The 72,089-nt window shown below is 35.9% G+C and overlaps 4 protein-coding genes across 7 annotated transcripts; 1 reads left to right on the top strand and 3 right to left on the bottom strand.

Moving 5' to 3' along the window:
- Positions 1 to 10,660: 10,660 nt before the first annotated feature.
- On the bottom strand, positions 10,661 to 11,329 carry LOC145605672 (protein LIGHT-DEPENDENT SHORT HYPOCOTYLS 1-like). Its single transcript, XM_081661745.1, has one exon. The coding sequence runs from the start codon at positions 11,327 to 11,329 to the stop codon at positions 10,661 to 10,663; it is 669 nt and encodes a 222-aa protein (XP_081517871.1).
- Positions 11,330 to 39,159: 27,830 nt separating this feature from the next.
- On the top strand, positions 39,160 to 43,243 carry LOC145605523 (putative arabinose 5-phosphate isomerase). The gene is made up of 3 exons (XM_081661592.1): positions 39,160 to 39,915; positions 41,259 to 41,482; positions 42,702 to 43,243. Exons 1-3 carry the CDS (start codon positions 39,274 to 39,276, stop codon positions 42,856 to 42,858), a joined length of 1,023 nt encoding a protein of 340 aa, XP_081517718.1. The 5' UTR covers positions 39,160 to 39,273; the 3' UTR covers positions 42,859 to 43,243.
- Positions 43,244 to 45,746: 2,503 nt separating this feature from the next.
- On the bottom strand, positions 45,747 to 55,112 carry LOC145604759 (putative lysine-specific demethylase JMJ16). 3 transcript variants are annotated; one of them, XM_081660704.1, is made up of 13 exons: positions 54,878 to 55,112; positions 53,937 to 54,035; positions 52,797 to 53,101; positions 52,616 to 52,687; positions 52,328 to 52,405; positions 51,708 to 52,214; positions 51,352 to 51,576; positions 50,749 to 50,910; positions 49,645 to 50,013; positions 47,421 to 48,735; positions 47,234 to 47,337; positions 46,778 to 46,978; positions 45,747 to 46,414 (listed from the first exon to the last, which is right to left on the bottom strand). In XM_081660704.1, exons 3-13 carry the CDS (start codon positions 53,094 to 53,096, stop codon positions 46,139 to 46,141), a joined length of 3,609 nt encoding a protein of 1,202 aa, XP_081516830.1. In that variant the 5' UTR covers positions 53,097 to 53,101; positions 53,937 to 54,035; positions 54,878 to 55,112; the 3' UTR covers positions 45,747 to 46,138. The 3 variants fall into 3 exon arrangements, with proteins under 3 accessions (XP_081516830.1, XP_081516831.1, XP_081516829.1); XM_081660705.1 differs by having other exon boundaries at positions 53,937 to 54,017; XM_081660703.1 differs by lacking the exon at positions 54,878 to 55,112 and having other exon boundaries at positions 53,937 to 54,533.
- A 10,948-nt stretch (positions 55,113 to 66,060) lies between these two features.
- Positions 66,061 to 71,848, bottom strand: LOC145605763 (uncharacterized). 2 transcript variants are annotated; one of them, XM_081661828.1, is made up of 8 exons: positions 70,166 to 71,848; positions 69,866 to 70,016; positions 69,632 to 69,779; positions 69,299 to 69,547; positions 68,718 to 68,978; positions 67,219 to 67,680; positions 66,987 to 67,084; positions 66,061 to 66,788 (listed from the first exon to the last, which is right to left on the bottom strand). In XM_081661828.1, the coding sequence occupies exons 1-5, from the start codon at positions 71,832 to 71,834 to the stop codon at positions 68,727 to 68,729; spliced, it is 2,469 nt and encodes an 822-aa protein (XP_081517954.1). In that variant the 5' UTR covers positions 71,835 to 71,848; the 3' UTR covers positions 66,061 to 66,788; positions 66,987 to 67,084; positions 67,219 to 67,680; positions 68,718 to 68,726. The 2 variants fall into 2 exon arrangements, with proteins under 2 accessions (XP_081517954.1, XP_081517953.1); XM_081661827.1 differs by having other exon boundaries at positions 66,987 to 67,680.
- Between the last annotated feature and the right edge of the window lie 241 nt (positions 71,849 to 72,089).

The raw sequence follows: 72,089 nt of genomic DNA, 5'->3' as shown, positions 1-72,089 counted from the left end.
TTTCATTCAAATGACCATGTAAGAAAGCATTTTTCACGTCCAACTGATGAATGTGCCAAGACTTAGCCAAAGCAATGCTAAGAACTACCCGGATAGTAGCCGGTTTGACAACCGGGCTAAAAGTTTCATCACAATCAATACCCTCCCTTTGGGTTTTACCATCACCAACCAAGCGAGCTTTATGTCTCTCAAAAGAGCCATCAGAATTCGTTTTGTGCCGAAAGATCCATAAAGAGCGAATAACATTCACATTATTCGGTCGGGGAACTAATTTCCAAGTACCATTTTCAATAAGAGCATTATATTCTTCCTGCATAGCAAATTTCCAATTATGGTCACGAAGAGCATGGACCGGGTTGTTGGGAATAGGAGATATGGAGGTAGAAATGTGATGTGCTTGATCGGAGTACTTTGGATTTGGCTTGAAAATCCCGTGTTTGCTACGGGTGGTCATGGAATGAGGTTGGTGTAAGGAGGGAGGTGGAGAGGAAGGCTGCCCCGTCTCACCACACATAGGCTCGTCCACACCACTGCCCGCGTTTGACCCGGCGGGGCTAGCAGGAGGTGGTCGTAGACCACGCTGCTGAGCAGTGGGGGGCGTGGCAGGTGTGGGAGAGGGGAAGCGAGGAGGGGAGGGCTGCTGTGGTGACACGGGCAGGGGACTCCGCAACTGGGTTGCGGCAGAACAGGGGACACCGCAGCCTAGTTGCGGAGTGTGCTGTATGGCAGCATCAAGGGGGCTAGGCTGCGGGTGTGTGTGAGGAGAGGGTGGTGCACGAGGCAGGGGTGAGGAGAGGAGCTGCTGCTGCACAATGGGGCTATCAAGAATGCTCAATTCACTATCCAAAAAGTCATATGTATGAGGTTCCGGAGTATGAATTTTTGAAAAAGGAAAAACCGACTCATCAAACCACACATGTCTAGCTATAATAATCTTCCGACTCGACATATCAAAACATTTATACCCTCGATGATTAGACGGATATCCTAGAAAAACACAAGGACTACTTCGAGCTTGAAGTTTGTGAATTTTAGAGGATGGAGAGAGGGGATAACATAGACAACCAAATACCCTAAGATGAGAGTAGTCGGGAAGCTTTTGATAGAGAACTTGAGTAGGTGAGTTATAGCCTAGAATTTTTGACGGTAAGATATTATGGAGATAGGTAGCCATTTCAAGAGCATGATGCCAAAAAGAAGGAGGAATCGAAGCATGACATAGAAGAGTTCGAACAATATTATTGATTGTTTTAATCTTTCTTTCGGCCTTGCCATTTTGAGGAGAAGTATATGGACAAGAAAATCGAAATGTCATACCGTTTTGTTCACAAAATTTTTGAAACGGAGTTTTGGTAAATTCCGTTCCATTATCACATTGGAAAGCCTTAATCTCCCTCTCAAATTGAGTCTTAATATATGTTCGAACACGAATAAATAAATCATAAACTTGAGACTTTGAAGAGATAGGAAAAGTCCATAGAAAATTCGTGTAATTGTCGAGAAAAAGAACATAATATTTGTGACCAAGAGAGCTAACAATTGGAGAGGTCCATAAATCACTGTGAACAATATCAAAGGGCATAATAGTATGAGACATTGAATCATAAAAAGGCAATTTCATTAATTTTCCCAAAGGACAAGAATGACAAACATGTGTTGAAGCCTTATTACAATTTATGAGATTACTACTACGCAAGGAACTAAGAATTGCATTTCCCGGATGACCTAAACGGGAATGCCACACACTAGGAGAAACAACTGCAAAAGCTGACGGAGTGGAATTGGAAAAGACTTGACGATCTGTGGAAAAGGGATAAAGATCGCCACTGCTATTACACCTCACTAGTTTGCTCCCCGTCTGCAAGTCCTTCACAGAAAACCCAAAAGGATCAAATTCAATTGACACATTATTATCAATGGTGAATTTTCTAACAGAAATCAGATTTTTGACAAGTTTAGGTACGTGGAGGACATTTTTGAGTTGAAGTGTGTTTTGGTGTAGGGATGTGTGACCATAACCATGAATTGGAATTTTGCTACCATTGCCAACAATAATAGAATTATTATTATTTTTGCTCAAATGAAAATACGATGACAAGTTACCTTGAGAGTTTGTCATATGAGAGGTAGCTCCGGTGTCCATGTAATAATTCGGATCGGCAAGAGACATAGTGTGCATAGCTTGCTCGATGTTAGTCGGCACATACCCTGTAGAATTGGAAGTAGGTCCGGACATGTAGTACGCTTGCTGTGGTCTGGATCCGAGAAGACCAGGCTGCTGTGGAGAGGACTGATGAGGCCTAGCAGCCCATTGTATTGGGCCTGGGGCTTGTGAGGGATATGGGCAGGGAGGGGCTGGCCAATACGCCCATGGAGGTGGATACGGCCACCCCTGCTGACCCGAGAATTGATGCGCTGCTGCAGGCCCCTGCTGCTGCGTTTGCGGCGGTGGCTGGTTGCTCCGACCACCAGACCCGGCACCGCCTTTCTTTCCTCCCTTTCCCTTAGGCTTCCGACCACCGCGAGCAGGCTGTGAAGAGCGAGAAGAATCAGAATTCGCCTTGCCCTGCTGCGAATTAAATGCGACCGTCGGTGATTGTGAGATGTGAGCCTCCTCACCCGAATCAAGAACATCGGTGGCATTACTTTGCTCCTCCAATTCAAGCATGGATCGCAAAGTGTCAAAAGAGGGAAGTGGATTGAGATGACGAACGGAGGTGCGGAACGCCTTGTAATCTTCGGAGAGCCCCTTTAACAATTGCAGCGCCATACGATTATCAGAAACCGCATCACCTACATTACGGAGGCTGTCTGCTAGAGATTTCAGGCGAGTGCAATACGCCTTAACACCCTCGAACTGATCGAGCCTGGTGTTTGTGAACTGCGCATCAAGCTGTAGAGCACGGGCTGACTTGTTGTTGAGAAAGAAATTCTGCAATCGTTTCCAAGCATCGATAGCCTTGTCATCGGGATCGATAATTGAATCAAGAAGGTCAGTCGAGATGGTATTATATATCCATTGACGAACGATGTTATCAAGTCTTTGCCACAACTCAGGATCAGAGGAAGATTCAGGGACTTTCTGCTTGTCACTAGCAACGGGAGGGATGATATGGTCGATCACTAAATTCGTACGGCAATGAAGTTGGAATAAAGTAGACCACGTATTGTACTGAGTACCACTGTAATCAAGAACAATAGGAATGCACGTTTTGATGTTAGGGACAAGAGTAGCAGGATGAATCTTTTGTTCGGCCATTGATGAGTACCGAAATGAAGAAGAAGAAGATTAGAGAAGATGAGCGGAAGAGAATTTAGGGTTTCGGATTGAAAAACCTAGACTCGTGATACCATGAAAGAATATTTGCCGTGCCTTTCTCATTGATTAAGAGTCAATATATAATACAATCGTAAGCTAGGTTAGGGTTAAGGCTAAACTAGTAATTTACAAACTAATTACAAACTAGATTATTTACATAATCTAACACATACCATTAATTTATTATAAAATTTTATATGGGTAAATTATCTATTGGATACATATATAGAATATGTGCATGGTCGTCTTGGACGAAGAAGATTAAATCTCACACAATACAATTTTAAAGCACAAGAAGGGTAATTGCAATTAATGGTTTGGGGTTCACGTGTAACAAATTGAATTTAAAATAATGGGTTGCCTAAGCTACATGCCTAAACTATGGAAACATAGGTACTCCTTCCTTGTATTGGCAATAGCATCGGATTGCGAGACTTTCCATGGAGGTCACCCAATTATTGATGTTAAACCATATTATATAATTTATTTTATAAAATATAATTATAATATAAAGTTTGATTCTCTAAACATCAAAGATATGGATAATATGTTTAGGTGGAATCAAGATCTATCTACTATTAGCATCAAAATTAATATTATGAAGTATGTTCAAAGCCAACAACTTTATTGTAAGCGACATGTATCTGTATCATATCTATCTATTGTTTTAAGCATAGCAGACATTTTCTAATCTTGTTTATTTTAGTTTTAATCATATTATTAGTGTTGTTAAACTAAAGAATACTTGTCTTTCTGTTGTTCTTTTGTTTGTGATTTGTTTAATTGATATTTGGTTTATTGTAACCCCCAAAAAATTTGATTTATCGATCGAAGGGGTATTTCTAGAATTTAAAAATCATAATTTGGAGGAGAATTGACACCAATTGGGAGGTAAGATTAGACAATAATGTCAAACAAGCAATTTATTGGCCCCTTGATTTATTTATTTTTTATTTTTTTATTTTTTTTATTATGAATTTCTTCCACAAATTACTATTTGTGTAATATTAACTTGCCTAATATTAACATTTCACAAATCACGTAATTCCTTTTTATTTTTTTAAAATTGCAACAATTTACCTGTTATATGTTTGTCGATGTATAAATTTAGCCGAGTATAGTTTGACAAAGTAGCTAATTAAATTTTTAAATCTTGGAATGTTGACACACTGTAGGAAACATACTCCCTCCTCGTTTTGACATACAAATGCTTACTGTATATATGGAGTAATTTTGATACGGAGTACTTGAATAGTTAAGTTAGTGCAAGAAAATGATGTAGATAAAGTGATGTAATCAATTTAGGGCCTGTTCTCATTGACTGAACTCAGCTGAACTGAACTGAAATGAATATTTTATAAGAGAAGGAAATTAGGAACTAAACTGAACTGAATTCAGCTGAACTGAACTTAACTGAACTGAACTGAATTTCAACGTAAGAGAACAGACCCTTAGTTTATGTAAATTTGGCATGCAAAGGACGAAAAAAAAAGTAGTATAGTAAGATTATGTGGTAAAATAGTAAAACAAGTTTTCAAAGTACCTTGATAAAATTGTACGTAGTACAGCTAAAGCGCGAGAAAAACTGTTTAGATAGAGTTCATAAAACGAGTTACGGAGTAACATAATTATGAGTATAATTATAAATAGTAATTTGTAAATTAAGTGTTTGGAAAATTGGAAACTGAAACACACCAAAATATGAAGTTATACACTTATACATTCGTAAAGAATAAAGATAGCTCAACTGTAAAACATGCAACCTTTTTTTCTTTCTGATTTCTTGCATGATCAATCAAGACATAGAAGCTAAATAAGCTATGATCTCATCAGTGACATTATTATTGGCTCCATATTTACCAATTGTAAGGCCTTGTTCATTTCACCTTGAAAAAAATAATATTAGGTACAAATAATTTCAGTTTAGTAAAAATAAGTTCAGTTCTGTAAAATTAATTTTAGTACAGTAAAAATAATTTCGGTTCAGTAAAAATAAGTTCAATTTAGTAAAATTCAGTTTTCTCAAAGAAGAATTATAATAGAAAATCAGTAAAAATAAATTTCAGTTCCCGCAAAAATAATTTCAATTCAGTAAAAATAATTTAAGTTCAGCGAATATAATTTTGTTTTAGTAAAAATAATTTCAATTCAGCAACAATAAGGTAAAGTGAACGGGGCTTAAGTTCTGGTAAAACGATCGAATTACTTTTTACCATCACAGCAGTACAAAGGTTACAGTTTAATTTCAAATATTATATGTACAACAGTTACACCATCTGACAATTCTATCCTCGCTCTAATAATAGTAGGAAAGATCGATGTTTAAGCCTTTTTTTCTTTTAGTTGTTACAATAGGGATTAGAGAGGTACGAAAATTTAGATATAGTTCATCTCTGCATTGCTAAACCTTTTTTTGTAGCTCCTCATCAACCAAAACCAATTAGCACAAGGTGGTTATGTTCCAGTTCTCTCCCGATTGTTGTTGCGGGAATCGAACACAGATTCTCCCTACCTAGTGTAGTCCCAATCACCATTACACCAACATCCAATTGATACTTTTGTTGACATATCTTACAATTAGGAGTCGATAATTGTAATTAATGACCAACCTAAATTCTAATCTACCTATTATATTAGAGTTAAGGAATCTTAGGATGAACAATGTAATGAAATCACTTTATCATAACAAAGAACGTAACTTTTATAACCATTATTGAATTATGGTTATTATTATTAACGTCATATCATCGTTCATCGGACAATAATAATATTATTTGGCGTCAAAATAAAGTCGCAAGAACCCTAGGAGATGAGTAGAAATAGAGTAGTTCATATAAAATTATTCGATGCCCCCAAATGAACAAGCTTAATTAGGGATATGCATGTAAAATTAAAACCAACAAAGAGAACCTATTAACGGATCATGCTTAAAGGTTTTGTCGGCCAGTTAGATTAGGAAAATAGAGTAATTAGCAAAAGTTATGGGTCACAAAACCTTTGTCTTTTCCTATAATCATAGAGATTTGATTAACATTTTACTAATATTATTATCTTTGAATCAATACCATACCATACCCTATAATTTACCTAACTATATATCATCCCAACTATATATGATTACTATGCTAAAAGTTGAAATTTAAGAATTTTCAAATCTTTCAACAGTAAATTTACACGCGTACGAAAAATCAAATCAATATATTGCCTTTTTCACTTGTCTATGTGAATAACTATACAATTTGACATTATTTACCTCCTCCCCATTTAAAGGAATTTATGTCACTATTACTCAAAAAAATCTATAATAAAATTATTGGGTCCCTTCTAAAAGATTGAGGTTACATATATTGATTAGTTATTTTGATTAATTGATATTATAATCATAGAGTATTTTACCTCTCTTTTGTGTCGACACTGTAACCAAGACGATGCATCACATGTTTTAACAATGTTTTTCTCAATTTAATTATAATTTCTCGTTAACTAACGTGTTTAACAACATTTATAGGTTTTCGATCGAAATCTCTTACTAGATAATATACTTTAAACTTGACAATTGCTACAAAAGAATTGTAAGAGAATTATTTTGTTATGCACTTCCCTTTAAAAAAAAAAAAAATGGTGTTATGCACAACAGTAAATTTATTTGTTGAGCCTTACGAAATAATAATGCAAAATTTACATGGTACAAAATGTGAGAAATAATGGTTGCATGCTAATTTGAGTTTTAAAATTGATTTCAACTTAGGAAAATTGATCTTATTATGTTGGCCTTATGCAGGCGTTACATCTTTTAGATATACCTAGATAACTAGATTATTTTTACTACACTAATTTAACTTTTGTAAAACATTAAGTAAAACTCATGGACTTTCTTAGCTAGGTATGTAAACCACTAAGTAAAACTCATGGACTTTCTTAGCTAGGTATTTATGTGTAAATTATTAATTACATCACCTTTTTACTTATATAATAGAGATTAAACTTAATTGAATTTTCTTTAAAAAAAAAAAAAAAAACTTAATTGAATTGTAATTTGAAAAACTATTCAAAGCCAGTTTCTATAGAAAAAGGTAAATTTCTCAGAATCTAATTGTTGGCACAGGCCACACAGTTCCATTAATTAGAGCTATTTTCCACATATATACCATCCTACTTTTAAAGAACTTTTGCTTATAGTTTGATAATTAATGAATTATAAGGGTGTGTTTACTTTTGGTCAAATGTACCTTTTGTATCTTATCATTTTTTATATATTTGGTTGGAAAATCATTTGTAATAATACTGATTTATTGACTAACAAATTTCTTATCCAATAACTAATGACAATACACACACTTTTTAAGCATCATACCAATAAACAAAATATAAAAACAAAGCCATATTTTTCTTGACCTAAAGTAGTTAATTTTTGTATTTCTTAATTCTTACTCATTATTTTGAAATAATTTCCATTAATAATGAACACCTCAAATCCTCGATCATAGGAATTTCTAAATGAGCATAAAATTTTCAATCCTAATGAAAATTATCTATTTCCTTTTTTTTACTATATATTGCATTTGTTTCTTAATTTAAAGTCTTTTACTTACAATTTTATTGGAATTTCAGATATATGTAGGGGCAATTGGTGATTTCAATTGACAAGTAGGGTGCAGTTTGAGATATCCAAATCTTAACAAATTTATGTTCCATATATAATGTGCTTTTTCTTTTATCATTTTATGATACAATTAAGGTTTGCCACTTATTTCAAAATTGTATACTCCATATAATTTATTTAAGTGACCCTATATAAAAGTAGCAAATTGGACAACCAATTTTGTTTTTGTTTTCAAGTAGTTTTAGCTACTGTTTTTTTTTTTTTTTTTTAAAATTATTTTTTTTTTAACTATTAGTCAATCTAAAAAATTATTGCTTAAATTTTCATGGTCTTTTATACTCAGATCCCTTCGATCCTTTTTATTTTCTTTCCATTTGAACTCATTTCGTGAAAAAATAATAAAGTGCGATGACAGCAAATTAGAGATTGGAGGGAAACTATTTTTATGGATATTAATTTTTTTTTTCTCTTGAATTTAGTCCACAATTATGTCAATTATAGACTTATAGCCAATTTTCAAGAGAAGTATGGGTAGAGCAATAGGCCTTCAAAGAGCAACTATGGTATGAAATACAAATAGTAACTGAATGAAATTCATCACCAAAATGTCAAAAGATAAAATTTAATTGATTATGTTTATCTATTTGAAATGACTATGGATAAATATGATAATTTATATTTTGTAGTGAAATTGAATATAACACCATAAAATAAATTTTATTTCCATGTTCTCTTTTTCTTTACTTTAGGTTCAAATAATCTAAAAGTGGAAAACAATAACCAAAAACTATTTCATATCAGTTTTCAAAATCCATGTATTTTAAATGTAGCACATTATTAATCATGGTCCAGTATTATTCACCTTACATCCGTATATATCGAGAGAAATAGGTGTTTAAGGTTTCATATACTACGTATTTAAAAAAAATTAGTCCTAATAAATTATTATAAGGATTATTCAAGATCAAGTTATAACTAAATTAAATGTTACTGAGTTCAATTAAGATTACATAAGTTTAGATAAAGGAAAATTAGGCAGGAAAAAAAAAATCACACATAGTAATTAAGTCGATCTTGCCAAATTAAAATCTCTTCTAGCTAGAAAAGTAGAATGAGAAATCTAGCCCCATTGCAATTGGAATTTTATCTTGATAGAAGAATTCTTTTGTAGTTTTGCCTGTCCAACGCAGTACATTATTTGCTTGACTAGATCATACTTCCATAATTGTGTATGTAAAAGCTTACTCAAATAAGAATCCAAAAACAAATTAAAATAAACCCTAAGAACACTATAGAATATAGATCTTTCTATTTGCCCTCCAATGTGCATCTTAATCAATTCAAGCATCTTGTAAAATACACATAGGAACGAATTTACCCTGCGACAAGATTGTTCATAAATATTACGGATTAATGTTTTATTTTATAATAAACTTCATATTAATTACCATTATATGGTTGTATTTTCTTATTTTAAAAAAAATACGGTTATGTTTTCTTTGTTTGACCTTAAAAGTAAATAAAGATATTATTTGAAGAAAAAGGGGGTGAATAATTTAAAGATTGTTGTCATAATTTTTCTAAGTGGATGTGGAACTCATTTTTTTTTTCCTATTATTATTTACAAAACAAATTACCAATGAAATATCAAGTGTTATAAAGATTAATGGGAATTAATCAAAGAAATAATCATTCACCATTGTACACACATAAAAATTATAAAAATGTACGCACACCAATAATCAAAATCAAAAGAGCTTTCTTTTCAATCTCTAAGCTAGCTTCATTCTTTACACTTCTTTTAATTGTCATATATCATTTTCTTTCTTAATCAATCATTAAAAACGAAATCATAGCTTTGTACTCAATCATACAATTAGCTATGGTTTAATGCTACTACTTGCAATTAGCACATTATAAACCATGTACATACACTATTCAATTTCCTCTCTTATACTTGGTATTTGGCATTGATGCATAAATTTAGCATAATCATTTTTTTATTCTTCAAAAACGAAAATCATCATAATTTTTACTCAATAATGGAGCATATAACGAATTAACATTTTTTTTCATCAAGAAAAAAAAGACCACCTAACCTCCATATCCACCAACTTACGCATTTTAGGCATCTTAAATGATAAGGTGCGTTAAACAGTTAAAGTATGGAGTGTCCAATATAACGGCAAAGAAAAAAAATCAAAAAGATGAAGGAGAAAAATAACATGAATAAAACACAAAATTCGCGGTTGATTAAACGAACTAGTATATGAAACTATGAATCATGATTGTATGATCCAATGAAAAACAAATTCGCGGTTGATTAAACGAACTAGTATATGAAACTATGAATCATGATTGTATGATCCAATGAAAAACAAAGGCAACAAAACCATTACTACATACTCATCCAATACCAATAGATTGCTAGTAGTTTTGCAATTATGTGTATAGATATATATTACAGTTACACTTGAGCTGAGGGTGAAGAAGTAGAGCATATATAGAGAAGTACTGTAAAGACTTACTAAAGATGACATATCTTCGTCGTCGTCGTCGTCGTTGTCGTTGTCGTTGCCGTCGTTCTTAATGTCATCTTCATAAGGGAAAAAAATAAGTGGAAAAATTAACAAGAAAAGAAAAAACAGCTAGCAGAAGCTCAATATGATTTTTTGATCTTCATTTTTGCAGCATAAAAACCCTCCTCAGCTAGTACAAGTGATTGACGACATTAATAATTAATTTGTTGTTGGCAGACCCATTCCAATTGGCTTTTGCTTAGGAGGAGGCCTCTTCCTCTTCTTTTCATAGCTAACGCCTCTGGCCTTAGCTTGATAATCCCTTACCTCCCTGAGGTAAAGGCGGACGGCCCGAGCCCCAAATGGGTTAGTCTCGGGCCGTCCGCCATGCTCCTCGTAGGCCGCTCTGAGGCGGCCTACGAGAGCATCCAGACTGCCCCATGCCTGCCGAAGCGGACAGGGGCATGGGGCAGGCGGGTTGGGGATACCAAAGTAGGGACAGGCATGGTTGTGAACCTTAGTCTTCCCGAACTGGTCCAAGTACCTGAGGAACTCCAACACTTGAGCTCCGCTACATAGTGATAACGGTAGCGGAGGCCGGTGGCTCCTCAGGTACTGGCTAAACGTGTTCCAATCCCTCCTCTTCTGGTTCTCATACCTGCTAGGGAGGGATTGGACCGATCCCTGTTGCCGTTGGGGGGACGGCTCGTTACTCCCAGAGTCAAAACCCCCAACAGCCATACCACCACCAGATGTGGTAAGGGTAAAGGAACCCCCACCCCCACTCCCACTCCCTCCTCCACCACCACCACCTCCGAAACCACTATACGAATAGATAGTATTATTACTACTACTATTCCCATCATTATTCGCCATCATAAAATCCATTTTATAGATGAAAATCAAATAATCGAGCTCAATAAAAACACTAGGGTTAACTACCCTTACTCAACCCTTTAGCTAAAGGGATAGAGAACACTTACTTCGTATTAAAGAACAAAAAAAGAAAGATAATTTGCATGGATGAAGCTAAGAGTAGAGATTTGGAAGAAATTAAAGAAGGTTACATATAAGGAATAAATCCCATGTTTCTTTTTATAGGAACAGTAGAAATAGTACTAGAATAATATTGTATGGGATGATATCTGGCATGACCGATATCTTATGAAAACATGATCAGGTTTTAGTAATCATGGAGAAGATGCTGATATGTCACAGATTGAAGACATGTCGGCCCACCGAAATGTAACACGTGGCAACAGAAGCTCGACACTTGGCACAAAAGGCTCTGCATGGATGAGAGCCACCTGTCAAGATAAACCATTATAAATAGTAGGTAAGACCTCATTAATGAGGACATTAATTACACTTTTTATCTCTCTAATCTCTCTCTACTTTCTCTCTCTCTTACTTTCTTTTTCTTAAACACCTTTCTGACTTTATCATCGGAGTGGTTATCCCCGGATCACCCCGGGGTTAGCTAACTTCTTCTCATTGTGTAGGTTCTCAGCTTGCCGATAGGAGTATCAGGATCTCAAGTCCAAGTTCTCTGTGGAGTCGGGATCAGACAGAAACAATTTGGCGCTAGAAGGAGGGGAGCAGTTGATCACTTCTATCGCCTAAGAACCTCACACAAAAATAAAACACGTGTATAACAACAACAATCATGACTGGAAACAATGGAACACCAGTAGGACAACCCCAGGTGGAGATAGTAGATGAAACCCATACCCTAGAGGATAACCAGTTCCATATGCCGATAACTCCCCCAGCAGGAGGAGGGGAGGCAGAGGATCCTATGGCAGCATTCACCCCGGATGAGTTGGAAACGGCTGCCAGGGTGATGAGTGCAATGAGTAGGAAAAGGAAGGAAGCAGAGGCAGCACGAGCTGAAAGAGAAGCTGCTCAGGCAGAAAGAGGAGTATTGCACCGAAACCAAGAAGAACAGTATAATCAGTTGGAGAACCCGTCAAGGAGGCCCCGACATGAGTCGCCGGTAAGGACGCATACAACATTACGGCAGGATGAACAATCCTCGAGCCGTGCTATGAGCACCAGAACTCAGCAACAAAGGAGTTCGCAAGTGGAAGGGCAAGCAGTGCGCACGGTGGTGCAGTTAAGGGCATCCCCGTTTGCCCAGCACATCTTGGATCAACCAATGGAGAAGGTGAAAATGCCGACTTGTAGGTATGATGGAAGAGGGGATCCAGCAAGATTCATAACGTCCTATGAGGGACACATGATGCTATACACAAACTCGGATGCAGTTTGGTGCAAGGTATTTCCGACAACTCTGATTGGGGCTGCAGCCGATTGGTTCAACAACCTTGAAATTGGGTCAGTAGACAGCTTTGAAAGACTGACTGAGATGTTTGTAGGGCAATATGTCAGTAATAGTGTAAGGCAGAGAACTTCTGGAGAATTGATGGCTGTAGAGCAGAAACCGGATGAATCTTTGAGGGATTATATCAGGAGATTTAATAATGAGGCAAACACAATTCCGAGGTTGCAACAGGAGATAGCCGTGATGGCTTTGATGAATGGGTTGGTTGATTCGGATTTCAAAAGATATCTAACAAGAAAAAGCCTGCCGACATTGGCAGCGGCGTTCAGTAAAGCCCATGATTACATAAAAAGTGAAGAGCTGATGAAAACAAGTAGTAGACATGTGGCAGCTGGAAAGGGACCAAGTCAGTATGAAGGGACTTCATCTGGAGGAAACAGGTCAAGAGCTCCTGCCCCAGGAAGGGGAGGAGGAAGTCGGCAAGATACCAGGCCGACAAGACTCCCAATGAGATACAGCACCTACACTCCCCTGAATGCACCAAGGGCCGCAATCTACTCAGTGAATCAGAATAGAGAAGATTGGTCAAGGCCGACTCCGATGAAGGCGAAGTCTAGAGATGTAAAGAAGTATTGTATGTTTCATAGGGATGTGGGACATTACACAGAGGAATGTACTCAGTTGAAGGATAATATTGAGGAGTTGATTAGAAAAGGGCACTTAGCACAGTATCGGTTGAATACTGGTAGAAATCAACAACCAGCGCAAATAGCTGAGAGGCAACAAATAGAAGCGAGGCCCGAAAGGACTCAAGGGAGGATAGTCCGACAAGGGGACACGGGAATGCCGCCGTTATCTACTGGAAGAGTAGATGTGATAACGGGCGGGCCGATTCATGGGGGAACGATTAGTGGAGCAAAGAAACATTTGGCGGAGCACCGACATCTGGTGTGTGCTCTAGATATAGACAATCGTCCTCGGCCGGCATCAATACCGCAAGTTGTATTTACAGAAGAGGATGCACGAGGTGTAGTATTCCCGCATGACGATCCGTTAGTCCTGATAACCAGGATAAATGGTGCTGATGTCAAAAGAGTACTAGTAGATGGGGGTAGCTCGGCAAATGTCCTGTTCATTCAAGCCTTTAAAGAGATGAATATCGGAAGACAATACTTGAAGCCGGTATCATATCCCGTAATTGGTTTTAATGGGTCGACAGTGAGGCCAGAGGGGAGTATTGTGTTGCCTGTAAGGATGGGTGATGGGCCACAAGCAAGGGATGTGATGGCAGAATTTTTAGTGGTGGATGTCAAGTCGGCTTATAATGCAATTATCGGCAGACCGATAATTCATGACATGCAGGCTGTGGTATCAACATACCATTTGGCTATAGCCTATGTGTCAAACCTGGGAGCCGTGGAAAAGGTGTATGGAGGCCAGGTTATGTCAAAAGCCTGTTATGTAACAGCGTTGAAGAACCCAGTTGGAAGTACTGCAGTTCCATGTAACCCAGCAAAGGAGAGTGAGCCGACAGTGCAAGATCTGGCCATGAAAAACTTCGATGCAAGGCCCGAAGAAACACCAAGGCCGTTGCCAGGAGGAGAAACCATCCAAGTTGAGTTACAGCCAGGCAACCCCAGTAGAACAGTGAAAGTTGGGGCTGATATGGATGTGGAGACTAGGTGCAATCTGATAAGTTTATTGCGCGAGAACGCTGATGTCTTTGCGTTCTCGGCCAGTGAGATGCCAGGAATACATCCTGAGGTAATGGAACATAAGCTGAATGTTGACAGAAAATTCAGGCCGATAAGGCAGAAGAAGCGCAACTTCTCGACTGAGAAAATAGAGGCGATCCAGGCCGAGGTGAATAAGCTCTTGGCGGCAGGGTTTATAGAGCCCTGCACGTATCCAGAATGGTTGGCAAATGTAGTTATGGTGAGAAAGCCGACAGGGAAATGGCGGATGTGCGTAGATTTTACAGACTTGAATAAAGCTTGCCCAAAAGATTGCTATCCGCTACCTCGGATTGATAGACTGGTTGATTCAACCTCCGGTCATGCAATGCTTAGTTTTCTAGACGCTTTTTCAGGGTATCATCAGGTCAGCATGCATAGAGCCGACAGGAATAAAACGGCCTTCATAACGGATGCAGGTGTGTATTGTTATAAGGCAATGCCGTTCGGACTGAAAAATGCTGGGGCAACTTATCAGAAGTTGGTAGATAAGATTTTTGAGAAACAGAAAGGGCGGAATGTTGAGGTATATGTAGATGATACGATAGTTAAGAGCAAGAGCACAGAAGACCATGTAGCCGATTTGAAGGAAACATTTGAAACCTTGAGAAAGTATCAAATGAAGCTGAATCCGGAGAAGTGTGTTTTTGGAGTGAGATCAGGGAAGTTTCTGGGCTTTATGGTCAGTGAACGAGGGATAGATGCGAATCCAGATAAGGTGAATGCAGTGCTTCAAATGAAACAACCACAAACCATTCGTGATATACAGAGGTTAACGGGCAGGATGGCAGGGTTAACCAGATTCATCAGCAAATCAGCTGATAAGGCTCTTCCGTTTTTTATGGTGCTGAGAAAGAATAAGGCGTTTGAGTGGGGAAAAGAACAAAGTGATGCCTTGGAAGTAGTGAGGAATCATCTCAAATCTCTTCCCACAATTGCCAGGCCTGAGAAGGGAGAAGTATTGCAGTTATACATCTCGGCGTCACCAAAAACGGTAGCAGCCGTTTTGTTGGTTGAAAGGAAGAGACGTCAACAACCGATTTACTTTGTCAGCCATGTTCTGAATGCGGCAGAACGAAGATATCCAGTTATAGAGAAGATGGCTTTATCTGTATTAATAGCGGCCAGGAAGTTAAGACCTTACTTTGACGCACATCCGATAGAAGTCCTCACCAACCATCCCTTGGAGAAATCATTGCGAAAAATGGATACGTCTGGAAGGTTACTTGCATGGGCAGTAGAGTTGTCGGAGTATGAGATAAGTTACAAGCCTAGAACATCAATTAAGGCTCAAGCACTATCAGATTTCATTGTAGAAACCACATACACAGATGAAGAAGAAGAGTTGGGGACGTGGCAGGTATCCGTTGATGGGTCAGCCACAGCAACGGGGGCAGGCGCTGGAATTGTGATAACGGCCCCAGACGGAAAAATATTTGAATACGCCATGAAATTCAAGTTCAAGGCAACAAATAATGAGGCCGAGTACGAAGCTGCAGTGGCTGGAATGCAGCTATCGATAGCGGCAGAGGCAAAACGGCTAGTTCTGACAACTGACTCACAGCTGGTGTCAAGCCAGTTCAGTGGGGAATATGAAACTCGAGAGCCGGCAATGGTGAAGTATTTGGAGAAAATGAAGCAGTTAGCGGCTCAGCTGCAATACTTTGAGATTAAATTGGTTCCCAGATTGAAAAATGCTCAAGCAGACGCACTGGCAAGATTGGCAAGTTCAAGTTTTAACGACTTGGAGAGAACAGTAATGGTTGAGATACTCAGGCAGAGAAGCATAGATGAGATACCGGCAACTGTCTGTTCTGTTGAGATAGGGGATCAGTGGTATGATAAAATACTGGCATACATTGTTCATGGTGTAGGGCCGACAGACAAGGGGGAGTTAAAGAAGTTACAGAAGGATAGTGTGTGGTTTGTTATGTATCAAGGCCAGTTATATAAAAGAGGGTTTTCACTGCCGTTACAGAGATGCATAACAGGATCTGAATCGGTAAAGTTAATGGAAGAATTGCATGAAGGAAGTTGTGGAAATCATCTTGGGGCAAGAGCCCTGTCCAGAGAAGCTATGAGAAGGGGATACTATTGGCCGACAATGAACGCCGATGCTTTGGCTTATGTTAGAAAATGTGAGAAGTGCCAAAAGTATGCCCCAGTTATCAACCTCCCCCCAAATGACCTTACGCCGATATTAAACCCAGTTCCATTTGCCCAGTGGGGAATGGATATAGTAGGGCCGTTCCCATCAGCCACAGGAGGCAGAAAATATCTGATAGTAGGAATTGACTACTTCACAAAGTGGATAGAAGCAGAGCCGGTAGCAAAGATCACGGCAGCAGAAGTGAAGAAGTTTATATGGAAAAATATCTTTACAAGGTTTGGGTTGCCGATGGCGATGGTTTTTGATCATGGAACTCAATTTGATTGCAAGCCAGTCAAAGATCTTCTGATGATGTATAAAGTGAAGTTTGCATATGCAGCAGTATGCCATCCACAATCAAACGGCCAGGCAGAAGCAGCAAACAAGCAGATCATAACGGCCATAAAGAAGAAAATCGAAGATGCAAAGGGTTTGTGGGCAGATTTGATACCGGAGATATTGTGGGCAAATAGGACAACAATAAGAGAGGCCACAGGAGAGTCACCATATAACCTGGTTTTTGGGACAGAAGCAGTCATACCGGCAGAAGTTGGACTGCCGACATTCAGAGTTCAGCATTACTGTGAAGATCAAAATGATTTACTCCTACGACAACAACTGGATTTCTTGCCAGAACTAAGAGAAAAGGCAGCCGTTAAGTCAGCTGCATTCAAGGAAAGAATGTCTAGGGCATATAATAGAAGGGTATCCCATCGGCCGTTACAGATAGGGGATCTGGTGCTACGAAGAACCGCCGCAACCGGTAAGGGAAATGAAGACGGGAAACTGACTGCAAACTGGGAAGGACCTTATCGGATTAAAGCTATCATCGTCCAAGGGTCATTCTACTTGGAAACTTTGGATGGGACTCCTCTAAAGAATGTATGGAATTCAGCTGTATTGAAAAAATACTATGTGTAGAGAATAAACCTCACTTTTTGAAGCTGATATCGGACAAAGATATCGGTGATGAATGAAGAAGTATTCAGACAATGTGCATTTCAATAGGCATCCTCCATTTAACAAAACATCGTTAAATGGGACGGACAGCTCAAAACCGCTTCCATGCAGTTAACAGTTGTACAACCTGATCAGTTGTATACGTTAACTCATGAGGTTGCTGGTTCAAAGTATAAATACCGGCCAAATCAATTCGAGTATATGCCGACATGAGGCATAGCTCAGAATGTGATCGCCGAGAGGGTACCTAACTGACTGTAATATCAAAGCAGTGGGTGACCGTTGTTATAATCTGAACCACCAACAGCCGGTTACGAATCAGTATACATAGCTCCGAGAAGAACTATATATACTAAGGGGGGCAAGGAGTACCATAATGATATATTATGTTGCTTGCATGATGATATGTTATTTGGATATGTTATTTGGATATATTATATGCTATTGGAGGTTGTATGGTATGTTGTTTGCATGATGATATGTTATTTGAAGAATATTTAAAATTTCAAAAAATGTTTAAAGTTTTCAGTACAATAATGGTATCCATAGTATGTCGGCACCTTTTAAAATGCAGTCTTGATAAAGTGTCCACCAAGGATGAAGTTTCGAAGTCTGGTATCTACAGAGGCCGACATTCTTTAGAGAGCTTTCAGTGGCAGATTTCAAGCAAACTACCAAGTAAGTTTTATTTTTTACAAGTTCTTCTCTATATATATGCTTAATTTGCAAGATTATGCAGTTATCATACTGGAATAATTGTAAACAAGTTAGAAAATAGCAGATAGAGAGCAATACAGTTATAGCGAAAAGTGTACAAATTTATACACAGTTAATACATAATAGATAAAAATAACAATCGACAGGCATCACCACAAAAAAAGGGTATATGCCGATAAAACAGCACTGTCAAAAGAAATGTCCATACATACAAAAAACAAGTAAAGTTATAGCTGATAAGGCCCAATGATACAAGACCCACAAGAAGATGTCGGTGATGACTGCCCGCCCCTTCAAGATTGACCGTTTTCAGGCACCGGGGAGTCCAGAATACTGGGGTTGCTGGGGCCGTCATCAGCAGTTGGCGCCAAGTTATATAAGTCTTCTTCGGAGAATTGCTGCGCCTCAAAGCCGGAAGGAATCTTATAGGCTTCCTCGCTGAAAGCCTTCTCAACTTTTGCCCAATCATCCTTCTTCCAACCGGCGGCGTGGGCAATACACCTCTGAGCAGCAGTCCAACCCCCATCGAAACGGTCCTGGAGTTTGGAGCAGAACTCATCGGACGCTAGATAACGGCCAACCGCACGCTGACGAATACCAGGTTTGTCAGCCTCCATTTTTTGAACCTTCTCTTCAAGGCTCTTAATTTTGGTTTTGGCATCTTCGAGGTTCTTCTCGACGGAAGGAAGACGTTGGATGGCTTCATCTTTTTTGGCAATTTGAGTCTTCAGACTCTGCACGTCCGACTCTAACCCAGCAACTCTCTCAGCCTTGATCTTCAAGGCCGACATCTCCTTGTCGTCATTTTCTTTTATCTTCCTCAGATCACTGAGGGCCTTTTCAGCATTCTTGATGGCCTCCTGCATGGCGCTTTCGTTGGCAGATGCTTGATGATGTTTTTCCTGGTAATAGCGGTACATCTCAACCAATTCTGTGCCAGACATGACGGCCTGTACGATACATACAAAAAAAAAAAAAAAAAAAAAAAAAAAAACCGATATCAGTACTTGAAATATATATATAGAAATACCAATAGTAATAAGAGATAAAGACGATAAGTATATACGCGTAAGTAATACACTAACCTTCATCAAATTATGCATATGAGACGCAGCAAGGGGGCCGATTGGACCAGCGGGTCTGTCCATTGGCAGCGTCAGGTTACTCAGCAGCCGGTAACCGAGATTCCCACCTTGCATAGGGTCGTCGGTTATCATGGATTCATTCCGGCCGACATCCATGGCTGGTTGCCAGCGGTCGCCGGAATGGCCAGGAGGGACAGAAAACCCCCTTAAAACTTCCTCTGGAAACCGTCCAGACACTCGTTCGATCCACTGATTGGATCGATAAGTCAAGGCCGGAATGCTGGAGTCCGACCCAACTGTCATAGGAGCGATTACGGTTGTAACCTGAGGCTGAGGGGGAGACTCGGCAGAGGTGAGATCTTCAATCTCAATACCCTGAATGACCTTCTTCACAATGGCCTCGGGGCTTTTAACTTGGCTGGCAGTCGGGGTCTTCTCAGGAACCGACTGCTCTTTATTTTTCTCGGGCGCCGGTTGATCCCTTCTCTTCTCGGCACGCCCTTCAGGTTGCCGAGGGCTTGAGATCACGATCCCACCCCGCCGATTGGCAAGAGGTGTAAGTTTTCTTTTCTTAGCATTCTCATCGGCCATGATCTCAGCTCTTCTTTTAGCACTGATGGCTGGAGCGCGACCGCAAACAGTAGCAAGGGTGTCGTACGGATCGCAAGCTTTGGGACACCGCCTGATAACCCTAGTCCCGTCAGCAGATAGGCCGAGTAGCCTATTATCCAACTTATCGGTACCTAGAAAAAGAAATAAAAAAAAATCGGTAAAATGCAAAAAAAAAGGAGAGAGATACAAATGACAATAAAGAAAGGACGAGGAAAGTAGCATGTAAGCTATGCCGTCTTCGTCATAGAAATAAGAGAGTGCATAGGAGTAAAAAGAAAAGTAAGTTATACCATGCTGGTCAGTCCAACAGAGACCGACGCGTGATAGCGGAGCGTTGCCCAGAATGTAACTCACATTCGGCACCCACACCGCAGGAATGAGACGGACTTTGCCGTCACCTTCGTCGAATTCGGAAACGTCAAAATGGTTGACGGCCCTCTCTTCATGTTTCCCGAGATCTCTCTCGGGGATTGAGTCAAAATGAGGATGAGGCTTGAAAAAAGTCCTTCTCAAGGGATAATCATCTGGAACAGACATGAAGAAAAACTTGTCCTTCCAGTTTTTGCAGCTAGAAAGTTTTGGATGGACGGTATATTTGTGAGGTTGAGTGTACAAAGACCACCACCCATCAGACTGTCCATCTCTCTTCAGGGTAATTAGCCGCCGAAATACATTAAGGGTCAAAGGGTAGTTCCGATAAAGCATAACCCAAACTGTGGCAATAACGGCACGAATAGTTTGAGGGGTTAGCTGAACTAAGCAAACGTTCCAGGCCTTCAAAATTTTGGCTACAAATGGGTGTAGGGGAAAACGGAGACCGAAGTCTAGATGTCTCAGATAAACGGCCACGGACCCGGCTGGCCAATCCAATACTGAAGCACCAGATGGAGGAAGAGACAACTCATAGCCGTCAGGAAGATTAAAAAACCTCTTCGCACGACGGCAGTAATCTTTTGTAATTGCCGTTTTCCTAAAAGCTTCACTTATTGTTTCCTTCGCAACTTTTCCATCGTTGGCAAGGACTATGGGTTGTCGGAATTCAGCCCTGTCAGTCTCGGAATTGTATCCTTCGTCCAAACTCTCCTCTTGGATAACCTCAGCCGTTAAATCAACAATGTTATCCCTACTCTCGTTATTTACACTATCTTCCTGAGCTTCGTCATCTCCTAAAACTGAGTTGACGGCAGAATCATGCACAGGAGATACCTGACCTTCCTGGGGGTTTGGTGGGATGTCGTCCCCAAGTTCTTCTGAAGAAGAACTTATAACCTGACCTTGACCAGGTCTTTTACTAGATTCCGCCACCTTAGCGGCCTCAGCTGCCTTAGCTGCTTTGGCAGCCTCGGCGGCTTCACGAGCAGCAACTTCAGGCTGATAACTGGTACTCCTTACCCTTGGCATAGTGTTAATACCTATATTGCCAACGTTAGTGCCGTATTGGTTAAAATAGCGTCTCCCAGTAAAGTTGCGTAAGTGATAACGGACACTAACAGGCTCAACGTCAAGAATTTCAGTATCGGCAGGAATATCAGGGTTAAAGGGGTGAAAGGCACTTTCACGGTGAGCAATAGTCCTATGTATCATAAAAGCACGTTTTTCTTCTTCAGAAGTTAACGTCCCAAAGGGATAGTCGATATTGTCAGAAAGGGAAGATGAATTGCCCCTATTACTACCAGTTTCTTTACCTAAAGACTGCCTAATTAAACGACGTCTAGCAGTACTAAGGTTAGGAAAGTTCTCTTCAACACTATCCTCAGACATTTAATTGAATATAAGCACATAAAACAGCATAAAAATCAAGGGTTAGGGTACGAAAATACCTTCGAAGAAAATCGCAAAAAGAAGGAACGCCTTTTACAGATGAAAGCGACGAAGAAAGAGAAGGAACGCCCGACGAGACGAAATGCACAAACTAAGCGCAAGATTGATAAGAATTTCTTTCGGGAGAAAATTAAGAAGGAGAAGAGGTGTGAAATGGTAAAAATGGTGGATCTTTGATCTAAAAAGGAAAAACTGAATCGCCAATTGAAATGAAAGGCGGTTCAGAAATCCTACGGCTGTTAATTAACAAGCCCTTTCAAAAAGCAACGGCAGGATTTGTGACACGTGTAAATATTTTCCCGCCTAAAAAAAAAATTAGTAAAATATATTTTTAGGAACGGTTACACTTCAATTTTATTGCAAGTAGACCTTGTCTGCTACCAGCACACAAGGTCACTTGGGGGGGAAAACGGAGTTTTTCGCTCCCAGATAGTTTACAGCAAGTAGACCTTGTATGCTATCAGCACACAAGGTCACTTGGGGGGGAAAACGGAGTTTTTCGCTCCCAGATAGTTTACAGCAAGTAGACCTTGTATGCTATCAGCACACAAGGTCACTTGGGGGGGAAAACGGAGTTTTTCGCTCCCAGATAGTTTACAGCAAGTAGACCTTGTATGCTATCAGCACACAAGGTCACTTGGGGGGGAAAACGGAGTTTTTCGCTCCCAGATAGTTTACAGAAAGTAGACCTTGTCTGCTATCAGCACACAAGGTCACTTGGGGGGGAAATGGAGTTTATACAAGTATAAAACTTCTCAGCAAAAGAACATAGAGCTTAAATATAGACCTACAATACATATGTGCAAGCTAATTTATCTGAATATAAATCAAGCAAGCAAGTAAGATGAATTGTGACGAAGCCAAGACAACAACATCAGTAGTAAAACTTTGTTAACAAGTGGTGCTTGACAGAGTACAAGAAACGTTGCTACAGTAGAATTTACACCACAAGGAAAACTCTAAAGAATGAGATGTGGAACCCAAAGTTTGTTTCGTCGGAATCAGCTTGTTATTGGTATAAACTGAGCACGACGATGAGTAATCGTACGTCCTCACTTGGGGGGCTAATTGTATGGGATGATATCTGGCATGACCGATATCTTATGAAAACATGATCAGGTTTTAGTAATCATGGAGAAGATGCTGATATGTCACAGATTGAAGACATGTCGGCCCACCGAAATGTAACACGTGGCAACAGAAGCTCGACACTTGGCACAAAAGGCTCTGCATGGATGAGAGCCACCTGTCAAGATAAACCATTATAAATAGTAGGTAAGACCTCATTAATGAGGACATTAATTACACTTTTTATCTCTCTAATCTCTCTCTACTTTCTCTCTCTCTTACTTTCTTTTTCTTAAACACCTTTCTGACTTTATCATCGGAGTGGTTATCCCCGGATCACCCCGGGGTTAGCTAACTTCTTCTCATTGTGTAGGTTCTCAGCTTGCCGATAGGAGTATCAGGATCTCAAGTCCAAGTTCTCTGTGGAGTCGGGATCAGACAGAAACAAATAAGAAGAAGAAGAAGATTTATAATTAAAATTTAGGGCAGGCAAAAATGAGGAAATTGAGTAAAACATCAATGGATTTCCTTTTCAGGGCAGATAGCTAGATTTATAGAGAGAGAATTAGAAAGAGAAAGTGTGATCCAATGAAAGAGAAAGAGAAAGAGAAGGAAGAAAGGGGGGAAATATTGTAGAGTGTTGAAGTTGTGGGGACATAAATAGTAACTACTACTAGTAGTAATACTGTTGTATGAGAAATATATGAGAGTTGAGAAAGACTGTCTGTTGTACACTGTCAAATTTTTAAATAAATATTACAGATTTCAATCAGTAAAAAATATTTCAGACTGACTGTGAGAGAGAGTCTAAATACTGATTTAGACACGTTTGTTTGTCCCCATTCTATTTTTATTTTTTTACCTAGTTGATCTGCGTTTACTTATTTACTCGATTTTCCACTTTTTTTGTACTACTAGTATTATTATTATTGTGATTATTATAATCCTTTCCTTTGCTCTACATTATCACCTTTGAATAACTAGCACAGTCAAATTTAATACCGCGGTCGTTAATTTTTAGTTGTAATATACGAGTAGGTTTCTGTTCTTTTGAGCTTCTAGGCAGAGCAGATTGAAGCAGAGCAAACAGAGTAGATTTTATTATTATTAATAGTATTATTTTTAATCAGAGCAGGGCAGAGCATAGCAGAGCAAATTGAAGCAGATTTCAGCAGAGCAGAGCAGCTTTAAAGAACAAGGCCTAGGTGTGTTATTTATGTTGCAACTAAAAATTAATGTAGATTATAAATTTTTAATATCTAACACATTGTTTTGACCATTACTAGCTTAGGCCATGTGCCATGCACGGTATGTCTAATTTTTGTTACAAAAAAAAAGTATATCTAACTAATAAAGTGATGCTTTAAATATGAATCAATTTTATTATGGAGTATTACTTTTTTGGCAAAAAATAACATTACTTTGTTTATTACATAATTACAAAGGAGTTGGAATAATATATTTTAGGATAAATGTGTATGGAAGAATTATAGCACCAAATTAAAAGGAATATTTTGTCATAAAATATAATATAACATATTTGAAATGATATTATTATAGCTGTATCAAATATTCACCAAATTAAAAACAGTCAGAAAGAGAAGGTGGGTTTTGGAGGAAAAAAACAACACCAGGATGTGACATGTGTCACTCCCGGTGTCTATTTTAGTATTAAGCTATTGATTCCATTAATTTACTAGTTTATAATCAAACAAAAACCTGACAAAGCTATCGCATACCTAATTATTTGACATGCGACTCAATCTAAACTCGAAACTCAAAACCCATACCGAAACTTGGCTCGACTTGCTTTTGACCAAAGCCAATTTTGACCAAATTAATTAACCCAAACTTATCCGATACATAGAGTTTTTGGAACTACAATTACCAAATACTCGAAATAACCCAAACCAAAATTACCTGATACCCAAAATGGTTTAATCCTGAATTAATTAACCCAAACAGACTCTAATAGTAAACAACCTAACTGACTCAATTTTTTTTAATACTTTGTTAGATGCAAGTGTAAAATTTTAGTATTTTGATTATTCTTTTTCATTGAACTTGAATTTTTTGATTAGGTTTAAACTCAAAAAACCCAATTTATTAAGGAATTATAAGTTTGAAATTCTAGAGTCATGGCTTATCTTACATAGATTATTATTATAGTCTAAGTTCAACTTTTTTTTTTTTTTTTTTTTTTTTTTTTTTTTTTTTGAAGCATAGTCTAAGTTCAACTTACATGTGTTTATTATTCACTTGAGTGTGTTTTTTGTTTACAAACATTTCATGACTCTTTAAAATTGAGATTTTTTTGATAATATTTTACTTATTTTGAAGTATATTTTAGGTTTCTAAAGTCCTGCTCTCTTTGGATGATTTTATGGTTGTCATTTTAACGGCTTAGATTAAGTGAATTTTGAATTATTTTAAATGTTAATTTTCTAATTTTTTAATTTTATTAATAATAAAAATTGAATTTCACAAAAAAAATAAAAAAAATCGAAAAGTTAAATTTCAAAAATTTATAGGAAAAATTGCCCCCATTAATCTCAACTTTGCCTCGTCCGCCAATAATAATCCCTACTTTTGATTATTCATCATTACTCCCAACTTTAGCGGGAATTAATTTCTATTGCACCCAACCGGTAATCTAACCTGATATTGCAAGTTACCAGACACGTGTTAACACGTAATAGGTCGGAAAAAATAAAATAATAATAAATTTAAAAAATTAAAAAAAAAAAAGAAAAGCCTAATCCTCACCACGCAAGGTGGCAGCCCTGCTACCTCCGAACTCCGGCAGGCGGTAGCCCCTGCCGTTTCCAACATGAGGCATGCCCTCTAATTTCCGGGAGGAGCCAACCGCTGCCAGAATCGACAGGAGGCAACCGCTGCTAGAACCGACAGGAGGCAGCCGCTGCCAGAACTAGCAGGTGCAGCCCCTGTCGTTAGGGCAACAGTGCGACCTTTGCGTTCTATTTTTGGAGGGGGGTGGTCGTTTCCGCCCCCTTCCCCCTCCGATTCGCCCCCTTAGCTTCCTCCCTCCGTTTGCCACCTTCCTCCCTTCGTTTTCGTCCTCTTCCTCCTCCGATTCAACCCTTAGGTGGCTGGGGCTAAGGGAAGGGGAGGTGGTGGTGGTGGAAGTGGCTGTGGTTTTTTTTTTTTTTTTTTGATATTTTGCATGTTTTTTTTTTTTAATTTTAGCCTATCATGATGCGACACATGTGCAACTAAGCACAAGTCAGCAAAATTTACATCTTCAACCGGTTCTAACTCATTTGGGCGCATTAGAAATTAATCCCACCTAAATTTGAGAGTGATAGTGAATAATCGAAAGTAGGGATTATTATTGGCGGACGAGGCAAAGTTGGGATTAATGGGGGCAATTTTTCCAAATTTATAATGAATTCCTAAAATAAGAAAAAATGAATTTTAAATCATTATAGCATTTAAAGATAATTCAAAATTCATTAAATCACAACCATCCAATTTTAAAAATTGATTTGCCAGGCATTTTTCAATTGTGACAGGCTAAAGTCGTATCACCTAATCAAAAGTATTACCTAAATCCTCTAACTAAAGTAGATAGGGAAGTAGGGTCGAATCCACAGGGAAACTGGTCTTTCTACTCCTAATTAATTAATATAGTCTAAATTATTAAAGTAACCAATTTGTTGTGATTATAAACTATACTGCGAAGATTATGAGTAAAGAGAATAATTAAGGAAGAAATCAAATATTAAAAGGCCTAGGGCATAGGTTCACTAATAAACAATATTCCAGGGCAAACACAATAATCAATCATCAATGCATTAATTAATCAGATCATAAAGGGCTTTCGCTACGTATTACAATCACAGAATTAATTTACCGGTATTAAATCTCATCTCTCGAATCTTGACCTAACCATTTATAAATTAATCTGCCTATTGAAACTAAGCCTAAACATCAATTCTCATCTCTCGAATCTCGAATCAATATTGCTAAACTCATACAATTAAACCTGGCCAAATCTAATTGCATAGCATTTAAACAATCAATAGGAAATCAATTAAGCATTAATGATCAACAATCATAAAATTACCCCCTTCATATTATTTATTAGATCCCCATAAACCCTAGAAGGAAAACTACTCAGACATAATTAAAACTAAGCAAAGCATAATAATTAAACAAGACATGAAGAAATTGAATGAATAAAATACTGAGATTAATTAAGAGAGAAATCGTACCAAGACGGCGGAATTACAATTGAGTTAAGGAACGAGAGAGAATAAAAGTCTAGAGAGATAAAGTCTAAGTAGAGATAAGGAGAATAAAAACTAGAATGATAGAGTAATGAAGAAGTCGTCTAAACTTGCCTAATAATAACATATTAATACTAAGCAAGTATTGTTCGCTAAACAAAATTGAACGGAAAACAACTATACTTCGAAGCAACTCGCGCCCGGTCGGGTAGTGGCTCGCCCGACCGGGCCCGCCTTTTTCTTCTCTTGATGGCTTCTCGCTCCCGTCCAGGCGCGTGCTCCGGGCGCGGACTTCCTCGTGCCTTGCTTCGCCCCGCCCGGCCGGGCGCGTGCTCCGGGCGAAGCCTTGAGGTTTGGGCGAGGCTTTTGGGCCTCGAATCTTCCTCCCTTGGGTCTCCGAACTTGGCCCAAGGCCTCGAATCTTCATAACCGAGCCCTTAGTCACCAATTTGATACCTCCAATCGGCCTTGGGCTATCGAACTGGGTCGCGGTCTTCCAATACTTGTAGATGCTCCTCGAAAAACCCGGGAAAATGCTCCAAGTACGCAAATTCCTACAAAACTCAAGCAAAACTACCAAAGCAGTGGAAAACACAAATTAGTAATAAAAGTGGCTCGTAGGAGCCAAAAACACTACTAATTACGACTAAGGGACGGGGATAAATATATATAAAATGAACACATCAAATTGACTACTGTAAAATTTTAAGTTCTCTTCACCTCAAAAAATAATTTCAGTTTAGTAGAAATAATTTCAGTTTATTAGTAAAAATAAGTTCAGTTTAGTAAAAATAATTTAAGTTTCGTAAAAATATGTTCAGTTTAATAGAAATAATTCCAATTCACTAAAAATAAGTAAATCTAAAGAAGAAATATAACAGAGATTTAACAAAAACAATCTTAGTTTAACTTAAATAATTTTAGTTCAACAAAAATAAGGTAAAGAGAACAAAGCTTATCAAAAATTAGACACATGTCATGGTTTCATTAAAAAAATTCCTCCAAAAATATAAATGATGTAATTATTTTATGATTTTATTTTATTTTATTTTAAAATTTTAGTCATCTATGTTATTATTAGTAACAAAATCCAACAAACCGTCTATTCTTACAATAATTATTTAATTTCGTAGGTACCCCTTTCATCATTCAATTATTGTATGAGCATTTTTTAAATTTTTTTTTAAAATTTGATGTATTATTTGTTTTGGGAATTTTTTTGTTTGGAAAATTTTGATTTTTACCACCTTCAAATAACGACTTTATTAAATTTACCACCTCCAAAAAAAAAAGGTTTACTTTACCAGCTCATAAAAAAAATAAAACATCAATTTTACCACCTAATCCTAACTCCGGTGACGGAAACCGCCAGTGGGGCCCACCATAAAACAGCTAGTTTTTGAAATTATCCCCAAATTCTCTCGATTTCCCTTTTACTTAAACCAACCTTCTTCATTTCTACATCAAATTGTTGAAGATTGAAGTTTTTTTGCGATTTTCTACACAAATCCTTAATTTGGGTGATCTCTAACAATCCCTAATAGTTTTCTTTTGTTGGTTTCCTTTTTGAAAGACTATGATGTAAGGGGAAAATTAGGAGTGAAAGGGAGAAGATAGATGAGAGGAGAGGTGAGGGATGCAAGGAGTATGGAGGAAAATTAATAGAACAAACGGAGTACGGTAATTTTCAACTTCATAAGAGGCATTATTGTTTTTTATAAAAAATTCTATCAATGAATAGAAAAGCTTTGTGTGAAATGATTTTGAGAAGCTACAAATTGTAGCTTTTGTTTCTAGGAAAATTGGAATATGTTTTGGGCTTCATTCTTGAGAAATAGAATTTATTTTTTAAATACCCTTGTTTTGTCAAATTTGAGCTTCTAGGGGTGAGAAACACTTGTAGAAAATTGGCCAAACGGGCACTAAGGTTATCATTATTGACTCCCCACACCCAATCTTCCCCACTAGCTACCAATATGGTTTTATATTATGCTTTTTAGATACCACATGATTTTAACCAACTAAAAACCAAGTTAGCATACACTTGGCCGCAAAATGTACGAGTGTAATACTATTGTAATCATATTCTTCCCTGGGCCTTGTTTACTTCACCTGATTTTTAATGAGCTTAAACTAATTTGATTGAACTAAAATTAATTTTACTTAACTTAAATTATTTTTCCTTAGTTGAAATTACTTCTGCTCACATAAAATTATTTTTACCGATTTTCATTATATTTTTTCTTTAAAGTTGCTAATTTTGACTGAACTGAACTTATTTTTATTGAATATCATTTTTAAAAAACAAAACTTATTTTACTAAACTCAAATTATATTAACCAAATTGAAATTATTTTTACAAAAATGAATTTCTTTCACAGAACTGAAATTATTTTCACTGAATATTAATTATTTTTATGGTAAAGTGAACATGGCATAATATTTACATGGTTTATCAAACAATTTTGACTTTTAACACCAAAAAGCAAAGTTTTACTCCCTCCGTGTTTTAATAAGTGTTACACTTACCAAATGTGGTCATGTTTTAATAATTGTTACACTTACTTTTTTTTTAAAAGAAAAAAAAATACATTTTAATATTATATTTCTATCCTCTCATGAGCCCATCTAACCCACTACTACTTTTTAATTATTTTTTTGTCTCGCGCATTCATTAGTTTTCATTTAATTAATAACCACACTATGTTCTTTTTAAAAAAAATTTAGTACTCCAACTACCCCACTTACCTCTTATTTTATTTAAGTCAATTAAATTGTCTAATACTATGTGTCGGTCAAAGTGTAACACTTATTTAAACACGGAGGGGGTATATAACACTATTAAAACAAAAAAAAAAAGGATTTCACTACCACTTAACATATTCCGTCCAACAACCTATTGGAGGGGTCCAATATATCCATGTGTTGGCAACCAATTGGTCCAAAAAAAAAAAAAAAAGAAAAAAAAAAACTAATACAAGGCAATTACATTATTTTTTTTTTTGTCAATTTTGAGTTTAATTTGGACCCATAAAGTATCAAATTACCTTGAAAACCTTAACCGAGCAATGGTCCTAGCCAAATAAATAAAAATACGTAAATTGAGACATTTCTTGACACGCAAAATGAAGCATTTATGTTATATTTTGCCAATTTTGGCCTGGTATGAAAAATAAACATATTTAGAAATTAAAACTTTATTTGTTTAAATTGCGCATCGCACAAGATTAATCTAGTTTTCTTCAATAAAATTTAGAAAGCTGAGGCTTGGAGTTATTGGTGGGCATTAGCTATCAAGGTTTTGGAATAAACCAAAATAGATGAGACTTGAATGCCCTCAAAGTTGCAACCTTTGATTTTAATTTTATTACTTTATTAATTTTCATTTTAATTCAATCATAAACACAAAATTTCAAATTAACCTGTTAAAATATGTGTTACTGACTCAATCCAAAATGACCCGATCCGAATATGACCCAAAGTCTCAACTAGAATTTCAACCCAACCCAAAATAAATTGATCCAAAATTGACCCAAAGTCGATCTTAATACAAAAATTATCCCGACTTGAAGTGATTTGATCCAAATTTGGCATGACATTTCAACCCAAACCTAACAAGAAGGCATATTGGACCTGAATGACCCACCCCAGGTTAAACACGTCCCGAGCCATCCAATTGCCAAGTCTAATTAAACATAGTAAAAGTTAAAGTATGAAACTTTATAGTTAGCTTCCTTAGCTTGATTGCAATTGCAACGTTTGGATTTTAACGTTTGCCAATGCATCTTTTTAAACATCAATTAGTTTATAGGTTCGAGCGATGCTTTGATCAATAAATTTTCATTTATTAATATTTTACTTTAAAAATTTAACATCAAGTATTGTATGGTATGGTTAAGGGTTTAATATATTAATTTATTCAAGATCACATGATCAAATCTTATACTCCTCTAAAGTGCATTCTAATTATACATTAAGGCAAAATTAACAACATCCATCATAATTACATTTTATGATACATATAAATAGGGGTGAAACAAACTCTGTTTAAAACCGAACCGAATAACAAATTAAATATGGTTCGATTTTTTTCGAAAGTGGTTCGATTTGGTTTGCAAAATTAAGAAACCAAAATTATATGGTTTAGTTTCAATTTTGGAAAATGAAAAACCGAAACCGAACCAAACTTTCGGCCCAACCCCCCCAAAAAAAAATCTAGCCCAACTCTACATAGTATATAAAGCCAAAAAAAAATTCTAATCATCTCTCAGCCTCTTTCTCTCTCTTTCTGCCCTTTCTCTCTCCTTTCCTCTTCTCCTCTTTCCGTCCATTCTCTTTCCTCTCCTCTTCTTCGCTTTCACTCTCCTCTTTTCTTCTCCTCTTTCTTGTCTTTCTCCTCGCCACTAGCCCGCTTCATCATTATTAGCGAACACCATCAACTAAATTCGAGGTCTTGATTTTGAACACCATCAACTAAAGGTTTTTCATGTCAAATTCGACCGTAAAAACTCTAGATTTCATGATTGAATTTGACCTTTAAAACCCAAATTCAACGTATTTTTGGTGGAATGTGAGGTATGTCCCCTTTTTCTTTCTTTTAATTTAGTTTGAGTTTTTTTTTCTACTTTGTTTTATGGTGGTGCAATGTGTGATTGAGTTGCGGTGGTGGTAGGTTGTTTTGGCCCTTTTGGGTCGATCTAGGGTTAGGGTTTTGATGGAAGGGATCTGGGTTGTGGGTTGTGGTGGGTGCGGATCTGGGTTAGGAGTGGTGAAATAAGGTTAAAACATGTTTAATTATGTTTGTATGGATTGGTTTGGTTTGGTATTGATTGGTGTGGTTTGGTTCGGTTTTTTTTGCAAAATTTTATGTTTATGATGCTTGATAGTAGAAAAATTTGGTGCGGTTTGTTTTTTTTTTTTTAAGAAAACCGAAATTTGGGTGGTTTCATTTGGTTCGGTTTCAAAGCTAAAGTGGTGCGATGTGGTTTGCAAAATTAAGAAACCGAAATATGGGTGGTTCGATTACGGTTTGGGCAAAAAACCGAACCGAAAACCGAACTTTCACCCCTACATATAAATCACAAAAGTATGTAAACAAATTAAATGAAATATTAATATCTACAGAACTTAACAACTTTTCACATGGCAATAATAGTCATTGACAACATTATTTGTTTTAAACTATTTACATGGCAATATTATTTGACAACATTAGTTGTTGTAATTTTTTTTTTAAAACATTTTTAGTCCTTCTGTACCCATTTGATTGTCACTTATGCCATTTTAGGTGACTCAAAATGTTTGTCACATTTCATATTTTATAATTATAAAGATATATAAAAAGGCTTTTATACCCTTATTTCTTTTGTCCTTATTAAGTTCTCTTCCCATTTTACTCTAACATTTGCCATAAAAATTGGGAAAAATTGACATTTGCTACCAACGAAAGAACCTCATGTCACATTTGCTACCTGTTTAATATTTTATTTTACTTTACTACCACTCAAATACCAAAAATATATAATTCACTACCAGAAAACAGTTTCCGTTAATGTTGCCGTTAGTGGGGGCACAACCACCATCTAACCAACTTACTGCAGCTACCCTCCTTCCAGCCACCCTCCTTCTAGCCCCCTTCCAACCACCCTCACTACCAGCCCCCCTCCCCTCCCCTCTTGCCGGTTGCAAGCACCAAACTCCATCTTCACACGCCCCTCAACGCACCAACCATTCGCTCCCCCTTTCCCGTGCTGGCTTCCACGCCGGTGACCCCATTCCCCTCCCCTTTCCCACTCTCGGCTGCCCCCATAGATACAAGATGAATGCTTGGACTCCGTCTCCGATTACACGTTGCTGCAATTGAAAAATTTCCCCCCTTTTCAAGAACCCTAAATCAAATTTTCAATCAAATCACTTCAATGGCTCTTCAATCCACTTTCGATGCTTCAGTGCTACGAACCGAGTTTGGAAACGCCGGAATCAACCTTGAATTCATTTCTTAATCCTTTTGCAATCAATATTTTGTTACATTTTAATTGTACAAACCGAGCTCGAAAAAAGTGGAATATGGCTACATCTTAAGGGGAATCAACTTTCAATGAGTTCAAACTCGACGGAATCAACCTTCAATTCATCTGTCAGCCTGCTGCTGCTGCTAACCTTCTTCCCAATGTCAAGTCCTTTGTCTTCAACCCTTTACTTTGTTTACTGAACTTTTTTTGCATTTTCCCTTTTTTTTTCTTTTCAATCAGCGTGGGAAAGGCGATGGGATGGGATGGAGCGCCGGGAGAGCATTTGGGCACCGGCAGCCGGTAGCCGGTGATTGACGGCAGGTGGCTGATATTTTTTCTTTTTTAAAAAAAGTTTTTTTTTTTTAATAAATTAAATCGTTAATTGATGAAAAATGGGCCCCACTTAACGGAATCATAACGGATTCTGTTAAGTGGTAGCAAAATCTATCCGTTGTTACTTTTAAAGGTAGTAAAATAAAATAAAATAAAATATTAAAGCGGTAGTAAATGTGACGCAAGGTTTTTTCGCTGGTAGCAAATGTCAAATTTTACTAAATATTGTGCCTACTTTTGACTAATTTAATGTTTTACATTCTTTAATCTCTCAATTTCTCTTTCCCATGTACTTTAATTACTTTTTTAATTGAAAATGTCTCTTTCCTATGTACTTCTATTATTTTATTGGTTGGAAATTTCACTTTTCAATATACTTTCATTATTTCACATTATCCACCTTAATTCCCGTGTTTTTCAATCAAAAGTGACAATCAACTGGAGACGGAGATTGATAAATATTTAATAATGTGAAATATACATAACTATATAAATTATCCATCATTTCTCATACATCTAAGTCAAAAAAGTAAACTAAAATGAATTATTAATAATTGTACTAATATTTAATCTCTTTAGAAAACTCTTCATTGACATAACTAATTTAATTCTCTATAATGCTGTTTAATTTATTTGACAAATTCTTCATACGTATAACCTCATATTATATTTTCATTCATTTATTAATAATTTCTGACATTAAGGGTCTGTTCTCTTGAGCTTATTTTCAGTTTAGTTTTTATCTTAATTTCCTTCTCTTATAAAATATTCAATTCCTTTCAACCCTTTTAGTTTATTTTTTTTTTATGAAGTTCTTAAACTAGTACTCCTTATTTTTTTGGTTCTTACTTTTTTTTTCCATATTTTTTTTTAAAAACATTCACCTAACCTATTTTTTCATTCATTTGTAGCAAAACTGAATTTAAGTTGTTATTATTATTTTCAACACTCTCCTTAATGCCAAATTTTAAAATAAAAATTTCTTCAATTGATATAATTGAAAGCTCGAGGATTATCTAGTTTGGATTCCATTCATAAGTAGAAGCGAGCGTAAATAATTCAACTAAAAAACTAGTGCCAAATCAGTTTTGGGAATGTTTTTTTTTTAAAAAAAGTTTTTTTTTTAAAAAATAGAATCAATATTTAGAACATTTCTTTAATCTTTAAAAGAGTATTCCATTCGTGTAAAAACAAGTACTCCCTCCGTCCCTAAATTACATTCCTGTTTGTAAAATTACACAGGAATTAAGGAAGAAAGAATAAGACAAATAACAATAATGAAATATTTCAATGGAAAATACAAAACATTAAATGATGTCTTTGAATAAAACAAAGATAGGTTAATGATTAATGATGCCATATCATCAATCCTTTGCAAAAAAACAAAAAAAAAAAGGACCAATAATAACATGTTTCTAATTGAAAATTAAGAACCAATCATATTCATTAGGTTAGTTATGGGAAGTACAAACTTGAGAAAAACGATGGAGAGAGAAATAAGAGTGAGATTAGGATATTAAGAGTGAGAAAACATTAAATATACAACAGAAAAAGAGAGTTGATTTGGGATATTTGGAAAAAAATTAAAAAAAACTTACTAAAAATGGAAAGGAGGAATGTAATTTTGGAATACCCAAAATAGAGGAATGTAATTTTGGAATACCCAAAATAGAAACCAGGAATGTAATTTAGGGATGGAGGGAGTATTTGCTTTTAATACTTAAAGTGGGCGGGCTTACATGTTCTTTTATATGTGGAGTAGATATAAAGCTAAAAGAAACATAAACATGTTTACTAAAAAAAAAGGACTTGATGAGTTAATTAATCTTTTAAGGGTATATTTATAGATCACCATCATTAAAGCTTAAATTTGAGATTTTTATAGTCAAATTGACCATAAAGAACTCTAGATTAAGAGCATGTTCTTATACGATTATTTTCATTTCAGTTCAGTTCAGCTCTAATTAGTTCAGTTCAGTTCATAATTTCCTTCTCTTATAAAATATTCTGCTCAGTTCAGTTCAGTTCAGCTGTAATAAGTTCAATTCAGCTCAATTCAGTTCACTTCAGCTCATTTCAGTCAATGATAACAGGCCTTAAGAGCTTTTAGCTCAATTTGAACAAATAAAGCCATATATAATAGTTGACAATTGATGTTGAGAAAAGGTATAATTATTTTTGTTCATCTATAATTTTTAGGGTTTTTGGTTGTATTTTGGTGGATGGGGTGGGGTTGTTCAAGGATTTTTCTTAGGTAGTGGTGTGGTTTTGAGTGGGAAGGGTTCATGGTGATGGATTTGAGGTTGTTATTATTTCGTGGGTGGTGGCCTGGTGTGGTTTCATGTGGGAATTAGGTACGGTAGGTGGTGGACGGGTGGTGTAGTTTAAGATGAGAAGGTTGAAGTGGGTGGTGGAAGTGATTCATGGTGTGGTTTTGGGTGGAAATGGTGCAATAGGTGGTGGTAGACTGGTAGTGGTGGTTTGTGGAGATGGTTTTAATTTTTTTTTTTTGTTGGGTTATTTACCGTCAGTGACAATATATACAAATCGTCAATATTAAAATCACCAAGAAATAAATTAAACAATGACGGACCTATTACCGATATAGATTTTTTTTCTAAGAACTTTAACATCAGCTCAAATACATGAACCTTAATCCCAATTTAAACAAATCTTATTTGAACCTTAATCCCTAAATTTATAAAGGGGAATTCTCAATGGTGGCTTGTATTTGTGCAACATTGAAATGGTAGCCCTTCCTATTCTATTATACAAAATGGTCTTAATAAAGAATCTATTTTTACAAATGACCTTATTTTCATTAATTGTTAGTTAAAATTTACTATAATTAGCTTAGTCTTTTTTTTTCAAATAAAAAAACCTAAATAAAAAGAAACCCACTTACCTACGCTAGCCACCACCACGGTCCACCGTACCTTTTTCCCAAACCACCACCACCACTACCCCTTTTCAAGACTATTGTCCTTATTCATCTCCTGCCTCCCTCTCCAATTGCTCCACAACATCAGCCACTAGACAACCGATCTAAAGAAAATAACGTTTCAGGTGAAGGACAGTAAGTTATGATTTGAGTATTGTGTAATTAAGGGGTTTAGGATTCGGATCACGGGGTAGGGATTCGGCCTAAGTGGGGGTGGGAATGGTGGTTGGGGGTAGTGGTCGTGGAGGAGGTTGTGAGGAGATGTTTGTTAATGGGGGCATTAGTGTATTTTCTGTTACCTACTGACCACACATGCTTTAATATTTAACCAAATTAGCCTCATTAAAGTCATTTTGGGAGTGAATTCTTAATTAAGGTCATTTTGTATAATAGGAAAAAGGGAGGGCTACCATTTTAATGTAGTGCAAATACAAGATCACCGTCGAGAATTTCCTATTTATAAACCCTAATCCTTAAATTTGATATATAATACCCGATTCTACCAATTTTTAAATTTGAATTCAGTAACAAACTACTGTAGACTTAACATCAATTGTAACCCTAAGTCTTTAATTTGATTTAAGAATCCTAAATGACTAAATTGATTAACCCTAGAATAAAAAAAAAAAAAAAAAAAAAAAAAAAAAAAAAAAAAAAAAAAAAAAAAAAAAACTACTCCCTTCTCTAAGATAATAAACATGAGATTTGCATTTGTAAATTAATGAAATTTAACGTCTTTTTAGCTAAATTTTGCTTTAAATTACCACATAGATAAACAATTGTATGTAAAAAGGATGATGAAACATAAACAATTTAGACAAAACCAAAAAGTGGGCCCCACAAATGGAAATTTAGGACGAAATTGTTACTAGGTAGTTCTTCCTAAATTTATATTTAGGGTATTTTTTTTTTCTTTTCGAATAACCATTTATATGTATAACAGCGTTTTTCGCTTTCTGCTTGTAAACCTTGATATATAGATCATTACCCATAGTAATTTTCTTACTTTGGAATATTTAGAAATCCTGGAATGGAATCATTTTCAAACAATTAGGTCTATTATAAGAGCTATTTATCTTAAAACATTTATGATGTTAAAAGAACAGAATTTCATAATGCGGATAGAATATTTATCTAGATGTCTTTTACCTATTCCCAATTTCAAGTCCATTCCATGTCCTTCTATTCATAGGGTTAAGAGGGTACCCTCCACATGTATTATTAAAAATGAATTTTGATGGCTCATTTGGTAATAATTTTGTAGTTATAGGAGTAATTCATGATCATTGTGGTAAATCACTAAATCTTATAATAGAAAATAAGTAGTACTTTTTGCTCTAGTTAATTTGCCCCTTGCTACGGTAAATTTTTTACTATCTAACAAATTATAAAATTAAATACCAGTTGATAAAAGACGATTACTTAAATTAAATATTATAGTTATATAAAATTTCCCGTGGAAGATTCAGTCGTTGATGGATAATGTGAAGAAATTGCTTCAACATTTTGACTATATTCAGGCCCTGTTCTCTTACGTTGAAATTCAGTTCAGTTCAGTTCAGTTCAGCTCGGTTTAGTTTAGCTCAGCTTAGTTCAGTTAAGTTTAGTTCCTAATTTCCTTCTCTTATAAATTATTCATTTCAGTTCAGTTCAGTTGAGTTCAGTCAATGAGAACAAACCCTCAATCTCAACATATATTATTCAGTCTAGAAAATGAGCCACAAATTATGTAGTTTTAGATTAGTAGGACATTTGATGGAAAACCATTAAAGAGATAGCAAGTTTTCTTATCTTCTTTGCTTTCATATGTAAGTTTAAACAGTTGACTAGTTGAGGGAAAATGACAAACCTAATGTTCACCTTTTGTATCGAAAATAACAAGTTTTCAATATCCATATTCAGTTACCAATAAGAATTCCAATAAAAAGTACAAGTAAGACCCAAATAATTAATGATTTTCAAATAACAAACTTGTTACTTGTTCATGTGCTTTGTTTGAAGTATTCGTTATAAAGAAGTTAATTATGAAGAAGTAAATTATAACAATTTTGCTCTATCCATATTGCACGTATAAAACATAAACAAGAACAATCAGGAAAGTAACTAGCGAAATTAGCCATAGGCCATAGTCGATAAGGTTTGTTTTGGTAATGATAATGGTAATGGCAAGTCATTAAATTCGAGTCAAATAATCCTTCACAATGAATGAAGATAAGCTTGTTTAGTTTATCCTTATCAATTGATCTTTAAAAAATGATAAGCACAAGTTTCACATCCAATTTATGAGTACAAATACGGCTTAAATCAGATAAAACCCCCCAATAACCAGTGTTTTAAAACCAATCATTAGTGTAAACTTTGTTTATCAGGTGGCGCTCTAGTAAAAGCTATCGTTGAATGTAATATAAAGATAAAGTATCTACACAAACGAAATTCATCACGTCAATAAACAGGAAAATTCTCGACAAGGCAATTAACATTATTGATTATACCCCAAATGGGCATTGATTGGCATCCCTTAATTTCCAAACTCCCTTATCTACACTCAACTTTCAACCCCTCACTAACCTCTCAAACAATCCCACAAATATAGTGATTAACTAAATTTCTTGACCCCACCCAATTTTGCAGTCAAATCTAAGGGCTAATTATTTTTATGTAAAGTACCATGAAATTATGAATCTCACAATCAACTTCACCGACATCACACCCGAATTTAGCTGGCAAAATTCAAGTCTTTTTCAACATAAATCACTCCAAAATTCTAAATATATAAATAATAATCATTTCTTAAAAGCGGGAAAATCCAAATTAATCAACATTCTTTAAATTCTCTTCCAAATTTTCCCAGAAAAAAATTCATCAAAAATGGGTTCTCTTCCTGTACATTTTGATCCCATTAAAATTGAAGAACAATCAAAATTAAACGAATCAACCCTCTTAAATTTGTTCAAATCCCAACAAAGTTACCTAAATTACTTCTTCCAACACTTAGATCTCTCACAAACCCTAAAATTCACCCAAATTTTGCTCAATTCAAAGGGTTCAATCATCTTTACTGGGGTTGGAAAATCTGGGTTTGTTGCCCAGAAAATCTCTCAAACATTGGTTTCTCTTGGAATTCGATCTGGGTTTCTCTCCCCTGTTGATGCCCTTCATGGGGACATTGGAATTCTAACAAGAAACGACGTCGTTGTGATGTTCAGCAAATCAGGAAATAGTGAGGAATTGATTAGATTAGCCCCTTGTGCTAAGGCAAAAGGGGCTTATTTGGTTGGAATTACTTCAAATTTGAGTAATAATTTGATGGGATTTTGTGATCTTAATGTGCATTTGCCTCTAGAAAGAGAATTATGCCCTTTCGATCTCGCTCCGGTTACTTCCACGGCTATTCAGATGGTTTTCGGGGATACCGTGGCGATCGCCTTGATGAGTGCTAGGAATTTGAGCAAGGAGGCTTATGCTGCTAACCATCCTGCTGGCAAAATTGGGAAAAGTCTCATTTTTAAGGTATTGATTTGGGTTTTGGTCTTGATTTATATTGTATTATTATATGATCATATGATATTTAATGTTATATTGTTTTGGTTGAACCTCAATAGCCAATTCTATTTGTTACAGTGAATGTTTTATGTTGATGAATTGATGAGATAAATTTGTATTATCAAGGATGTGATGGGGTTTATGTAGATTAGTTATGGACTTTTGGAGTGGGTTTTGATCTTATGTTGAGAGTGTACCCTGTTTGTTGTTGGGTTGTACTTGGTGTTGTTTTCGAATTCATTGTGAAAGGTTTATTGATAAAATGATGCGTGTGAATATCCATCAGGGTGTAGTTGTTACTAGTTCAAATTACACTATCAATGTCACTGTAAATTCTGAGTGGATCCAACAGTGTGCTTTTAAAAGTATGGGATTCATGTGCTTCTAACTGTTTGGCTGGTTGATAGCCATTGTTGATTTATATGAATTATATCCTAAGGTATTGGTATGTGACTATATGTCCAATGAGTTCAGATGAAATTAATGTGAGTTAAGATGAAGACATGATGGGAGGTTGTCATTTCAAAAAAGAAGTGAGCTTGTAGGTGGCATTTTAAACGTCGGATTAGGCTGTGAATCACTCATTTGGGTTTGTATATGATATTATGATGAGGTTTTTGCTGTTTGATGCTGCATTTATATGTTCTTATAAGATTACCTTTTGGGAGTATGAAGAACTATGATTTATACGAATGAATGCAATAAAAGTAGAGGTTTCATTTTGATCTTGGGATTAAGTTGTGATCTGTGGTGTTTTCTTTGATTGGTAAAATACAGTGTGATGTTCTAATACAGTGGATAAGGGGTGTTGAATTGAGATTAGAAATCTAATAACTTTCAGCTTTTCTCTTGCTCCTCATTTTTCAGACTAATTAACTTTCAACATTCATGGTTCAAGATTTGTATTGTGGCAGGAGTGTAGGAGGGAGTATATTATTACATGTTCATACCATTTGATCGTAAAACTAATGTTTACGTTGGCCTTTTCATACTTAACTGACATAGTGACATGAGAAATCTACACTATGTTTTGTTATACAACTTTTGAAGCCTCATTAATTTGTGTTTGAATGAGTTTGATATCATCAGGTTCAACAGAAAGGGCTCTTTTTGAGTGTCTTGTACAAGCATTTATCTCTTAGTGATATTTCTATAGGAATTTTCAATTTCAGTCAGATGATGGGATTAATCAAAAACTCATCTAATATCGTAATGCAGCTTTAGTTTTCTTTACGAAAAGATGAATGAAAACTGTGGGAGGGGCTTTGAGGTTGGACTACCTTCTGAGTTGATTTGTGTGGCTTTTGCAGGTAAAGGATGTCATGAAGAAGCAAGAGGATCTTCCTGTTTGCAAGGAAGGAGATCTTATTATGGATCAGCTAGTTGGGCTTACCAGTGGAGGATGTGGATGCCTTCTCGTTATTGATGATGATTACCATCTAATTGGTACCTTTACCGATGGAGACTTGAGGCGTACACTTAAAGCCAGTGGAGAGGGAATCTTTAAGCTTACAGTTGGAGAGATGTGTAACAGGTAACTATTCTCTCTATATACTTAATTTTGCAACTTTAAAACTTCGCAAACCTGTTTTTCAAAACTATGACCAAGTATTTTTATTGGGTTGAGGAAGCAAGAGTCTCATGAAAGCCTCTAGCTGGTAGCCAGGTAGCAACATGATATTGTTATGTCAGCATGTCCTCTTCTCTGCTGCCCTTGTTGAATTCATAGAGACAGTTCCATTTACGTCTTACTGTCCTAGCAAATCACACTTAGAAAGTTAGAATGTTCTATCAGGATGAGTAATCTTGTTACTTGACGGAAAAATTCTCTTAGGCAGAGTTATATACAACCTAGTCCCTTGATGCCCAGCCAATTTGCTACAAGTTCTCAAATATTACTCAGAATGTTTAATTATTTTCTGTAAGCCAAACTTACATCTTTTCCTCAAAGTTTTCACATACAAGTTCGATATGGGTTTCGCTAGTGAGATTTGAAGTGACAGAGCTTACCATGACCTGAATAGTGGAGATCTATAGAATTTTACTGCATTACACCATACCATCAACTCAACATGTCTCTGTAGGCTTTCCAACTGTGTCAACTATACATTTTACTAGTCCTTATCTCTTCCATTCCGTAGTCCTATCAGGCCCTTGACTGCAAAAAAAATTTATTGACTGCGCTTGCTCTAGTTCAAAACATATACAAGTGGCCAGATATTAGATTTGGTCTATTACAATTCATACCTTTTGAACTAGCTTTCTTTTAGATGCTGTATTTCAGCTCTTTAAAGGATAATGTCGTTCTCTTTCTTACATGAATGTTTGCATTCTTGTGGTCAATACTTCAACGGCCCATTTGGTAAAGGGTAATAAATGATGCTTATGGAATGATTTTGTAAGTTTCAGCAAAAATCACTGTTCATCCCAAATTAACTCTTTTTCTTCACAATTTTGGGTCACCATCCATTACTATGTTGGGTGGCATGGTGGTAATGACATTTATGGAGGAAAACACAAGTTTGGGGATGAGCTTTTTCATTGATATGGACATTAGATTGTGACTTTGATTGCGTAATACTTAGATTAATTCTCAGTACCGCTATATATAATTGGCTACCAAAATGGGCCACAAGGAATACCATTTAGTTTTTTGTTTTCTACAAGCAAAATGTATCCTGCATTTCTTTCCTTTTCGAGCATAATATACATTCTGCCTGCTCACTGGGTTTCCTCTCTCTGATAATGCGCAGGCACCCTAGGATCATTGGACCAGACGCTATGGCAGTAGAGGCAATGCAAAAGATGGAGTCTCCACCCTCCCCTGTGCAGTTCTTGCCTGTTATTAATGACCAAGACATTTTGATCGGGATAGTTACCCTGCACGGTTTAGTCTCTGCAGGTTTATGACTTTTCGTTAGAGAATTAATCAAATTATGTTGTGTTTGATTAGCATGGCTATTCATCGGTATTCTTTCTATAGGGTCCACTAGAGCTGCTCTCTTTCTCTTTTGTCAAATTCAATCATGTGATTGATATAGTTGGCTGGTAATTGGTCTTAATCATCTTTATTATCTCGTGGACCACTTATTGTATGTCATTAGGTAGTTCAGACTATATGCATCACAGTGATGCATTCTTCGTTGTATCCATGTACGGCTTTGTTCCTTAACGCCGAAGCTTCTTGTGTAGTAGGATTTGCTTATACGAGTTTTTCGCATCTGTAAAGTGCCTTATTGCTGGTTGTGACACCTTGTTATGTTTTCTACTTAATTATACGTTTTGATAGCTTACTCCTTTTCTTGCACTGGTTAGTTTTAGCTAAGCAAGACTATGCTATATTCAAATTCAATCCAGGGATCACTTTTCACTATTGTTTACCATTTGCACTCTAACACTAATGAAGGACACCTTATGTTACTCGGACTCAAGTACTTATGTCCAACATGCAAGCGTTTGATTCGGCTATTTGTGCAAAAGTTTTATGATTTTGGTCCAATATGATGTGTTGAAGAAGTGTCTTACTCATGTCTAAGTATTAAGGATTTGACAAGGATACTTGAGATGAGATAAAGAGGGATCGATTGAGCTAATTAAATATGTCCAGTTCAACTTATTAAGTATTTAGATCTTATTTAAGTATGTTTAGTTGAACTGATTAAGTACTTTTTTTTTTTTTTTATGAGATTAATAAAGTGAATATTATAACGGTTTAAGGGCGTGTTCGACAAAATATAGTTGTAAAGGTAGTTTTTGGCTATGGTAGTAGCATTTAGCTGTGGATGCAGCTATTAGCTGTCGACAAGCTAACAACTGTAACAATACATTATTAAGTTATTAAGTTATGAGCATTATGTAAGTAGCTGTTAAATAACAGTTGACATTTATAAATTAATATTTTTTTTCCCTAAAAGTAAATATTAAATTTTCAACCTCCACTTTTAGTTTTCAAAGCTTTTGATTAAAGTTATCCCAACCACTGTTTTGTCAAACGCTCATTTATTTGTTTAGTTATACTACCTCCGGTCTAAATTACTCGCAACTTCGGGGTATTATTTGTGAGATATAAAATATTCCAAAGTTGCGAATAATTTGGACCGGAGGTACTATAATGATTTGAATTTGTCAAACCACTAAAAACTACTCAAAAGCTAGTGTCGAACACCCCATAAGTATATTCAATTCAACTTATTTAAGTTTTTATTTTATTTTATTTTTTATTTTTTGACAATCCAATAAGCACAACAAGGAAGATACAAACTCTTCATAAGCTCTTACGAGCTCCAAGGAGTCAGTGAGAAGGGTGATGCTTTTTCCACCCAGAATTGGATTCTTTGCATCTTTGAGTGTTGCAATAGCTTCTGCTTGCGCTGGGGATACTGCGACGACTGATGCTTTGCCTCTATAAATTGTCACTCCTCTTTCCTTTGTTACCCATCCTACAGCAGCTCTCCAACTGGAATCCTGATCTGAATTACGCTTCCAAGCTCCATCTACAATATAAGTGATTCTGTTGGTGCTCATCGTTGCCCGTGTAGATAGCCTCGCTCTGCTTAGCCTTGTTCCCTTCGCCTTCATCTCCCTTCAACTCGGGAGCTCCTAATCTGATTTTTTTTCTTTGAGCCCATCTATTTTTCCATATACTAGCTAGTGATATAATTGAGTGCGGTGATATAGCTTCATTCTTGAAAATGAAAATAGCATTATTTCTTGTGAGCCAAATGCTCCACAAAACGCTAACAAATTCCATAATAAGCATATCTCCCTGGTTGTCATCATAGGAGAATAGATAAGATATGAAGTTAGAAACCCACTTTGCTGATTTCCATGTCCTTCCCCACTTCTGCGTTGATACTTAAGTTACTGCACTTCCATACTCTCAAAGTTGTTTCACAGTCCCTGAAGATGTGAGCTGAAGTTTCTTCTTAGAGGTTACATAATCTGCATAAATTACAGACGTCGATACCTCTTTTTTGTAGGTTGCTAGCGGTAGGGAGAGCGTTGTTGATGAGCTTCCATATAAAAACCTTGTGTTTCACCCAGATTTTGGAAGTCCACCACTTCCTCCACATCTTTGTCTAGGGCTCAGAGTTGTTTTGGTCACTCTGTAAGTGCCAATAACCAGCCTTGGTAGAGTATTTTCCTGTGTCTGACAGCCCCCAATCCCATCCACCCTTGCTGCAGCTCCTAGTTAGTTCTGGAGTCATTTTCTCAACTTTTAACCACTCAAAAATTCCATTCTAGCCATTCTAGACACTTAAAAAAGACGCTAATAACTTCTTAAATAGTGAAATAACCACCGATAACTAAGAAACTTCCTGAATTCTATTTCATAAAGTATGTAAATTTTATGTTTCTCTGTGTTTCGCATAATACAATATCATGTGTATTTGCACGGATACACTCCAGTTTGGTCAATTTGAAAATTAGATTATGTCCGATGAACTAACATAACCTAATTGATCTAGACTTAACTAAATTTATTATAGTTGTCAATTAAACCAAAGTAGTCCTATTTTTTCCTGTTATTAACTATCATGAATTTAACTTTCCAGCTTATGGTATCTACATCTATCAATCCTCTGAAATTATCAAAGCTTGTAAGAGTTTATATTATAAGGTGAACATAACATGGCCCCAATTGGATATAGAGGCAAATATATCAATCAAATCACCACACATTTGAGTTCAAATCATATTCGTTAATTAAACACTTGATCATTCAATTTAATTTTGCAACAAATCATATTAAACTATGGCTAATTATATGAGTAATTAAAATTAGTAGCATATAGAAGAGAAGAAAAAAGAGGGTTTGCTCATACTCATGTTGGCATCATATAATTAGTTCAAAACGCTGCATAGGATGCATGCAGCAAGAAATTCCTATTAATGTAATTTGCAATTAAATCTCCATTTAAATTATTTTATGCACTAAAAATGGGATCCTAGCAATGAGTTAACCAAAAAAAAAATTATCCACCAAACCCACCCTCTAAGAAGACTGGAAAGAAAAATGGGGTATCCAAAGGATAAGTTTCCAGCTTCTCCTGTCACTGCTATATTCTTTTAAAATCCTAAGTAAAATGTAAAAACGCTACGAAGAATTTACAAATCAATCTAACAGACGACCTCCAGTCTCAAGGTTCATCTGTCATTATGTTGTATCCCCTTGAGACTGGATACTATACTACCTTGATCGGTTCTCAATCTCTTCGTTTAGAACACGAGTCACATGACTCTGGTTATTGCCCAAAATTGCCATTAGTGAATGTAATTCTTCAGGGTTTGCCTTCTTGAATAGTCCCCTGAGTATTGTATCAGACCCTCCTACCATTGCTCCTTCCAACTTATTACTAGGGTTTAGGTTGTTTCCTCTAGATAGAAAACACTGTGAAATCTGTGCAAGGGGCCGAGAGTTCCAGTACTCTGCACATACGCGGTTTTTGTCTGATGCTTCAATAACCTGTTGAACAACAATTGCATTTGACATGAGTATAGTCACAAACTGATGACTCACCAATACTCCGTAGTTAGACTAGCAACCACAATTTGCAATGTTAATGTCTAAGAATATGCCCTCAACCCCATGATCACCACAAAGGCACAGACCAAACAAAGTGACAGCAGAATTGGATAACTTTAGAGACAAAAATGAAAAAAAGAAAATGTTTATCGCTAGTATCTCTACAAACTTAAGACAGTCTGCCAATCAACCAAACCCAGAATGAAAAATTCAGTTGTATTCCTATAATTATGGTCAAAGATTAGAAATCATGATTTAACTTCTCAATTTAGGTCATAGTAAGATGATTGTAGAAGATTGTACCTGAACAATAGCCGGAGAGGTAAAACCAAACATTTCAAGTCCATCCAAGCTGCCAGGTGGCTGCAGAGGGGGAAGAAGCTTCACTTTTCCCAGTTTATGCTGCTTAGTGATCTCCTGATTGACTCTTTCACGGACCATTTCCCAGCATTTATAAGGTGAAGCATGGACAAATAATTCACTCGGAATATGCTCTAACGAAACCTGAAATTGTTAATACAGCAACAATAGAGTTAGTTACAAAACAATTGTCAGAACTTTTAAAGCATAAACAACTAAACAAGTATCAAGCTGGTCATACATGACATGACATGACAAATCAAAGCTGAATGGTGGCCACAATTTAAAATATTAAACAGAACAAAACCTTCTATTTCTTGGCATGAGTTAGAAACTTATACTTCGTAGCACTTTCTAACATGCAAAACTTGATTTGAATAACTGAAAACCGCATATTACCATAAATAGTGGTCCTTTCGCTCCTCCATCTAGAATTTCAGAGATGTAGCTGCACATATTTGTGGGATCTGAGACGTTTATATATCTGACACGGCTTTTAAACCCTGCAAAAGAAAATTATTTCCATTGTTAGGTAAAAGATACCAGAAATAAGTAGTATAAAATGTAGATAGCACATGTAGCTAACCTTTCGGAAAAATGGCTCTGCTGGTGCTCCATAGATTTCCAGGAATCACAACCCCAACTTCTAGCAACTCGACATTGCAGTTGATTCTCCGCACAACTTTTGCAATGCGTGGACCTTTCTGGCGAGGATATTTGTCAACGCTACTCTGACTACAAGATGGGCTCCCTGGAAGAATTCTTGCGTCGTCAAGAACTCTCTGCACAACACATTCATCCCTAAACTTAATGCCACAGCCCACATTGGGAGCACATGCTGTATTTTGAAGTAAGCTGTCAGGAGTGGAGGCATCTGGGTCCCTTTTCTCAATACTGGAACCTATAGAACCTTGATGACAGGAAAGATTATGTTCATCGGATAGAGCAACTGTTTCACATTTTACATTAGCATCATCATTAGGGGATGTTGAACAAGACATACAATCATCTTTATGCCCATCGGAGATCAAATTTAAATTTGCTTCAGCAGCCAAGGCTGCATTAGCTAGATCACAAAGATTCAGCTTATGATCTGAGCCTTCTATCGCAGGAACATTTGGACTGTCCTGACTAATTGTTTCCTTATTTCCATCAGAATATGCTTTATTGGATTGCTCATCCTCATCATCACTAAGGCATATCAGATCCTCTTGCCCATGTGAAGATGGCTTCGTCTGAGGTTCCAGTACATTGCACCTCTTATTCGGTAGTTCCACTTCGTCTTTGCCGATCTGTTGTTTGTCACTCTTTCGCTTAATTTGGCGGGACAATTTGATGGGAGGGACCTTTGTTGCTTCTAAGGCCAGTACAGCATCAGGGAACTTCCCCTTATCCACCAAAGACATCTTTCCATCACTCAAAGCCAAACCAGCAGGGATTTTTGCAAAGTCTTCTTTATTTTTTAAAGTTATAGGTTGTGAGTTTGCCTTGCATATAGTACTTTCACCTGGATGCTCTGAATTTGCACCACTAAGTCCCACGATTTGTCCATTATCTTTGGAGATGCAAGAACTCAAGGCAAGTCCAAGATCAAGTCTGGCCCATCTGTAAATGGCACTCAGTTTGCCTTCCAGAGCATCAGCCAGGAGATTCAATTCTGAAACATCATAACGGAAGAGGAAAAATTTTCCATCCCGACCACAGGAGCACAATTGTTTTGCATGATTTAAACATGCAAATCTATCTGGTGAACAACGACATCCAGCAGCAGACAGGTGCAAATCAAAGAAACATATACTGCACTCCCTCTCAGTAGTGGCATCAAAACTATTCTCCATCTTCAGAGCCTTGGCAAATTTGCACAGAAATTCTCTCCTTACATTCTCTGTATCAACACGTGCCTGCAGGAAGAGATGGTAAACACAATCATTTCCAGTTGTCATTAAGCCTAAAACCACAGCAAAAAAGTTTTACGTCCAATTAAATTTTATAAAAAGCAACCACAGGATATAAGTTACACGATTGAATTTGGATGACATATAAAACTTATTTGAGGTCTGACAGACTGACATATATAAACAAAGTGGATCACCGTTCAACATACTTCTCTTTATTCAACAGCAACAAACAAAGATGAAGGCAGGCAGAATGCAAGAAGAAAATATTACCAAGTAAACTACAACACTCTTAACTGTCCAATGTTATCCCTCACGCACTTAGATGCAAATTCATGAGAAGCTTTCATAGAGGGAAATAACAAAAATAAAAACCTAACAGTAATCACTGAAAGAATAGCTGAAATAAAAATCCATTAAGACTTTTATAAAATACCACTCAACTCATGATGATGAACTTACCTAATTTTCATCAGATCAGGACTATGTAAACAATAATTCAAGTTTTGACATAGACCATCTCAGACTTTGAAAAAAAAAATCTAAAAAATAAAATCAAAAGGCCTAGTGGAATTGTGGTCCACATTTTAATTTCCTGTGTCATAAACTTGTAACACCAGTTAAGAGGTGCTGATATTACCTTTTTTTTAAAAAAAAAAATGTGTATCCTCACCCAACCATAACTAAAGGGGCCATCTTTGCGTATAATAGACTCAATTTATAAAGACTAAATTAACTCCTAAACCGCAGCTAGATATGCTACTGAAATGTTTTAATTTTGGCCAGTATCCATCTTCTGCCATCCTAAAAAGACTTCATTGTAGGGGAAAGAGACATCAGCAGCAATGCAGTGTGTGTGTGTGTGTGTTGGGGGGGGGGGGGGGGGGGGGGGAGCCCTATACAAATAGAACATACCCTGAGAGATTTTGCCAAGATACCATCCCTGCCACAGACATCCTTCCATCTCAAATTATCCATTGTGTTCTTTCGGAGCAAATTGAGCTCCCAGTTAGCTTTTACTGCTTCCCTAGCTGCTCCAAGCAACAATTTATCATGAGAAATAGTTGTTTTTCGTCGCTGCTCACGATAGAGCTCCACAGCATTTTGTCCATGAGGAAGCCAATCAATAGGAGCTACATTCACTGCCTCAGCACAGTTGAACCCGGAATTGAACCCAGCATGATATGCCCGAGGAAAAGTCAAGACAAATTCTCCAGCATTCTGCACACACCTATAGACAGGCACCCCTGCTGATTTCAAGATGGATGGAGAAAGTTGTGTAACCTGCACAGCATTGACAAACATTATAACAAACTCAAAACATATCAAGGGCACAGATAAATAATAGCAATAACAAAAATAAAAAGATATACATGTACTATATTGATTTGAAGAGATATACATGAATGCTATGCAACATTAATTTCCTCTAATAGCAGTACACAAACTAATTAAAACCAAGGCCTGTTATTCATTATGCTTGATGTATTGCCAATTTTGGATATAAAATGCAATGTCACAGGGGAAATTCTGGTCTTTCCATGAAGTCAATCATATAGAATTGGTTAGGAGTATGAAGAAGGTCAAGTTATAATGGAGCTGCAATACTTTTCCAATTCACATGAAAAGAGCAGAATCGAGAATGTCTCTGTCTTTCCAATAAATTACTCTGGAACAAAGTAACTTGGCTTCACTTTAAAATATCCCCTCAAACATATTCCAGAAAATAGATCCTTCATATGCTAGATATTAGAGCGCACTACAAATCTTAGATCAGCTTTCTTCTCTCTTTTCAAGAAGAGAGGATGCCCTCTAATCTGTACATGCTATTTGTCCTAAGAAACATAATCTCATTCTATTTCTCCTTATCATTTAATTCTTTTATGGAGGAGGTCCACAAAAAAAAAAAAAAAAAAAAAAAAAAAAAAAAAAAAAAAACCGCACCTCCAACAAGTCAACAACAGCCAACAAAAAAAAGAGAGAGATATAAAAAAAAATTCAGATTAGATAGAAGCTCACCAGCTTATGGAGGAGGTCAGGCTGCTCATCAAATAGATCAGGCAAACGTTTCTTCATCGCTTCCTCCAGCTTAACAGCTTCCCTCCCAGGGACACCATACCATATTTTAGGAGCCCCATAATGCATGTAATTCAGAGAATACAGATGATGATCTTCGACATGCTACTCATATAAAAGGATAAAAACAAGTCAGTTACAAATATCTAATAAAATGCAATTAGGAAAAACCATGCAATACAGCCTACTAAATTTTGTTACACGTGGAAAAAAGTCAAAAAAACACAAGACATGACATGCTATATTGGAATTGTATAGTAAATTACAGTAACCCCATAGTTTCTTTTAATTTCAACCCACCAGGAAATTTTGCAGAACTTTTCCCACTCCAGCATAGCATCAATATGTCAAATAAGCCAATTGAACAGCTATATACCCCAACAAATTAGTATTTCTCCCTCCTCTCCCCTCTATTTAATCATCTGTAACGAGTTTCTCATATTTAACAATTCCTGACAACATGCATTCAGTGAAAACAAATTCCTGCACAACATAGAAGCATATCCTAGGATTGTGAAAGAATTAAAACCATCACTATGCACTCACCCAACAAAATGAGGAAAAGCACATTCCGACATACAACCACGGCACTTGAACACCTGATATATCTGCATTTTCATAGGAAAGAACGGAACCTGCAAGCCTAGGTAAATTGTTCAAGTTCCATCCGGATTTCACATAATCCTCATCAGAGGCTGAACAGCCTTGATCGGAGAATTTCGGGAAGCCACTACCAAAAACTCCGGTTTCCAGATCAGCCCCATAAAGAACCTAAAAAGATATCCCAGTACCAAATTACAGTTAGTAAACGAACAAGAATTTAACAAGCCCCAACCCCACCCCAAACAATAAAAAAAATAAAATACTATTGATGAGAAAGTTTGCCAAAAATATCATCCCACCTCAATTTCATCGGTAGGCTTCTCAACCACTCGCCAATATTCACCCTCTATATTAGCAACTGATGGCTCCCAATTATCAGTAGTTCTGTCCCTTTCCGTACCTGATTCTGTACAGTTTTCATTTCTAAAATACTGGAACTTAAAATCATCAGCATATTTCTGGAATTCATCTAGAGTGAATTCTGGGCCAGGTTCAAAGCCAAATTCAGTTTCCCCAAGCTCCAAGGTTTTTCCATTCCCAGGCCCAAACTCTACATCCATTCTTGAACATCTTCTCCTTTTCTTCCTGGCATTATTATGAGCCTTGGATTGTTTTCTAGATGCATCACGATTCTGCAGTTTGTCAACTCTCTGTACACGGGTCACAAACTTGGCCTTTTCCCATATATCCTTTTTCTTAAGAGGAAAGGGAGGTTTCCACAATGGAGGAGGAACAATGCGACAAATTCCATAAATTTCAGCTATTGGGCGTATCTTTTCGATATACCTTATTGTATCTTTAAATTCCTGCAGAAGATCAAATCATCCAACCTTCAAACAACTGGGATAAAAATACATGCCAGGAGATCTGTATATATATGATATGGCGAGGAAAAATAAAGTTATCACAACATAGAGACCTCTTCATTTGGGTAGAACACAGGCACCTCTTCTAGGTCAGCCCTACATGAACCTTCAGGGTGCCATCTTGAAATAACCTGAAACAGAATTGTAGTCATAAAAAGAGTTACTTATATGTTTGAACCAACAAAGGGCAACGGGTTGAACCTTTCTGCAAACACATGCTGAAAAAATCAGAAACACTCAAACTCTTTTCACAGCAATCAACTATTCACTTTAAAACCGCGGAGTTGAGTAGAAATGCAGTAACGAAGACAAAGGGTTTAGCAGACGCAGCCAAAACAAACCTTTTGACAATTTTGACATTCGGTGCAGCCACGGATGACTCCTTTTGGGAGGCCAGGCTTTGTAGGAAAGTTCTGTACAGACGAATGACAAATAGATGTCAGAAAAATAAACCACAGCGACATTCAGAAACTCAGAATCAAGTGCTGACAAAACACTACACAAAGAGATTAAGGGAATCACCTGATCAAGCTTTTCACAATCAGACTCTTCATCAGAACACTGATTGTATCGACCATAATTCATGGACGGTCTACGTCTAAGGGACCTTGTAATCTTTCCCCCACCACCATATCCAGCTTCGGATTTTACATCTACAGGTTCTTGTCGCGAAAGATTTGAAGAAACTGAGCAGCAGGGTTCACTGTCAGCATTTTCCAATGTCTTCGACTTGAAAGACGTGAAAGACTCAAAACCAGGTGGAACTGCCAAAAAATCGAGATCCTCTTCCTTCAAACAAGCTCTAAGAAGTTCTGTCCCCATAATAGCTGCACATATTCATCACATGAAAATGCTTGGAGTCAATAAAAGATTCCAATGAACATCTTCTAAAGATAGGTTGCAATAAGAAAAACCCAAGAAAAAAAACATCAAACAGCATACAATGTACATTAGCAAACTCTGCAAAAAGGGAATACATACGTACAGATTTCTGAACTAAGTAGAGGTAAAGACTAAGGCAAGACGAGACCATTAAAGCTATTAACGCAAAGATTATATCAAATGTCAGAGATCACTACAGGATATGAGGCCAACACATGAAAATTTGTTCCCAGTACTAGAAAGGCAAAATAAATCCAATGAAGATAGATACAGCCGAAAATCCTACTTTGATAACTTAATACATGACCAAGCACGGCAAAGGTCATGGGACTCTAGGTTTTCATTAATAATTTTAACCTGCAGACTCATAACGATTCGACAAATCCTAAAACATTGTTGATGGATAACAATTGATCATCAGTTCAGTTTTGCAGCAGATCTGTATTACTAAATCTGGATTACCAAACTGCAAATTATATGGAATCCAAATTATATATAATACTGTATGTACATCATATCCTGAAATCAGAACACATCCAAATATCCGTCACATCGGAATCAAGTACAGGCAAAGTGAATTTCTAAATTTTCTTGACAGAAATTACCTATCAGAAAATCATCCTTTCTAGCAGAAAACCACCATGTCAGAATTATGATTCTGAACATCCATATTTATGGAATATTGACATTATCAATGACTGCATGTACTTACAGAACAAGGGCAGAATTTCTGATGAACATATACATATCAGATGATTAATTAATTTAATGGGGACTTACATAATCTTGATCTAAAAGTATCTGAATATCAGGTTGACCAAGCCAAGCTGCTGAAACACTGCATTGACCACAACCCTGATTCTGATAATTACAAACACACTTTGGTAAACCCAGAAACAAAAACTTCAGTCCCAGTAAATTCCCAGATAAAAAATAAACAAATATAACAAAAAATTATTATTATTATTATTTATCAGGAAAAAAGGATTGACAAGAAATTGTCAGATCTAACCCTAACACCTCTATCAATAAATTTCTACCCAGAAAAACCTAGAAAATCCCAAATCAGAAAAAACCCATTAAATTGCAGAAAGCATCAAACAAGGAAATAATGAATTTGGATCAATTGGGCTAATTTAATTTTTATTTTTATTTTTTTGGGAAAAAGGTAAAAACAGGAGAGAGAAAAACCCAATTCAGACACGGTTAGGATAAGGGTAATTCTGGAAACAAAAAAATTATTGGTGCTATGATGTGGCCTTCAATATGTTGAAGAATTAGGCAAAAATCCCTATTAGTATTAAAAGTGTTTGTTGTTACAAACCCTAGAAAACCCAATAAAAAAAATTGGGGATTTTGCCACCCACTTTCTTCAAAGTTCTGGTCCAAAAAAAAAAAAAAAAATCAAATAAAAATTTGGGTACTAGTACGAGTATTTATTATATGAGGGATAAAACGTGTTAGCCTAATTTATTTGGGTATGTTCTTATTCATGCTCTTCCTCTTTCTTTTTTTTCTTTTTCTCCAGAAAGCAACAAAACCAAAGTTATATGGTAAGCAAAACGCGATAAGTCACAAGTGCTCTACCGGATCGGAACCTCGTGTGTTTTTTTACCGTGATTTTAATTTAATTACGGCGAGTTGCAAATGTTATTTTTATTACTCCGTATATGTTTGATGGGCAGTAATAATAAATCAGATCAATAACAAATCTTGCTAACCTTATTAAAAATTGGTCCTCTGGATAAGTTGGAATGAATTTTGGGGCAACTAATAAAAAAACAAGAAAGGAAACCAATTACATGTAATATAGGCATACAGCACAAGAAAAATAATTTTGGTTTTGAAAGATAAAAAAAAAAAGATTTATTTAAAAGTATAAAAATGAAAATATCGTGAGAAAATAGAGTTGGGATTTTAGAGAGAGAAAGAGAGGGGGGAAGAGAGAGAAAGAGAGAAAGGTGTGGAGTTGGGTTGTTGGTACTTGCATACGCCTCAATGCCTCATAATTCCACGTGAAAGGAGTAAAACAAGCAACGGTGGGTCAAATTACTAAAATAACCCCACAAATGTAATACTTTATGCACTTTGTTATGGAGATTAGATTAGATCATTAGATTTATTATTATTCCATGATATGATAATTTTGTTTATTTGAAAGTGGCAAAATTGAAGTATTATTTTGGATTGGATAAAATTTACAAATATACGGTTTTACCTATGTTTATCTCAAAATAATACTTCATCTGTTGTTTAGTTGACATATTTGTTTAATCACGTTTAATTCATACTATTTAAAAAAGTATGAATGAGTTAGCTTATATGAATAGTGCAATATCCTATAAAATGTTTTATTTAATGACCCTTGTTAATATTAATTAACTCTTTTTTAAACTCTTAAGAATAGTGTATGGATATTTATAACCTAAAAAAATTTTGTTTACCTATTTTCGGTCATACTAACCACTAAAGTGATGTAACGCCAATCCAAAAGAGCTTCCTAAATATTGCTAGCTATGGCGTGTGCATCGCTCGCATTAGCCACCCAAGTATTAATAAAATTTAGATTGATGCGTTTTAACGTTTGCCACCATTTAGATTTTTGCAGTTCACTAGTTTAGACCTTTGACACGATTCGCCAACTTTACTTTGACTAGCTTTTGTAATATATAAATTAATACAACTCAAACAAGACCTTATAGGATGACAGGACTATGCTTATATCATTGCTAGTCAAAGTAAAGTTAGGCTCTGTTCTTTTGAGATCCTGGGCAGAGCAGGGGTCAGCAGAGCAGAGCAGATTAAATTTCAGTAGAGCAGATTAGATTTCGGGATAGCAGTGTAGAGCATAGTCGAACCGAGCAGAGCAGATTTCCACATTATTATTAATATTATTATTATTATTATTACTAATATTATTACTAATATTATTATTATTATTATTATTATTGTTATTATTATTATTATTATTATTATTATTAAGTGCATATACCATTGATTTAGGTGAGTGAAAACATAAATATATGTGTAACATATTTAACATAAGTTAATAGTAGAAAGAAAAAAGACAATGGTTTACTTATATTTATTTCACAAAATTGTAAAATAAAATGATTTAATTTAATGAGTAATAATGATTTTACTTATAAATTTTTCTTAATCATATATTTTTAACACTAAAAATAATAATGATATACAAAGTACTACTTGAAAACAAACCTTTTTTTTATTCCTAAATTGTATGGAAAGATTTGAAAAATAATTCAACTCAATGAACTAACCATCAATACCCACATAAAATGTTTCTACGCATTGTGATTCTAATATAAAATATTTATAAAAGAAATTTTTATTAATTGTTATTATTATTATTTATTTATTTTGAAATAATTGTTATAATTATTAGAAATTATTAATTCATAATATTATTAAATATTAATTCTTAATAGTTTGAATTATTAAATATTATTATTGATAATTATTATCATTAATTATTATTATGATAATAAATATTAATTAATATTAATATTAATAATTATTAAAATTATTTTTAATATTAATAATTATTAAAATTATCTACTAAGCAAATTCTTTCTGTTTCTTAAACGCCGCCCCTTAAAAATTTCAAGTGGAAAATCTCTCACAAAACAATTTTGGGTCATTTACTCATTTTCCCAATGTAATTTTTACATTAAGCTTTACACAAAAATTTTATGTACGAGTTATTGTTGGCTTATCTACTACTCCGTAAATCTTACTCCATCTATCACAAAATACTTGCAAAGCTTCTACAAATACAATTGTTTTAAATTAACTGACACATTTTAACTTTTTTTGCTTTATTTGTACAATAACTTTGACAATATTTTTTACTAAAATATATAAATCACAAATGTTATTGAGTAACATGTTAAATGAGGTTCAATATACGAATTACTTTAAAATATCACTTGTAATGCGAAATTTTAAGGGACAAATTGGTATGTTCATAAAATGTGTCTATCAAAATTGTGTTAATTATGTTGAAACAAGGAAATGAGACATATCTAACTCGAAATATAACTTGACAAAATTAAACAAGAGCCTTAATGACACAACAATCCTTCAAAGTAATAGCCTAAATAATTCAAATTATATTGTCTATTTAATTTTATTTGTAATTTTGGTTTGCATTGCTTTGATTGAGCATAAAGTATAATTTCTAATTCAATTTATTACTAATGATTTTACAATTTGAATTAATACTTTTATGTGAAAATTTCATTTAACCAATTTATATGAGAAAGTAATAAGTTAATTAGACCTTAAACTCTCTCCTCTCTCCTCTCTCCTAAACCCTAGCCTCTCCTCTCTCCACTCTCCTAAACCCTAGCTTCCATTGTTAATTTTGAGGGGCTTCCATCGGATTTTACTGGTGGAAAGCCCAATCTAAGTTTTTTTTGCTTTTTTGTTTGTTTTTAGCTTATAACAATGGTTCCTCCACTCGAGAGGAATTTGTCTCCCTCAAAAGAAAGGGTTTTTCTCTTTTGAAAAACAAGGTTTCTTCAATCTCCTTCGAAAGACAAGGTTTTTCGAACTCCTTCGAAAGATAAGGTGTTCTATGCGCATGGAATAGTATCAAGTTGTGAGGGGTGGCGATTGATATTTGTTACTCTGATTCAGGATACAAAAATATCACAAGAATTTTCTTCCTCCAAAAATTATGAAGCGCCACGAATCCACTCAAAAATTTATGAGACGACGAATCGATATTATGCCGAATTGTTATACTTCGTATCTATGTATTTGGGTTCTTAGTTCTTCTCCAGTTAATTCTTGTTTGATTTTGCTAAATTTATTTTATTTTGTCGTTGATCATCAATTGTAGATGTAGTATGAATTTAGTCAATCAAAATTAGTGTCTTTTGGGACTTATTTCAAAAAAAAAAAAAAAAAAAAGACCTAACTCGATATAACCCAAAATCCAATTACTAACCCAGCTCGATATGCATTGACATGTAGAGGCTCCTATTCAGTGTTTAGTTAATTAAAATTAAATTTCGAATAGTATTTGAGTTCAATTTGATGTTGAGTTCAATTTGATTTAACTTTTTCAAAATCTAGTCCGAATTAAAATTTAGTAGTTTAGATCCAACTCAATAAATCTAAATTAAAATAAACTACCATTTTTTGGGCCAAATGAACTTTTACATATATGTACACACACACACACACACACACACACACACACACACACACACACATATATATATATATATATATATATATATATATATATATATATATATATATATATATATATATATATATATATATATATATATATATATATATATTATATAATTAAAATGACAATATAATTATTTAAAAGTATATAAATATAATGAACTAATTCACCGGGTAATAAAATGCGTGAAATTTATTAAAACGATAAAAACATATGTGACAAAGTATTTAAGTACTTGTATGTGATAGTTATAATTTGTAAGTTGATAATTTATGAAGTATTGTATAAAGTAAAAGTTAGAATATAGATAAAAACTTTATTTTTGTATAACAGTGATTTTTTTTTAAAAAGAAACTGCTTTTGGAGGGAAAATTTTTAATAGTATTTTGCCAAGTGTTCTTCTAGATTCGCTTTTAGTATTATGTAATAGATAGATAAAATAATACAAATTGGCCTTAATCTCAAAATATGTCATGGGAGTATTAAATAGTTTGGTTTTGTTAGCCTATATGTTTTCTATGTTATTATTCAAGTAATTTAAAAAATAATATTAGACTTGTAGAAAATTTTTATTTGTTCAGTTTAAATAGATCCAAACCCCATCATCAATCTGACCCAATCCAAAAAATCTTTTTTTTTTTTTTATAAAAAAAATCAATAAACTCGGTTTGGAATACATTGGATTTCAAATGTTATTCAAATAGTAGACACCCCCTTCTGAACACCATACGTGTTTGTTTCCTGGTTTTTGTTCATTTGTTCTAAAAATTTGTTAGAATGTGGGTTTGTTTCAAGTCCTAAAAACTATATCCACTCGCTTATATCATTTTAGACCCCACCTCAACGACCACAAATGTTTGTTTCCATAATTTCCGGTACGGTGATGTATTTTAGAAATTTGTAAGTGTACATTTTCTATCTATATATAAGGCTGATTGTTTCCTATAACTAATGAGTAAGACTTTGTAACTCATTTTTGCATTATTAACTTAATGATAATGAAAATTCCAAATTTATATCTTTACTTATGATGAATGTAACTATAATATAAACAATCTTATTCAATATGGGTCGTGAGACCAAATTTAAAATGTTTATATCAAATGCATGCCACCTAATTGAAAATGCATTAGTGAGTGAACTTAATTTAAAAGATTTACTTCCATTCTTAGTCTGTGAAACGATAGAGAATGCTAACTCTTTCAATCTGCTTAATGGTCCAGTTTGGCATAAAACATTTGAAGTTATGGTTTAAATGCATCAAATCCATATCGATTTCTCAATACCAATGACACTGACATATCAAGATGTTTAGAGACCCAAGTTTTTATCCTTTTTGAGATAATGCGAGTCGAAAAAAGGAACTAATGAAAGTCAATATGTTTTCTAACACGAGATAATATGGTGTCAACAAAATCCTTTCTCCCCCACCCCCCCCCCCCCCAAATAAAAGTAGGATTTGTATTTTCACATGATTGTAGAAAAGTGAATAATGATTAAGATGACAAAGTTTAATAAATATTTAAAAAAAATAAAAAATAAACAAAACAATATAGTTAACAAAAAAAATTAAATTAATAAGATAGCGCAATTTATTTTATTCAAGGTGAGTAAAAAAAATAGATAAAAGCAAGATGGGATGTTTAGTTTGGGGCGATGTATTAAATAAAGTGAAAATATGAGACTTTGGGGACTATGGGTGTTAGTAAGAGGGATGACGTAAAAGATCAATTAATAAATCCAATTAAAAAAATGTTTTTTTTAAATGGAAAATTTGTTAATTACTACCTCAAAAAAGGGGTCTTTGTGAATTACTACCCGCAAAAAAAAAAGTTGTTAATTACTACCCTAAAACTGATTAATTTTAGCAACTACTACCTTTTTTACTAATCAGCATACTTAAGCTCTTAATGATATTATTATTCATCTAATTACTAATTAGTAGCTCTTAAACCTTAATTAATTAGGTAAACCCTAGCACCACCTTCCCACCACCTCCGGCGGCCCCCCTTTGGCCCTTTAACACATCCGATAGCTCCTCCACCATGAAACCCACTCCCCGCACTCAATCCCCACCACGAAACCCACCCTCCCTTTCCCCCACCACAACATCCACCCTATTCTTGTTCCCCCCACCACGATTACCACCTCGATTTTGCTTCCCCAACACACAATTCTCACCCCCTTTTACGATACCCCCATCCCCTACCCGTGGCGGCCCTGACCCCCTACCCCTCGTCGGAAATCCTTGCTCAACCAACCCTAATCTTCCTATATCTCCTTCCCCCCTAATCACCACCCTAGGGTTTCAATTTTAGGGCTTTAGGGTTTTAATTTTGGAACATTAGGGTGGTGATTAAAGGGGGGAAGGGGGTGGAGTTTAATTTTGGAACATTAGGGTGGTGATTAAAGGGGGGAAGGGGGTGGAGGAGGCTTAGGGAGGGCCTCTCGTGGCCAAATTCAGCCTCTAAGTATGATTTTCGGGCAGTTTTTGATTTTTAACGAAGTTTTTTTTAAATTTAATCCTTGAGTTTAAAGGATAAGATATAATTTAATTTTTCTATGGATAATTTAAGTATGAAAATATATTTTGATGAAGTTTTAAAGGGGTTTTAGATTAGTTTAAAATGCTGGAGTTTTATTTAAAGTAGTACAATTGTGATTTTAATAAAAGGGTGTGATAACCTATTAAAAAGGAGTTTAATTAGGGGTTTTTAAATAATTTTCAGATTATTCTAAATAGTTTAAAGTGAGTTTAAGTTGCTGGAAATTGTATATACAAGAGTAATTAATTTAGTATTATTGTCCCTTATTGTAGGAGACTTGATTCGGGAATTGTTGTAGTATTTTCGGCCACTTTATGGGCTTAATTGAGGTACGTTCGCGTACTTAGCATATTTTGATGATGTAGAATCATGCTAGGCTTAAATTCAATCAATTATAAGTAGCATCATGTTAAGGTTCATGTATTGATTTGTGAATTATTGGTGTTGGTGATTGAATTGTGAAGCATGAATTATTTGTGATGATCTATGGATTGGAAAATTATATTTTGGCATGATTATATGGACTACATATTTATTTATGGCATGTTAGAGAGCATGTTTAATTAAACTAATTGTTTAATTATGTTTGGAATATTGAAAAGGAATTTTATTATGGTTCATATAATTTTTATTGATGCTTTAAGCATGAAGAAGGAGCTAAGTAAATGTCTATGTACACAAGAAATAAATTGTATGTTGGTGCTTTTGGGCACTTAGGGTGCTTTAAACACCAAAGGATAGGATTGTTGGCGCTTTATGCGTTTACAGTGTCCAAGACACTGAGGTAGTAATAAAAAGGGGTTCAACATTAAATATTATGTGGTCACTAAATATTCAAGAATTAAATTGATATGTTTGAATGGTTGAATTATTATTGATGATTGAATTGTTATGCTTGAGAGTCATCACCAAGTCTAATAATATGTAAATAACGTAAAGTGAAAGAGATTACGCACCAAAACTCTTGGAACGTATATACCTTGAGTATGAACATATGGGGGGAGTTATGTGACTTTATATTTGATCATAACTTCTAATGGAGTACAGGACGCTGTATATTCCCTTTTATTATTATTATTATGCGCTGGAATTCCGCCACCAATGTGTGGCACAGGTGATGCTGGCACGGTTAGCTCCCGTGTCAGTGGTCCTCATTTCATTGAGGAAGGTTTAGTCAAGTTAGAAACCCGTTCGATGCGTAATCAACGCTAAATAAATTATTTAGTGTCCAGTTAAAGAGTCTTGTTGTTTGTTGTGTGTGCTTGTAAACAGGTGCAATGAGGTAAGTATGTGTGATGCTTGGAGTTGCATGTTAGGGTGTTTAAATACGCTTATGTACTCAGCTTTGCTGATTGTGTGTGTTGTTTGTGTTTGGCTATGTCTTTATCTTGGCCCTACGATGATCCATTTTAATGGAGAGTAGTGGGGGCAAGTGGAGATAATCTTTTCAGGTGTTGAAACATATTCATGACGGGGCGTGAGTGAAGAGCGAATCACGCTAGTTTCTATTAGTTGAGATGTGGTTTATTGCATTCAAATATTATATTATATTATGTTATGCTTATGAGACTAACGCAAAGGTTTTTCGTAATTTAATTGGTTTTGATAAGGGCCTTCAATGGTTCCAAGTTGTAGGTTGATTTTATTTGACTTCGTTTGACTTTGGTTTTAATCTTTACTTTCGTTTGGTTGACTTTTAAGTTGACTCGTTTTTGAATGGTTTTGAGTTAAGTCTTCCGCTGTGTGTCTTTGATAATTGCCTTAGCCGTTTTCACGGTGGCGGTAACGTCTTAGATATTCCTAAATCGTATTTTACAAAGAGTAAAGTGTATTTTAAAGGAAAGGAATTTCTAGGGTGTTACAACTGGGGCGGGGATGGGGCGGGTCTCCTATTTGACCCGCCCCACTGACATCCCTACCAACAGCCCCAGATCCAGGCAGATCTGGAACAGCAACCACCTCAGGAACCACCGTTGGGGGTGGATCCACAACCACAGCATCGTCCTCGTCAGAGCTTGAGTGGTGAACCAACTTAGCCCCTATTTTCTCAGTCTTGTACCTGGCGAACATCATGGAGCACCGTCGCACAAGCCTCAACTTCCCATCTCCCCGTCTAACAGCATACAGGGTGCTCACATCTTCCTTCTCTTTCGATTTGACGGACTCCAGTTCACGTTTTTTCCCAGTCATTTTCCAGAAATTGAGGACTCAAAATTTTTAGGGTTTCAGAGAAGGAAGAGAAGAGAGAGAACAAAGAGCATAGAGGAGAGAGAAAACAAGGGTGAAGAGTAGATCTAGGGTTTATGAGTGAAGACTGGAGAAATCTCCAGTAGAAAGGAAGACTGAGCAGCATGATCGAGGAGTATTCAATGAAGAACATTGAATTTGGGTGGTTGGAATCAGAAAGTTGGTTGATGAAATAAGAAGAGGAGGAGTTGATTTTGGTGGGAATTGTTAGTATTGATGATGAATCAATAAGTTTGATTAGCAAACTTAACAATGTGTTTAACACATACTTAATTAAACTAAAAAAAAAGTAAGGGTAAATCTGTCTTTTTACCCTCAAAAAGTTACTATATAAGGAAAAAAAATTTGTTGCGAGTAATGTGTAACACCCCAAAATGGCAAATGTTGCGAGTAAATCGTAACGGAGGGAGTATAAAGTTGGAGGGAAATATTTTAATGACAGCTTGACACATAAGACATTGTAAGTTTTGATGACGTCAGCAACGTTTTGTTTTAGTAATAGTTAATACATTACAACTTTGGGGTCTCAATTTGAAACATGCCAAAAACTTGTAACCCGTTAAACATGTTACCCATGACACATGTCATCGCGTAATTAGTCTAAATTATTAAATTTAAGCCTTTTTTTAATAAATAATTTTTTAATGAATAATATTTTAAATAATCCTTCCACCTCTCCCTCCTCCTCCCCGTTCAACCCATCCTTTGCTAGCCAACCCCCCTCCCCGCCAGTGGTCAATCCACCTTCGTTACCCCAACACTACTTGCTCACGCCAACACTACTTTCCCCTATCTCGACCCTGACTTGGTTCAAAGGGGTTTTGATAATGGTGGCCAGAGGGTAAGGGTAGTGTTTTCGAGCCTCGTGGAGTTGTGGGGTTGGGAGTTTTAGGCTAGTGGGGGGCTTGGGGCTAGAGAGGGGATAAATTTGAGGGAGTGGTTTGGGAGGGGGGCATTTTCGGTGGTGGGGATGGGGAGAATTGGCTACCAAAGGTGGAGCAGTGGTGGTGTTGGATGCAATTAGTATTAGGTATTCCTGGAGTACCTAGTATTGTACTCCAGGCCCAATATAATATATAGGCTAGAAACCCAACTTAAAAAAAAAAGCCCACTAGAATTTATTTCAGGTAATAACAAATTAACAAAACGAAATAACATAAAATAGAAGCATATTACTCCAGTTACTAAACATGATATTTATTGTTATTGAACATGTTATTTTGGAAGTACTCAATTTTATGACTTTAGAAGCATACTATTTTTATAACTAGTAATGTTATTTTAGAACTGATAAATGTTTCTAATTACATTATTTTAGAATTAATTAATGTTATGTTTATAAATAGAAGCATGTTATTTTTATAACTTGGAATAACATTCCAATTCTTATAAAACAGTATATTATTTTATAAACAAAAGTATGTTATTTATATAACATGCAAATTAACTGTTAAAACACATATTATTTTAAATTGACGTTATGTTATTTAGATTAAACTATATGTTACTTTTCAAAAAGAATTATCAAATTTGCAATTGCACAAAATCGAGCTGCCTGCCCTAGCAAACTGGTTCGTTCCTCTGTCGTTATCAGGAGCTCTTGGCAAGGGTTCTGCTTGCCAAAGCCTTACTCAACAAGTGCCATACAACTTGCCTTGGTTCGGGACGAAGCCAAGCTGATACAAATCGAACATCATCAGCCTTGATTCACAGCAAATTTCGCAAAATCATCTTCCATTTAGAAAAGTAATTGACAAAATGAGTAAAAAGAGTGATTGATTGGATTGAGAGAAAAATCAAAACGAAAACTTTGCAATTAGAAAAAAGACGATTAAATTCATTGAGATTGAAAAGTAATAGAGGGAAATAAAGTATATCAAGAATAAAATGGAGCAATTCGGGAAGAAGGAGGGGACAATATAGAGGAAGCGCTGAAACGCTATCGTTTTGAACCTGGAGTACCATGCTCACGGTACTCCGGGAGTAAGGAAGAAATTGCGGTTGGCCGGGAGGAGGGAGAAAAGAAAAATAATTAATAAATTTTTAAAGCCAATGATAGAGCAACATGTGGCGTAATTAATATGTTCACTAGGTTATATTCGGTTTTAACCTGTTTAAAATTAAGACCCCCCAAAAGGTTGTAATATTAAGAATAATCAAAATGGGAGCTCCAATTTATCAACAAAATTCGTTTATCAAGTGATGAAATCGTAAAAAAAAAAAATAAATCAACAAAAATATCTAATCAGCATGACATTATTGTAATTATATCAACAACTATGCAACCAACATTTTAATTAAAAAAAAAAGTTGTTGACTTATTTACAATTTTGTCATTTGTATTTTCTAATCTATTAAAATTAAAAAAAAAAATGTTGTTGACTTATTTACAATTTTGTCATTTGTATTTTCTCCTCAAAAGGTTGTATTATTAAAATTCAATCATTCAAAAGTGGATCAATACAGTCAAGTATGATCTAACTTTAATGGATCCGATCTAGCTTATACTTGAACCAAAAATTTCATCATCTAAATGGATCCTACCCAACAACCTAGCCAACTCATACTTAAACCAAATAACTCAATGGCCAACATATGTTTGTTTAAAAATTACTTAATTAGATATGTCAATGGTTATAGCTGAAGTCACAAATTAAGTCCTAATTGTTAGAGGAAATGAGCAAAAGAAGTTCCACAAATTTTGTACCCTCTTCATCCTAAAAACAAATTAATTTCTCCCAAGATTCATGTCCATGGTAATAAATGATGCTACGTAGTAATAGAGTTAGCATGTACGTTTGCTAACCAAAGTCATAAAAGTCTATGGTTTTAGGCAGTAATGGAACTTTATAACAGGTTGTGGTTTTTGACAAACAAGCCAAAAAAGAAGGAAAAAAAATACTCCGTAATAAATTTAGAAAAGAATTTACAAGGAATTTAAACCATTCACTCATTTAGTCATTTTGGAAGTTAACTGAGGGAGGGAGATATAAAATAACGCATGTACCACACCATTGTACCAAGTCAAACAATATACTTCCTGTAAAAAACAATATTGTACTTGAGAGGTGTCACAGATAGCCTCTGCTGTGTCTTGTATTAGCACGGGTTGCTGGGTAATGAATCAAAACTACCACCAGCGCCGCTGCCTTTACCCATCTTCGAAACCTCTTTAGCCTTGGCTCCAAGCTGCATGTCTCCTTGAAAAAATTTGCCAGCAAATATGGCTCATTGATGATGCAGCTCGGCCAAGTGCCTACAGTGATCATTCCTTCAGCTGCTGTGGCAAAAGAGGCCCTTCAAAATGAATGATATTTATTTCTCCAGCCACCACATTGATACTGTTCGTGCACTCAACCACAATAAAAATTTATTAGCTTGATTGCCAGCAGGCCAAGCATAATCTGACGGAGAGATCTACGCAAAATATGTATTCCCAAGTTTTTATTCTGCAAGCGGAATTCACCATTACCCTCAATTTGCTATTGAATACTTTTTTTTTTTCAGTTGATATGGGTGATCCTAGTTCTGAAATTGCTCATGAATTTTGAGAGACTACGAGGCCTGTTGAAAGAAGTTGGGAAAACCAACTTTGCAGACTATCTTCCTTTCCTGCAAAAGATCGAACTACAGGTCATAACACGGCATACGAGTGTTGACTTTGGGAAGCTGATGGATTTCTTCAAGATAATGATAAACCAAAAGTTGCAAGGGGAAGGGCTTCAGGATCAATAGAAGACAACTATATTTAAGACTCACTGAAGGGCATTAATCATAAGAAAAATGAGAAAATTGAGCTTTCAATGATACCTGGTCATCTGCTGTATCTCTCTCAATAAACTTTATTGAGATATTTTGTAGCTTAATTTCAAAAACAATAGACGTCTCTTCTCTGCAGGACTTATTTTCTGCAGGAATTGACACAACATCAACCCTAGAATGGGTAATGGCAGAATTGTTGCACAACCCAGATAAGCTATAGAAAGCACAAATGGAGCTCCAAGAAATCATTGGAAAGGGAAATTTAGTAGAAGAAACTGACACTCCTTGGCTTCTGTACTTGCAAGCAATCATCAATGAAACCTTGAGACTGCATTCACCACTGCCACTTTTGCCGTAAAAAAGCAGATACAGATGTGCAACTCTTCAACTTTGATGTCCCCAAAAACGCAGTACTGATCAAAGTATGGGCCATCGGGAGAGATCCAACCTTGTGGGAGACTCCCACTTCATATGAGTCAGAGATATTTGTGGGATCAGATATTGATGATGTCAAGGGCCGTGATTTTGTGCTGAAAATGATGGCTGTCAAATCTGTCCTGGGTTGCCATTGGCTAATCGAATGGTCCCTTTGATACTGGGATCACTGGATTTGATTCGAAGCTAGAAGACGGGGTTTTACCAAATGAGATGGATATGGAGGACACATTTGGGGGGCTCACTGTGGAGAAAATCAGTGAATTCGTGACATTCCAGTTCATATCTGAATTGTATTCCTACAAACCTACAATCACACTCATCAAAGAGTTCAGCAAAATAAAAGAGAGGTCTCCTCGTAGCACAATCCCACAGTTTAGACATAAACACTTAATAGTTTTCAACTATACTAATATGATTTGTAGACTTTCATTATACCCTATAGTATGCATGCTCAGCCAGAAGGCTTTTATCTAGTCTGCTGCTGCCTAAGTTTCATACCATTATGCATAGAATGCAGAAGTATCATTTTTCTAATGTTACAAATGCATGATTTTCAAAAATCAATGCTCTTGGGAGCCCCAAAAAATAATCCTACTTTGTGACGTATCAAATTGAAGGAGAACATGCTTTAACCCAGAGAAAAGAGACAAACCTACAAAACATAATAAGGGACAGATGAATCTATGATTTCCATCTCCAATTCGGGATTCCATAGTTCTGAATGCTTTCTTTTTTAAATAGGGCATGATACATAATATATTTACAGTCTGTTACTACTAAACAGCAAGTGTCTAATGTTAATAACTGGCATATTAGACGTTAAACTAATTATGCTTTTAATATTATACCATTCAGATGGTCATTGATATTGATTTTCTCTCATTTGGACATAAGGCAGCCGGGTATTCGTTGAAATCAAACCATCAAAAAGCCCTAATCTGTAACTTGTACATACATAGTACTTCTTCTGTTGCCTCTCATTGTTTATCAGGTTCAGTGCGTCAATTCATCGAACACATTACATTCACTAATCCAAAACCTTGATATCTGACTTCTAAATCAGATTCTGAGGCAATTCATCACATATATCTGTAACAATCATTGATACCTATCCATACAAAACAATTTTAGAGCTGAAAAACGCTACATATTAAGCTTTGTCGCCTGAGTAATAATGCTTAATAAGTTAATGATAAGGGTGCATTGCAATGGCAATGGATTTAGTGTGCTGAATAATTCCTATGCTCCAAGTTTCATTTCTAGGTATTTGAAGAGGATTTACAACTAAGTTGACATGAACAAACTGAATACAATGCATATAGTTTTAAGAAATTTTGGTACCTTGATCGATCATAATCGTGCAGTAACATTCTGCAAGATTAATGAATTGGCACTTGGAACCTCTGTGCATGCTTCATTTGTAGTAGTGGGTTGATAACAGAGGTAAGATAACGATTGTAACCATGAAACTAATGTAGGCTTTCTAATTACATCATCAGATTCTGCAACTAGGGCATACAATTCATTGAGTATCATATTCTGGCCAACTTTAGGTAATTGGATAATTAGCTGCGCCAACAGCTTCATCAATTCTGGTAGTACCTACACAAACAAACCAAAGAAATCTTGAAATTGATCGCAAGAGATTAGCATGAGCAATGTAAAGTGGTTATCACTCTGCCATCATCATAATCAAAATAACCAAAAAAGGCTTAGGGTACAAATTCTTAATCGATATTGCGCAGAGTCCATCTCATCCAAGTTTCAACTTTCAAGGTTTCTTCACACCATGTCCTTTATATTATTTCTTTGTTGATTTAACAAGGCAGTTACCTCATATCACAATTATGCATTACATATCCTTGACTCCTAGTTAAATCTCATCTAGAGTAATAATGAAAGAACCAATGATTTTCACATGCCTGTATGTCCACCAAGGATATCAGCTGCATAAGAAGCTCTATGATTTTCTTGCACGGCTCTGAGTCTCCTTGCCAATTCTTCCACCATTCAGAATCTTTAATATTCTTAACTTCTCCGCATAACACATTGGCCTTTTCGACAAGACTGTGTATGCAATAATATATGGATGGGCTCCCAGCAGGAAGATGTCGAACCAATGCAGAAACACCAGAAGCCAGACCATCAAATGGTGTAATACCCGGATAAGCCTATATGTCATAAATAATAATTTAGAACAAACCAAACTCAAAAGTCAGATATTTGTTATAGCTTTTGAAAGCACTATTTAGTACCTCAAGGGATCTCTTCATGTAATAGAAAACAAGTTGCTCCTTCAACAAGGACCTCTCCATCTGAGAGGATTCATTTTCAGAAGTAACAAAAGACGAAAACACTATATGTGAGGCCCGTGCTACTTTGTTATTAGGATGCCCCAAATATCTATAAGCATTTGTAATAAGGAATCAATAGTAATATTATTCATCAGTCAAAGGCTATCTATATGTAGAATACGAGGTTTAGGATACAAAAACATTGAGGCAGCAACCACTTCTTGGAACACATCACTAGGCAAATGGCTGATGCAAGTTGGAATAACCCGCAGGTAAAACAAGATCCTTGCCGTCTGTACTTCATCTTTGGACCATACATAATTCCCATTCTGCAGATGACAAAATTCTACAAAAACAAGATTTTAAAACACTTTTTTTTTTTTTTTTTTGTAAAATCTACAAGAAAATAATTGACAGCAAAGAGCATTACAGATCAGATCTATAAATTAAACTAATTTGAGAAGTGTTCTAATGGGATATCATAATGATTCATACCTTGAGGGTTTGTCAGGTCAGCATAAGAAGGCAAGGATTCGACAAAAGAGACACAGGCAATCTTGTTCTCTTGCACACTTGTGGCTGCACTTCTGATTGCCTCCATATATTCAGGAAGCCGGATGCGCCGGAAATACTCCATACAGGAGAATGAGACCAGAATTTTGACAGAACACTCCATCTGTATCTCCCTTGAGAATTTGGAAGTCAATTTGTTTTTCGTAACAGCTAATGCAAAGACTACAACCATCAAGAAAGCTGATTCAGCTATTTTCTCCAAATCATTAAGCAATTGGTCTGACCTGCCTTGCAACAGCAAGGCCACCTGCCGATGCCCCAAATAAATGTCATGACAGAAACTCCAAACTAGATCCTCAACCCTACACTTATCTTTTTCATTTGCAGATGCATAAAGATTGCAGAAAACACCAGTTGCTGCCCCTGCTTCCTTGAAGAGAATGCTGTCTTGATGATTCTTCACATAGATTGGATTTAATTTCTCAAGATTGCTAATCGGATATTCAAGGATCTTATTATAAAATCTTCTCAAGGGAAGGACTTCAATCAGCAAGGCTAAACCAAGTGAAAGTAGCAGCGGTCCTCTTGATGAATTCAAACCACCACTTCGAGATGCAGCCAATGACAGGCAACGGAGGAGAAATCCGAAACCAGCATCTTCAACAATAATTTTGCTCGGGGATCCTATATCTGCAATCAAGTTTGATGCTATAGCTTCAATTTTAGCTTCTGCTGAAATCCTTAATCTGGTAACAATATTCAACCACTCTCCCTGCTTCACAGGTCTATTAGATGCTCTTAGAGCACCGGCTGTGGCCATGAGGACAGCAAACACAGCATAGTCTTTGTTGGGGTTTTCCATTACTTCACTGCTAAAGATCCTAATTTTCTCCAAAGCACTAGAACTAATGAATCTGTACACAACCCATTCTATCAAATGCAAAACAAACAATGCATGAGATATATCATGGGGTTTTTCTATATAAACCCAATTTCCTAACAGAAAATTTAACAGTCTAGCAAAGTGAACTTCTCCAGAAGAGGATAAAGCATACCCAATCCCTGCAAGTACATCAGGAATGAGCTCACCGACTGAACCAATCAACTGGTATTGTTCCTCCAGCAAACTACAAACAAGCTTCAAGCAAATGGTTTTGGTGTTTTCAGTCACAGACGGGACTGAACAGAAGGCACCAGCAAGAAGAATGCCTTCGGCAAATAAAGAAACACTTTTCTCAGCATTAAACTGGTCATATAATATATTAGTAATGACTTTCACAGCTGAATCCATCAGTGCTAACGATGGCTTGGATGATCTTCTCACCCATACATACAAAAGTCTCAGAATAAGGGGCAGTGAATCATTAGGAAGAGAAATGTTAGAAGAAGAAAGGATAGAAATGAGGACTTTTGCTTGTGGGTCGGCCACATATAATGAGGCTTGTGAATTAACAAGGGATTTAAGAGAATGAAGGTGACGAGGATGAAACATGCCCTTCTGGAGACAATCCCTGAGCTCAGCCCACGCCTGGATGATCACTTGTGCTGACGAATTAGCAGAGTTTACGGAGGTGTTTTTGCTGCCATTGCTGTTGCTAGTACTACTCCTAAGCCAGTCTTCAAGAAACAGAGTAGAAGCTTGTTTTGCCATTTTATATACAACTGTAAAAACAGATATCAAAATGGGTTTAACAGTACAGCCTACAATTCAGAAAAAGGCTAAAGTCAGACCACCAAGAAACACATGAAAGTTAAAAAAAACAGAACAAGAACAAGGGCAGAATCATCTTATTTAAGCTAAACAAAGTCAAGACGTGCCAAATATGACCTTCGATTAATGGAGGATCCACGAAGTTTCAAATGGGGTTTGCATTTAAAATCAAAACATTATTACTTGCATAAATAA

The sequence above is a fragment of the Chenopodium album genome, chromosome 22 (genome assembly GCF_948465745.1).
Source record: "Chenopodium album chromosome 22, dcCheAlbu1.1, whole genome shotgun sequence".
NCBI lineage: Eukaryota > Viridiplantae > Streptophyta > Magnoliopsida > Caryophyllales > Amaranthaceae > Chenopodium > Chenopodium album.
Note: the sequence above shows the minus strand (reverse complement) of the source record. Positions and strands in the feature narration are given on the sequence as shown.

Excerpts from the sequence above, each read along its gene's own strand:
- LOC145605672 (XM_081661745.1), bottom strand. The coding sequence starts at position 11,329 with ATGGATTTTATGATGGCGAATAATGATGGGAATAGTAGTAGTAATAAT.
- LOC145605523 (XM_081661592.1), top strand. The coding sequence starts at position 39,274 with ATGGGTTCTCTTCCTGTACATTTTGATCCCATTAAAATTGAAGAACAA. Across the intron at positions 39,916-41,258 it reads GGAAAAGTCTCATTTTTAAG|GTAAAGGATGTCATGAAGAA; the intron begins GTATTGATTTGG and ends TGGCTTTTGCAG. Across the intron at positions 41,483-42,701 it reads GTTGGAGAGATGTGTAACAG|GCACCCTAGGATCATTGGAC; the intron begins GTAACTATTCTC and ends GATAATGCGCAG.
- LOC145604759 (XM_081660704.1), bottom strand. The coding sequence starts at position 53,096 with ATGGGGACAGAACTTCTTAGAGCTTGTTTGAAGGAAGAGGATCTCGAT. Across the intron at positions 52,406-52,615 it reads AATGTCAAAATTGTCAAAAG|GTTATTTCAAGATGGCACCC; the intron begins GTTTGTTTTGGC and ends ATTCTGTTTCAG. Across the intron at positions 46,415-46,777 it reads CCTCTCCGGCTATTGTTCAG|GTTATTGAAGCATCAGACAA; the intron begins GTACAATCTTCT and ends GTTGTTCAACAG.
- LOC145605763 (XM_081661827.1), bottom strand. The coding sequence starts at position 71,834 with ATGGCAAAACAAGCTTCTACTCTGTTTCTTGAAGACTGGCTTAGGAGT. Across the intron at positions 69,780-69,865 it reads GTTGCTGCCTCAATGTTTTT|ATATTTGGGGCATCCTAATA; the intron begins GTATCCTAAACC and ends AAATGCTTATAG. Across the intron at positions 69,548-69,631 it reads ACATGAAGAGATCCCTTGAG|GCTTATCCGGGTATTACACC; the intron begins GTACTAAATAGT and ends TATGACATATAG.